Source organism: Lathyrus oleraceus, chromosome 6 (genome assembly GCF_024323335.1).
Source record: "Lathyrus oleraceus cultivar Zhongwan6 chromosome 6, CAAS_Psat_ZW6_1.0, whole genome shotgun sequence".
NCBI lineage: Eukaryota > Viridiplantae > Streptophyta > Magnoliopsida > Fabales > Fabaceae > Lathyrus > Lathyrus oleraceus.
In genome coordinates, this window is record NC_066584.1 from 163,256,284 (window position 1) to 163,328,372 (window position 72,089).

Genomic DNA, 72,089 nt, shown 5'->3' on the forward strand with positions numbered 1-72,089 from the left:
AGAACCAACAAACTCCCCCTTTGGCAAATTTTGGCTAAAACATACATCATACCATTTGTTCACAAGAGTAAAAAAACACATCAGCAGTTTAGCAGCAGAAGTAATAAAACACACATTTACTAGCTAAAATAGCAACTAGTAAACACATATTAAACACACAAGTGCTTCTTCTCCCCCTCAGTCTGCTTAACACAGACATCTCCTTCAACAACACCTGTAACAACCACCATCCCATCTGACATCACCTATACTACACAAAACATCCTTTTCAACATCATCTGTCATTTGTTTATAGCATAACTACTTCTGTCATTTGTTTATAGCATAGCTACTTTTGTCATTTGTTTATAGCATAGCTACTTCTGTCATCTATTTATAGCATAGCTACTTTAGCTATAGTAACAACCACCATCCCATCTGACATCACCTATACTACAAAAAACATCCTTTTCAACATCATTTGTCATCTATTTATAGCATAACTACTTCTGTCATCTGTTTATAGCATAGCTACTTCTGTCATCTGTTTATAGCATAGCTACTTTAGTTATAGCTCCTTTAGCTACTCTTCCCCCTTTTTAGCCAAAAGAGACCAATGAGACAAAATAAATGTCTATTAGTCCAACAGAATGTCACATAGAATGTCAAAACATATTGTTAGGTGTTACAGAACCACAAACAAACACAACTATACAAGCTGATATAAAAATCCAGAGAAATCAAAAAGACCCAAAAAAATACATCAAGGCATCAAAATATGACTGCCAAAAAAAACACCACCAGAACATCCAGAACAACATATCATCAGAAAAGTGAGGAACAATCTTTATCAAAACTCAGTCAGAGGAGTTTGCATCTTCATCAGCTTCAGAACCAGAACTGCCACTTGATTCATCCTGAGATTCATACCTCTCACTAAAGGTTTGGGCTTCTGTTTCCTTGGCCTGTCCAACATTATCTCTATCAGCTTGCTCCAAGCTATCAATCAGAACCTCCAAAGCTTCTTTCCTGGTTTTAGCTACCCTTATCCCAGTCTCCAATTCCTCACAAGTTTCTTTCAATTCAGTAATCATACCACCTTTTGAGGTTGTCTTCTTCACAGCAGATGTCATGACAATGTTATTGACATGACTGCCTTCAAATAATTTGTAATGAACTGACAGGGGAGGTTTTCTTTTACAAGGAAGATCATTTGTGCTAATAATTCCAGGTTGCTGGCTCAAGATTATCCCATAAATCATCGAGGGAAAAGCTATGGGCAGCTTCACTGCATTTGTAGAAGCATGCTTGACAATTTGTTCAAACATGAATCTACCATAATCAAAATTCAGCTTGGTTCCAATAGAAAATATGAGCCTTCCAAAAGCATTTGAGATTGTAGAGATGTGATTGGTTGGTACCCAATTTGCTGACCCTATCTTGTGCAAGATAGCATATTTCACAGTTAGCTTTCCAGCAGGGAGATGCTTCATACTAGGCCACTCCTTGACCTATCTAGCAGTTATTTCCCTACAGACCTCATTGTCTGTGGCTTCTAGTTCACAAGCACCTTCTGTTCCTCTTCCTAGGAACTTATTAATCAGAGTTGGAGAAAAATTGATACACTTCCCTCTAACAAACACCTTACAAAACTCTTTGTTGTTTTTATCAACAATGTCCTCAGGGATGTTCACTACAAATTCTTTAACCAGACCTTTAAAACACTGACATAACCCAGTAATAGTTATCATTAATCCAGCAGACTTAATCAGGTCCATAACCTCTTTAACCTCCACAACATCCTTGCCCAATTCTCTTTCCATAGCCACTCTCCTTTGGATTACAAACTTCCATTTTGCTGCTTCATCTTCAAGATGGAAGGAAATATTATCCAAGTGTACAACAACAACTTTTGCAGGGGATTTTCTAACAGTTGCCCTCTTGACAGGAGAGATGTCAGGGACATCTTCTTCAACATCTTCATCTGAGTCAGAACTTTCTCTCACTTTTCTCTTCTTCACCTCCATTTTACTCCAAGACTTTGAGGGGCCTACAGCAGTAGCCTTCTTAGCAGTTTTGGCTGTCATCATCTCAGCCACAAACCTACCTTTTCTGGTCTTTATCCTCTTAGCTACACTAGGCTTCAAGTGATGAAGCAGGTTATCATCTTCATCATCTAAGCTCTCATCTTCCAGGTCAATCACCTTTTTAGCAGAGTCATACTTCTTAGACTGAGAAGTATTTGCAGTAAGTGATGCTACAGATTTCTTACTAGGCAAAGTTTGCCCTAAAGAGCACAATCCTTTAGCAGCTATATCTTTTTCAGACCTAGATGAATCATCATCTTTCTCATTGTGAGGTCCAACCTCAGGAGAGGGGTCCCTTCTTGATAGAGGAGTAGAAACTCCCTTTACAGAGTGTCCTTCATTAAGGATCCTCGTGACAAGATTTCTAATGGCACGATCAGTATGATGTATGTCGTCCTTAGAGCTAGGGATATTAGAATTGTTACCTTGAGTATGGCATGCAGTGGAGGATGAACCAGGAGCATCGTCTGAAATGACTGACAGGGGAATCACTTCCAAAATGTCTTCATTAAGAAAGTCCATAAAGGGCGTTCTAGCTTTGTGCGCAGGTTTGGTGTTTTTAGAACTAGATCGTGAAGGATGTTGTGACATCTTGTTGTTCTTGTGGAAAGATTTGTGTTGCCCTAGCAGAGAAGGTTGATGAAGTTGAAGGCAGGCGAAAATGTTTGAGTAGAGGTTGCGTGTGAAAATGCTATAGATGGAAGTTCCAATACTAGGTGATGATTTACCATAAATGGGGCACTTTCTTTTAAGTGGGAAGACAATATTTTTACTACCTTTTCCACTCCAAATTAATTACTATAAACTCTCATAGATACAAATCCCTAATTTCCCTCTTAGACATTCAAATTAATTAGCATCCAAAGCCTTTGTAAATATATCAGCTAATTGCATTTCAGTAGTAAGATGCTTCAGGGCTATGATTTTCTCTTCCACTAGTTCTCTAATAAAATGATGATAAATATCATTATGTTTTGTCCTGCTGTGCTGAATAGGATTCTTAGAAATATTTATAGCACTCAGGTTGTCACAGTACAATGTCATGACATCTTGCGTGACATTGTATTCAGTCAGCATCTATTTCATCCAAACCAGTTGAGAACAACTGCTTCCAGCTGCTATGTATTCAGCTTCAGCAGTGGACAGAGACACACAATTTTGTTTCTTACTAAACCATGATATTAAGTTGTTCCCCAAGAAGAAACATCCTCATGATGTGTTTTTCCTATCATCAGCACTTCCAGCCCAGTCAACATCACAGTATCCAGTCAGCATAGATCCAGATCCATGAGTATACAACATCCCATAGTCATTGGTGCCATTGACATATTTCAATATCCTTTTCACTTGGTTTGCGTGACTGACTTTTGGTTGAGCTTGATATCTAGCATAAACACAACATTTTCATCTTTGGAGACTTTCCGATGTGTAGGAGCAGGTGTCCTTTTATGACTTGCATTCTCCATGCCAAACTTCTTAACAATGTTTTTGGCATATTTGCTTTGAGATAGAAAGATAGAATCTTCCATCTGCTTGACTTGTAGCCCAAGAAAATAGGTCAGCTCTCCAACAAGGCTCATTACAAATTCAGACTGCATTTGTTTAACAAAATGTTCGACCATCTGATCTGACATCCCACCAAACACAATATCATCCACATATATTTGAGCCACCATGAGTTTTCCTCCTTCATTCTTAACAAATAGGGTCTTGTCAATGCCTCTCTTCCTGTATCCATTGTTAATGAGGAACACTGTGAGTCTATCATACCAAGTCCTAGGAGTTTGTTTCAACCCGCAGAGGGCTTTCCTTAGCTTATACACATGTTTTGGAAGATTTGGATCTGTAAATCCTTTAGGTTGTTCAACATACACTTCCTCATTTAAGTAACCATTCAAGAAGGCACTTTTTACATCCATTTGGAACAGTTTAAACTTCAGAATACATGCCACTCCAAGCAATAGTCTAATGGACTCAAGGTGAGCTACATGAGCAAATGTTTCATCAAAGTCAACTCCTTCAACTTGAGTGTATCCTTGTGCTACTAATCTTGCTTTATTTTTAGTAACCACCCCTTGTTCATCAGATTTATTCTTGTACACCCACTTTGTTCCAATGACATTTATTCCTTCAGGTCTTGGAACCATTTCCCATACTTCATTTCTCTTAAATTGGCCTAACTCTTCCTGCATGGCATTGATATAGAATTCATCAGTCAAGGCTTCCTTAACATTCCTAGGCTCAATCTTGGACACAAAACAGCCATGTGAGATCACTTCCCTTGATCTAGTTGTGACCCCTTTATTTGGGTCTCCTATAATGAGATCTTTAGGATGATCCTTCTGAATTCTGATAGAGGGTCTCTTATTAATTTTGTCAGCTTCAGGTTCAACTTGAGTGAGTTCACTCTCATTACTTTTGTCTAGGAAATCAACTGGGGGATCATTTACGGATGTCTCAACATCGTCTGTGACATCAGTCTGTTGATCATCAACCACAACATTGATAGATTCCATCATTACTTTTGTTCTGGAATTAAAGACTCTAAATGCTCTGCTGTTTGTTGAGTAGCCCAGAAATATTCCTTCATCACTATTGGGATCCATCTTCCTTCTTTGTTCACGATCAGTCAAGATATAACATTTACTACCAAACACATGGGAGTATTTGACTGTAGGTCTTCTCCCTTTCTAGACTTCATATAAAGTATTAGGAGTCCCTTTCTTCAAGGTTATTGTGTTGTGAACATAACAGGATGTGTTCATAGCTTCAGCCCAGAAGTGGTAGGGCAATTTCTTAGCATGAATCATAGCTCTGGCTGATTCTTGGAGAGTTCTATTTTTCCTTTCTACCACACCATTTTGTTGAGGAGTAATGGGAGATGAAAAATCATGACTAATTCCTTCTGATGCACAGAATCCAGCAAATTTGTTGTTCTCAAATTCTTTCCCATGATCACTTCTGATTCTGATAACCTGACTTTCTTTTTCTCTTTGAAGTCTTAGACAAAGATCTTTGAAGACTTCAAATACATCAGATTTTTCTCTTACAAAATTGACCCAGGTGTATCTAGAGAAGTCATCCACCACCACATAAGCATACTTTTTCCCACCAAGACTTTCCACCTGCATAGGTCCCATCAAGTCCATGTGGAGAAGTTCCAGCACTCTGGAAGTGGTGTCATGTCTGAGCTTCTGATGTGACATCTTTGTCTGTTTTTCAATCTGACATTCCCCACACACTCTTCCTTTATCAATCTTCAAGTTTGGAATTCTTTTGACAGCTTCAACAGATATAATCCTCTTCATTCCTTTAAGATGCAGATGGCCCAATTTTTGATGCCATATCTTCACTTCTTCTTCTTTGGCTAGAGTACACATTGATGAATAACTAGTTTCTTGAGAACTCCACGTATAGCAGTTGTCCTTAAACCTGACTCCTTTCATGATCACTTCATTTTCTTTATTAGTAATCAGACATTCAGTTTTGGTGAAGTTTACAGTTAGACCTTGGTCACATAGTTGACTGGTGCTTATTAGGTTTGCAGTCAGTCCTTTAACAAGTAGGACATTGTCAAGGTTAGGGACTCCCGGGCAGTTTAGCTTTCAATTCTCCTTGATTTCACCCTTTTCTCCATCACCAAAGGTTACATAGTTGGTGGCATGAGGATGAAGTTCAGTTAGCAGGTTTTTGTTTCCAGTCATGTGTCTGGAGCATCCACTGTCAAAATACCAGTCTTCTTTGGCTGAAACTCTAAAGGAAGTGTGAGCTATCAGGTTAGTAACATTAGCCCTAGGAACCCATTATTTTCTGTTGACAGGTATGTGATGTTTGGGTCTAGGTTGATGATGAGAAGGACTAGGATAGCCATACAACTTATAGCAGAATGGTTTTATGTGGCCAAATTTTCCACAGTAATGACATATCATCTTTGGTGTTTTCCTTTATGCTGTCTTTCCTTATGATGTTGTGACACATGATGTGACATCTTTGGTTTGCTACTAGTGTGACTACACTCAGGTTTGGATTCATTGAACCCAAGGCCAAACTTGTCTCCTGCCATTTTTCCAGTTTGGAGAATTTTGTCTAAGGTGTCTGATCCATTGTTCAACATTTTGACATACTTTGTCATCTCATCCAGTTTGGAGTTCAAGAACACTCCTTCAGTCTTCAACTTAGAGATGGTTTCCAAGTGTTCTGCCTTCTCATTCTCCAGTTGTATTATCACTTTCTTCTGACTTTCCACTTGTTGACACACTTATTCACTTCTGTGACACAACTTTCTGTAGGTAGTGGCTAACTCATCAAAGGTTACTTCATCATCACTTGAGTCTTCATCAGAATCCCATCTTTCTGTCAAGGTAGTCACAAGATTTGCAGACTCTCCTTCTGTTTCACTTTCATCAAACCAGGTATCAGCAAGACTCTTCTTCTGTTTCTTGAGGTAGGTCCCACATTCAGCTCTAATGTGTCCATGCCCATCACATTCATGGCACTGAACTCCTTTTCCTTCTTTGGACTTTTCATCAGATCTTGTTCTTCTACCAGCATTATTGGACCTACTGATGTTAGATGAGATGTTCTTGACATTAGACCTAGACCTTACATCCATCTTTTTCAGAAGTTTGTTAAACTGTCTTCCCAACAATGCTACATCATTTGCCAGATCTTCATCAGTATCTTGACCACTTTCGTCCTCTTTCTCTTTAGTGTTTGACATGAAGGCTATGCTTTTGACTTTCTTTTCAAATCCATCACACATTCCCAACTCAAATGTTTGGAGGGATCCAATTAGCTCATCCACTCTCATACTGCAAATGTCTTGAGACTCTTCTATGGCTGTCACTTTCATGGCAAATCTCTTAGGAAGTGACCTGAGTATTTTCCTCACTAGTTTTTCATCTAACATCTTCTCACCCAGGGCTCCTGAGGCATTAGCAATTTCAAGGATATTCATGTGAAAGTCATTGATGTTTTCATCTTCTTTCATCCTTAAATTTTCAAACTTGGTAGTGAGCAGCTGCAATCTAGACATCTTCACTCTAGAGGTGCCTTCATGAGTGGTTTTGAGAATATTCCAAGCATCTTTAGCCACCTCACAGTTGTTCACCAATCTAAATATGTTCTTGTCAACCCCATTGAATATAGCATTCAATGCTTTAGAGTTTCCAAGGGCTAGATCATCCTCCTCCTTGGTCCATTGTTCCTCAGCCCTCTTCTCAGTTGTAACTTCTCCATCCTTAGTAATAACTGGATGTTCCCAGCCTATTAAAATAGCCTTCCAAGCCTTATTATCCAAAGATTTTAGGAAGGCTACCATTCGAGGTTTTCAGTAGTCATAGTTGGATCCATCCAGAATAGGTGGTCTGTAAACAGATCCTCCGTCTCTATCCATAGTACCAGAAAGTACCGTCCCTATATCTCACCCAGAACCAGAGCAGGATGCCTGCTCTGATACCAATTGAAATTCTGGTATCAGTATGAGATGTCGAAGGTAATGTCACAACACTAATATCTGAACAATATAAACAGGATAAAAGATAAAGAACAATAATGCAAGTGACACAAGCAATTGTTAACCCAGTTCGGTGCAAACTCACCTACGTCTGGGGGCTACCAAGCCAGGAAGGAAATCCACTAAACAAAATCAGTTCAAAGACTCTCAGTAAACAATTTCAAGTTACAGTCTTTTCACCTAATCTCTACCCATGTGACTTCTACCTAAGAACTCTTAGATGTGAGATCCTACTCACTCCCCCTCAATCACAACAGTGATATAAAACAAGAATTACAATGAAAAGAAGACACTCTTCAAGAACACATACTCTATCTTATTTAAAAGCTTCAATCAAGTAAACACACACTCATGCTTCAAATCTTAGAGTGGACAAATTATAACTCAAAAGTCAGTCCAATTCAATCATCAATGGATGAATGAATGGCTCACAATACACACGACCACACAAGACTAAAACCCTTATTCTCTCTCAATATTTCGTTCGTTATTTCTTGTGTATAAAATCAGGTTTCGATGTCCTTTATATAGAAGTGTTTGGCTGGGCTTGGACATCATAAAACCCTAAAACTATTTTCCATTCAGATCTTCTCATGACAGCTGATTATATCTCGTTGGAAAATAAGTCAATCTGGTTGTAATTACTGATTGAATGGTGCATTCAATCATCTATTCAATCACACATAGATTAGCATAAAAACGCAATCACACAATACATAACATTCAGACTGAATGTTCTGTATACAGATGTCATGACATCGGGTCTAACATCTCAGTAAAATCCTGCACATTCACATTTTAAACACACTGCAGGTACATGTTATCTTATGTCAAGACAACACTTGTGATAACTTGTGAACACTCTAGATTTTACCAAAATTGTTGCCAACACATAGAACCAACAACCAATAAGTTCCTGCTTTGAGTTTTTTTTCTGTTTTGAATAATAAAGATGACAACATTATGATATGGTATTTAAGATTAGGTCATCCTAGTTTTCGTTACTTAAAACACTTGTTTCCTAAGATATTTCACAATAAAAACTTTTCTTTGTTTAAATGTGAAGCATGTGAGTTTGCAAAGTATCATCGTTCCTAGTTTTCATTACAACCTTATAAACCGTCTAAACCTTTTTCTATTATTCACAGTGATGTTTAGGGTCTTAACCGTACAAGTACATTCTCTCTCAAAAAATGGTTTATCACATTTATAGATAACCATACAAGAGTATATTGGGTGTACTTATTAAAGGGGAAATCAGATGTTTATCAAACTCAAAAGAATTTTTTTCAATGGTACATAACCAATTTCAAACAAAAATCTAAGTCTTTAGAAGTGATAATGACAAAGAATATTTTAACACTACCCTGGGTGATTTTTTTCTAAAAAATGGGATTGTACATCAAAGTTCATGTCCTAATACTCCTCAACAAAATGGAGTGGTCGAAAGGAAAAATAGACATTTACTAGAGGTTGCTAGAGCTCTACTTTTTTCAAATAAAGTACCAAATTATTTGTGGGGCGAAGCTGTTTTAACAGCTGCGTATTTAATTAACAAAATGCCCTCCAAAATTCTCAATTTTCAAACTCCTATTAATGTCTTCAAAGAATGTTTTCCTAGTACTCGTGCTTTAACTAATTTAACTTTAAAAATATTTAGTTGCACAACCTTTGTTCATGAACATGAAAATGTTGGAAAACTTGAGCCACGTGCTATAAAATGTGTCTTTGTTGGATACTCCCCAACCCAAAAAGGATATAAATGTTTTGATCCAATAAATAAGAAAATGTTTGTCACTATGGATGTTACATTCTTTGAAAATAAACCTTTCTTTTATGACACTCATCTTTAAGGGGGGAGATAAACGAAGACTCGTTTCAAATTGAGGACATGAGTTTTTTAAATAACTTATCTTTGCCAGTATCACAAAATTATGAGATTTTTACACCTACACCAACAGAAAATGGTCATGATTCTTTATCTGATCCTACTCTTATTATGAGTAAGGAACCTTGTGAATCTAAGCCTACATTTTCTCTTGTAGAAAACAATGAGAATCCTGAAAATGATGATAATGATGATCTAATTGAAATGCCACAAAATAATGAGTCACTTCAGCAAAACAAATTTGAATTAGGAAACAGGACTTGGAAAGGAAAGGTTTTTGTGAAAAAGCACCATAAAGGAAAGGACCAGTCCACATCTCAACACTGTTAGGAATCTGAACCGGGGAATGATTAATTTCCTAACATAAGAAAATGTAGGTTTATCTCTATTTATGAGTCGTATTTTGTATCCTGGTATAAATGATCTTGTTGCCATTAAAAAACCTGTCAGATCTTGCACTAAACATCCCATGTCCAATTTTATATCATATTCAATTTTGTATTTATCTATGTTTGCCTTCACTTCAAAATTATCTAGTGTAGAAATTTCAAAAAGTATACAAGTTTCTCTAGAAATTCCAAAGTGGAGGGAAGTTGTACTTGGGGAGATTAAAGCTCTTGAAAAGAACAAAACCTGGAGTGTTACGTCACTACCAGATGGCAAGAAGACAGTTGGATGCAAATGGGTGTTTACTGTGAAGTATAATTCAAATGGGTCAATTGAAAGGTACAAGGCTCGCTTGGTGGCTAAAGGCTTTACTCATACCTATGGTATAGATTACTCAGAGACATTTTATCCTATTGCAAAATTGAACACTATCAGAATTCTTTTGTCTCTTACTGCTAACATGGATTGGCCTTTGCATCAGTTAGATGTTAAGAATGCATTTCTTAATGGTGATCTAGAAGAAGAAGTATATATGGATATTCCTTCTGGCTTTGAAAACAAATTTGGATAAAATGTGTGCAAACTAAATAAGTCTTTGTATGTATTAAAGCAGTCCCCTAGAGCTTGGTTTGAAAAATCCACTTAGTTCATGAAGAAACAATGGTACATCCAAGGACAGGCTGATCACACCTTGTTCGCAAAATTCTCCTACGATGGGAAAGCTGTTGTCCTGATTGTTTATGTTGATGATATTGTCCTTACTAGAGACTATACAGTGGAAATGGCAAGAGTAAAAGATAAATTGGCAGTAGACTTTGAAATAAAGGACATGGGATTCATGAGATATTTTTTAGGTATGGAGGTTGCTCGGTCAAAAAATGGTATTTTGGTTTCACAACAGAAATACATTATAGACTTGTTGAAAGAAATAGGAATGAGTGGATGTCGTCCTGCAAATACCCCTATGGATCTTAATGCTAAACTTTGGGCAGAAGGTAATGTTTTTGTTGATATTGGGAGATATCAAATATTGGTTGGGAAACTGATTTATTTGTCACATACTCGACCTGATATTGCTTTCTCAGTTAGTGTAGTGAGTCAGTTTATGCATTCTCCTTTTGAGGAACATCTTGAGGCAGTCTATAGGATACTGAGATATTTGAAGGAAAATCCTGTAAAAGGACTGCTTTTTAAGAAGACTAGTGAAAGAAATGTGTCTATCTTCACTGATGCCAATTGGGCAGGTTCAATCACAAATAGAAGATCAACCTCTGAATATTATACCTATGTCTGGGGTAATCTTTTGACATGGAGGAGAAAGAAACAAGGATTTGTAGCAAGGAGTAGTGTAGAGGCCGAGTTTAGAGCTATGTATCGAGGTATTTGTGAAGGATTATGGATCCTTAGAGTCCTATAAGAACTTAAGATGAAAATTGAGCTTCCATTGAAATTGTACTCTGACAGTAAAACTGCTATTAGCATAGCTCATAATCCAATTCAACATGACAGAACCAAGCATATCGAGATTGATCGACACTTCATAAAGGAGAAGTTAGATGTGGGAATCATATGTCTACACTTAGTGACTTCAAGTCATCAAACTGATGGGGAAGGCCACTTGTTGTTGTTATTCGCTATAGGAGGCTAAACGGGTATATGAATCGGGTCGGGTAAGAAAGTGGGTCGAACAAAAATATGTTGAGGAAAGCTTTATGGTAACCCATAACCTAATAAAAATAGGTTGAGGAAAGCTTTATGGTAATCCCTAACCCAACAAAAATAGGTTGAAGAAAGTTTTACGGTAACCCCTAACCCAGTGCTCCTAACTGAATAATAATAGGTTGAGGAAAGCTTTACGGTAACCCCTAACTTAGTGCTCTTGATACCATATTGGAAAAAATAGGTAAAAGTTGTTATTTTTATTCGTCAGCCTTAAGTTGGTTTATATAGTGAAGATACAATTAATACAATTGATTTTCTCTTTAATGGAGAATAAAGAAAATTAAAGGTAGTATTAAATGCAATAGTAAAACCAGAAATAATATATTTTCAAACAACATATAATCTTGCATGATCCCTTAAGAGCATTTTCAATTAGATAATTAAAGGTCATTTGATTATTTAATTTAAACTAGAAAGACTTAGGATTTGTGCCATACATGTTCCTTTAGGTTAAATGCAATCCCTCTTTCTAAAACCATAGAAGATAGGACAATCAATGCATGACAACATCAAGCTTCATTCCTCATATTTGGTATTATATTTCGTTCTTTCAATCATATCTCTCTCTTTGTCCATTCAAGACTAAAACCATTTTTGCAAATAAACTTGATCCAACATCAAGTATAAATCATAAAACACTTAACAAATATGATGCAAATTATGCGCCACGAGCCTTAAGAAATGGAGAAGAATGAGAGGGAACATTTCTATCCTTATTTTGAATACCTTTGGATACGGGACGTATGACCCAATTGTTTAAAATATTCACCTCCATTTATAGACTTTAGTGCAATTCAAATCAAGAAAACTTTCAACGTTCGTCTTCGGACTAAAATCAATCACAATCAACATCAAAATCATTTCATAATATTTCTCTCTCACTTCTTTGGTTTAAACACCATTTTTACAATTCAGTTCTTGGTTTAGACACCATTTTTACACTTCAGTTCTTGGTTCAAACACCACTGTTAATTTCCATCTGTAGTTAAGACACCACTTTTATAATTTCAGTTCTTGATTAAGACACAACTTTTAATTTATGTTCTTGGTTAAGACACCACTTTTAATTCTTGTTCTTGGTTAAGACACCACTTTTAATTTATGTTCTTGGTTAAGACACCACTTTTAATTCTTGTTCTTGGTTAATACACCACTTTTAATTTTAAGTCCTTGGCTCAGACACCACCTTTAAGTTTTGTTCTTGGTCCAGACACCACATTTTCATTTCTTTGTCCAAACAACAATTTTCTTTTCATAAAAGAACTGTTATGATCCATTCTTTAGCAGTCAGACTAACATCTTAGAGCATCTGAACCAGGATCAAACATCTAACGTCAAAATACTTCTATGATACGATTATAACTTTGTTCCCTAAAATCAACCAACAAATACTCATTTTCTACCCACGAACTACGAAACTCTGATGTTCTCATTGCACCATGGGAATATGTAGGCACTAGGTTTCGAAATCTTTGCGAGCACATTATTTAAAAACTAGTTTTCCCTTAATTAAAACCAATCACAAATAATCTTTAGATAATAACACCTATACACGCAAAGAATAATCAAAATGATTCTCGTTGAGTACAACAGATGTGAGGGATGTTAATACCTCCCCCTTGCATAGCCGACTTCCTTACCCCTTTTCTCTTCCCTTTGAATTTTATTGATATTTTTCCTTTCTCTTAGAATAAATAAAATTCAATGGCGATTCTGTTGTATTTCGAGCGTGCGATGCGCTCGGGTATTTTTTGAGGCGCGACATGATGGATGAATTTTGGAGGAAAATTATGTTAGTTAGTTAAGAATGTTGAATATATGCCCTTGGATTGCAATCCATGTGAGGGATTTAAGAAAGGTTAGGATTGAGTCTCAATGAAATTAGTTATATTTTGTGTTTGTGTAAGAGTGAATTGAAGTGTATTGCAAGTGTTAATTAAATTGAAAAAAAGGGAAGGTTCTAACTAATTCGGGCAGTTAGTTGATGGTTAGGGTTGGGTTAGTTACAAGAGATTTTAGTTAGTTGAGATAAGTTGTAGTTAGTTAATGAAGTGACTTTTGTTTGAAGTTTTGTGTAATTCCGTTTGGATTTATTTGCTCCTGTTTGCATGACTGCTTCTAACTCTTGTTGGAAATCCCCCATAACCTATGGAGAGTTTCAATCAATCTTGATGAAAAAGATTGTTATCACCCACATAATAACAATGAAAAGAGAAGAATAATAGAGAAAGAAAGAAAGTAAAGAACGATGAAGGAGAAGAAGAATTAAAATTTTATAGAGTTTCTCTGTGCCCACAAACTGTGGAAAACTTGTTATTCATTTTGCAATTGCAAAATACTGTGAATACAATGTTATGAATGCTTTATTCACCTCATTACAAAAATAAGGGTTACTCCCTCTATTTATAGATTTAGGTTAACTTGGACCTCAAGCCAAAGCCCAAAACTATAAAAGCCCAAAATAAGCAACACTACTAAAATAGGCCTAAGTCGAAATCTTGTGCGAAGCAACATGCTTCGACACTTCGACACACTAACACAACTCAACACATTAGGTGGTTCGATACTTCCTTGCTCTGTCGAGCAACCTGCTTCGACACAAGGAATTACAATTCAACACACCACTTAACTCATTGTGTCTAAGCTATATACATTCATCATAGCTCTTAGTCTTCTGGGCACTTCGACCTGCACTCCCTTCGTCATGATGTCTGGAATTTGATTCTCAGTTCTGCAGTGTTCCACATTCATCTTCCCATCTGCTACCTGCTCTTGAAGATAATGGAACCTCATCTCGATGTTCTTGCTTCGACCATGTGTTATCGGATTCTTTGCCAGATTGATAGCTGACATGTTGTCGATCTTCATGGTAATTGCTGCATAACTCTTCGCTATTATCTCTTCGACCAGATTCACCATCCATGTTGCTTGACATGCACAAAGAAAAGCATATATGTATTCTGATTCGCACGATGATAATGCCACTACTGGCTTTTTTCTCGAACTCCAAGCAACTGGTGCACCATCTAGCATAAACAAATAGCCAGCTGTGGATTTTCGATCCTCAGCATCACTACACCAACTTGAGTCGGTGTGTCTCACTAATTTGCATTCTTTTCCTTCATCAGCTGCAGGAAACAAAATGCCATAGTCGAGAGTTCCTTTCAGATACCTTAGTATCCTCTTCGTCGTTGCTAGATGTGATACCTTTGGCTTCTGCATGAACCTACTCACCATACCTACATTGTATGCTAAGTCAGGCATGACAAAGGTATAAAAGTGACCCAATAAGTTTTATGTATTGCTTCTTATTACATATACTCCACGTTCACTTGTTCACTTGTTCACTTCACAAATTCCTTCTTCCTTAGAAAACCATTTATCTTATTGTTCCAAGCTCTTGGAGCTTGTTTAAGTCCGTACAGGGCTTTATGCAACCTGTACACTTTTCTTTCTTCGCCATGTTTCACAAACCCGTCTGGTTGTGCAACGTAAAATTCTTCTTCTAAGGGCCATTAAGGAATGCACATTTCACATCCATCTGACACATCTGCCAGTTGTTCATGTTTGCTAGACCAACAACCAACCTGATTGTTTTGATCCTAACAACAAGTGCAAAAACCTCATCGAAGTCGATTCCTTCTTTCTTAAGAAATACTTTCACCATAAGTCTCGCCTTGTGTCAAGTCACTTCTCCTCTAGGATTCAATTTCACCTTGTATACCCACTTCACATCGATTGCCTTCTTGTTTTGGGGTAATTCGACAAGTAACCAAGTATTGTTGACTTCAGCTCTTCGTTCATTGCTTTCATCTACTTCGAATCTTTCAATGCCTCAACTGCATTGACAGGTTCAACATCTGTGTAGAAAGTATAATGTACCAACTCACCTTTTTCATCGACCACATCATCTGATGTAATCACACATTCTTGCAACCTTGCAGGCATGTGTCTTGTTCTCTGAGGTCTGCTTGGGCCTGCTTCACCTCTGACTTCTTCCTGTCGAACTTCTCTTTCGACTTCACTAGCTGGTTCATCATAAAAGATTCTCACTGAATCTTTCTTGACATTCTCAGTCCAATCCCATTCTCTAAGCTCATCTATGATCACGTCCATGCTGATCACCACTTGCTTATTCCCTGGGTCGAACAACTTGTATCCTCCAGTCGAATGATATCTTATCAGGATCATCTGATTTGACTTGTCATCAAATTTTATTCTCAACTAATTTGATACATGTCTATGTGTTATAGATCCAAACACCCTCAGATGACTCAAGCTAGGCTTGACACCAGACCAATATTCTTATGGCGTGATTCCTTCTAGCTTCTTCGTCGGACATCTGTTCAGGATATATGCCGTAGTCGACATAGCTTTCCCCCATAATATTTTAGGTAGATGCTTGACTTTTAACATACTTCTAACCATATTCATGATGGTTCTATTCTTCCTTTCCGCAACTCCATTATGTTGTGGAGTGTAGGGTGACACCACCTCATGCACAATCCCTTCTTTCACACATAATGCATCGAAGTCTTTCGACACATATTCTTCACCACCATCAGTTCTCAAAATCTTGACCTTTCGACCGCTCTGTCTTTCGACCATAGATTTAAATTTGGAAAATACCTCGATCACTTCACTTTTCTTCTTGATCAGGTAAGACCACAGTTTTCGACTGAAATCATCTATGAATGTAACAAAGTATTTGTTACCTCCAATCGAATCCACCTGGAGAGGACCACATACATTAGGGTATATGACTTCAAGAATTGCCTTCGACCTACTTCTTGCATCCTTACTGAAGTTGTTCTTATGATGCTTCGCCTGCACGCATTCTTCATACACTTCGTTTGGAATTTCGATTTTTGATAATCCTGAAACCATATTTCTTCTCTTCAAATCTCTGATGTCTTTGAAATTGAGATGGCCAAGTCTATAGTGTCATATCCATTCATCTCTGGTGACTGCTGTTGTAAGACACTTATGCTCCATCATATTAAGCTCAATCTTGAAGGTTCTATTCTGAGACATTGGAGCCTTCAAGATCAACCTTCCATTTGAGTCGAAAACTCTCATCATCTTGTCTTCGATCGACACTTTGTAGTTCTTTTCGACTAACTGCCCTATGTTGAGAAAATTGCTCTTCATGCCTGGTATGTACAACACATTTGAAATTACTGACCTCTTTCCATCTTTCCTCATAATCAGAACATCACCAACACCTTCAGCTGCTAGAGTGTTCTCATTTGAAAATTTCACCATGTTCTTCATTAAGGGCTTTATGTTGACAAACCAATCTTTTCTTCCAGACATGTGTGATGAGCATCCTGAATCCAAGTACCACTGGTCCTTGAATCTCTCTTCATCTCTTGTTGTAACCATCAACAACGTCTCTTCTTCTTCATGTTTCGCCAACTTTGCATAAGTTTCTTGATTCTTTTGCTTTTCTGGACAATCACTAGAGTAGTGACGATACCTTTGACAATTGTAAAACTAAATGTGACTATTGTCTGTCTTTTGACCACCACCTCTTCCTCTACCTGCAATACCACCTCTTTGGTTGCCTTGGTTCCAGGGTTTTCTCTGATTCGACCAGTTTCCTTCTTGGTGATTTCGACCAGTCAAATTGTTTTAACCTCCTCTGCCTTTGTTGCCATTCCAACTTCCTTTGCTATTTCTTTCTTTTGCTGATTGAGCTTGCAAAGGCATATCACTCTTATACTTTCCTGTAGCTCTTTCAGTCATTCTTTGTTCATGAGATTTAAGTGTCCCTTGAAGCTTTTCCTTTGTCAATTTTGACAAATGTTTTGACTCTTCTATGACTACTACCACGTGGTCGAACTTTGGAGCCAACGACCTTAAGATCTTTCCAACAATAAATCTTGATGTCAACACTTCTCCACATACCTTGATTTGATTCACCACTTTCGTAACCTTGGTGAAGAAATCAGTTATGCTTTCATTGTCTTCCATTTGAAGTAATTCGTATGTTCTTTTGTGAGTTTGTAACCTCACCTCTTCCACCTTCTCCGCGCCTCCAAACAATTTCTTCAGAATTTCCCATACTTCTTTCGCTGACTCTGCATCACTAACCTTTTCAAAGTTATCTGCATCACATTGATGGATTATAAAGAGAGCTTTATAATCTTTCTTCTTCAATTCTTTATGTGCAACCTTTTCTTGATCTGTCGCGGCTTCTGCAAGCGTTGTTACTTCTTCCTTCACAAGATCTTAAAGATTTTGATAATAGAACACAACCTTTATCTGCTTGCATCAATTCTCATAATTGTTGTTCTTGAGAATTGGAAGATTTGCTGGAAAATGCCTGTTTGGATGATTCGTTGTCATGGTGACTTTCTTCCCACGAATCGTTTAACTGGAGCTCTTGATACCAGATGTTGGAAATCCCCCACAACCTATGGAGAATTTCAATCAATCTTGATGAACAAGATTGTTATCACCCACATAATAGCAATGAAAAGAGAAGAACAATGGAGAAAGAAAGAAAGTAAAGAACGATAAAGGAGAAGAAGAATTAAAATTCTGCAGAGTTTCTCTATGCCCACAAAGTGTGAAAAACTTGTTATTCACACTGCAACTGCAAAATACTGTGAATACAATGTTATGAATGCTCTATTCACCTCATTACAAAAATAAGGGTTACTCCATCTATTTATAGATTTATGTTAAGTTGGACCTCAAGCCAAAGTCCAAAACTATAAAAGCCTAAAATAGCTAACACGACTAAAATATGCCTAAGTCAAAATCCTGTATGAAGCAACATGCTTCGACACTTCGACACACTAACACAACTCAACACACTAGGTGGTTCGACACTTCCTTGCTCTGTCGAGTCACCTGCTTCGACACAAGGAACTACAATTTAATAACCCTCTCAAAGTCTATCTCTGCAACAACTCTAGATACTTGAGCATGCACTTTCTCTTTGCTATCAAGATTGGAATCCCGCTGGTTGAGTAGATCGGAGAGGCAATTCTGATTAATCCACTCTTGTAAGAAACTTCTCGTGCCACGAGATCCTCATTAAGAATTAAGGCAAGAACATGAAAAAGAGTAGCTAGCATGATGTAATTTTCATTGCTAGAAACTATGCTACATTCTTTGATCCGGTCGACAATAAATGTAACAACAGTAGATCTATGTTTATCATCATCCTGGGAGCATGTCATCACAAACAAGTAGCAGACAAGAAAAGCAAGAGGTTCTTTCATCAGTAGTTTTGTGCAAGTAGACAACAACTTATCACCAGGAGGAAAATGGATTGTCTCTTCGTCTAGATGTTGAGCATTGCCATTTGCTGCAGCATTCTTTATATCTAATGTATTCTCTGATCATCATGAATGACAGGCAGTGTTTCGCCATAAAATCCATGTACAATTGGTTGTTTAGATTAGACATAAGCAGCAACATGGTGAATAAAAGTTGAATGAATTATGTTATTTTAATGGACCTGAAAATATGGTCGGTGATGGCACGAAGCCTGAGGTGTTACAAATGATTTGTACAACCACTTCGTGGAGTAAAGTTAGTGGTATTCACTCAGGAAGCTGGAGAAGTTGATCTACTTCCACCTAAGGAGTATGTGCTTTCCCTGAAGGTGATGTTGGCAACATTGAACCTTGCCCTACACCATTTTAGGGACCGTGGAGAGAATCGCTGGACTGGATCAATGTTAGTTGTATATTAATAACAATATGAACAAGTGATTGTACTATTTGAGAAGCAGATACAAGAAGGGACAATATCTCAATGACGACAGTCTCAAGAACCAGCTGAGTATATGTGCCAGGATCCTGAATTTGGTAGAATGCCTTTTGCTTTTCGATGTAATCTTCAAGATCCTTTTGTTCATTCAACACTATTCCTTCTTTTTATATCAAACTATTAATGACATAGGAAGTGCTACAATGTTGTTTTAATTCTTTCTGCAATGAACGGTTGATGGCTTACCATCATTAAGCGGAGTTAAACAAGTTTTCCGGATGTTGGAGGTGAAAGAGTTCCTTCCATTTCCAAAGGAATTAGGTTGTGGTGAAGTGGTCATTAGTGGTGCAGAGGGCCTTTCCAAAACAGTGTTCAGTGAAGCACTCAGTTGGCTAAAGCTTGAGACTGATAAAGGACCATTATTTTGAGTAGCGGGTGAAAATGTATTTGCATCAAAATGAACAAAAGAGTAGAATAAAAAATATGCAGCTCCTATAAACCTCCGGTAATACTGATTAGTACTCTTGGTCCTAATTGCGTCTTTGATGTATTTGGCCTCTCAAATCTCGGCTTAACACATTAATTTCTTGCAGTACATGACAAATGTTAATCACTGAAATCTCTTGTTGACAAACGGTTACCAAAATAAAATATTGTTCGGTTCAACGACTTCAAATTAATGTAAAATGGCATTTTTCCTTGTAGAAAGTTGTGTGAGATATCAGGAAGTTTTAAAGAAATACTACAAGATAAATTCGCAGGAAATAACCGGTTAATTGATTCGAAGTCGAGTTTAGGTTGTGTAGTAAAGGAAGAGAGAACAAAAATGAAGGAAACTCGGAGCCTAATTTGTTGTGACTGAAATGAATCTCTTTGAGAGAGGTTAACGTTTGGAGATTAGGTACATATATGGTTTATATACATACTTCCCCATTGCAATCTATTCTTAAATCTTGGTTGCTGCTGTTTTAAAACTATAATAAATACACAACAACTTAGCTTGGTTTGAGTCACAAAAAAAGAAGAGAAAAACACTTAATGCATGGCTACAGGCAATATTGCCTCAAAGAACAAAAAACTTGCCCAATAACTAGTGCAGTGGTTTGGGTTCTCCGATTGCTAACCCAACTAGCAAATCTATGGAACGACAAGTATCCACATCAAATGGGAAGGATGTATCCTTGGATGTTTTCTCTTTTATTTTAAATGCCAAAATCTACTTCTACATTGTTCACAAAAGGATTATTTGCTTTAGGTTGCAAATTTACACTGTAGTAACCACCACAAAACACATTAGGCTTATTTTCATCCTTCTTCTTAAGATCTTGAGTGTTCTTCTGTTTATCATTTTTAGGGCGAACTTGGGCGTCATCCTGATGGATCAAAGGCAAACCATAATCCTATAAAAACTCTATTTGTGATTAACTTTGACCTGATTCGCACTAGAGTTAGTGATATAGAGAAAGCTTTAAGCTTTATTGACAGTTCCATCATGTTTGAATTCGTCGAAACTTTCCATTTATGCAGTATGAAACACAAAAAGGTGCCACTAGAACAACTTTTGATGCCTGCTTCTTTAAAAAAGATGTTGATGATGTCTTCTGCAAGTCGACTATGGGAAGCAGCTTATGTTGAAGGGTGTAAGTTAGACTTTCTTTGACAATGGTTTCATGCGGTGTCGATGAGTGTTGTATACTTTAATCCGCCAACCAATTTTCTCATTTTCCTTGGATAAGTGTTCCTCATAGAACCTGTTAGTTAGTCCCCATGCCTCACACATCAAAGGGTACCCTCCATTTTGAGACAATTGTCTACCAGCTGTTATAACTTCTTCCACAATTGGACTCATGTGAGTAGTTTGTATTTGTGTTTATTGATATGCTTGTTTGAGAATGAACAGGCCCATAAGTAACCTGTTATTCCATACAGTACCTCACAGGGAAAATCATGGGGAAGCTTAATCTCTTTGAATTGTCTCAAGTAATAGTCAACTAATCTTTCATCACCAACATGCTTAGCTATGACAACACCAAAAGCACAAACACCAGCACACCTACAGATAAATGTCACACGGCTAAATTTTGCTGAAGCAGAATCACAAGCCTTAACAATTTTCAAGCACAAGTTAAGATCATCCAAGTGCTTGATTACTTGGAAGGCCTTGAAAACAAGGTATGTTGTTCCAAGATCCCCCGTGTAAAGAGTGTAGTCCTTCACACAGTTTCCACTCGAATCTCATGTCTCAGTCACCACCGATTGCTTCAAATGAAATGCTGCAACTTCGAGTTTTGAGGAGAGTGTTTGTGTCGCACCTCGAAAAAATTGGGATAAGACTTCAAAGCGAAGCGCGATCGTACGCTCGCAATGATGGACTGAACAGAGTCGCCACCGAACTTTATTTGTTCCTAAAAAGGAAAGGGGAAATATCGATAAAACCCAAAACAAAAGAAAGGATAAGATATGGTCATCGCAACCAATATCTGGGTTCGGGAGTCGATTACGCAAGGGGAAGGTATTAGCACCCCTCACGTCCGTTGTACTCAACGGGAACCATTAGGTTAGTTGTGTGCGTTAGTGTTAGTTGAAATATTAGGCTTTTCGATTTATCGGGTAGGAAAGAAAGAAAGGATGAGAAGAAAAGTTTTTGGATTTTTAACTAAGGACTAAACCTAAGTTTTTTATTAGTGGGCCTGACAAGATTTACGAATCCTGCTCCTACGTATCTCAAAAGAGAAATCAAGGCTTACGTAGTTATGGGTAGAAAATGTTTGTTTGATGGTCGATTTTAGCGAAAGCTATAATGTATTAATCGACGAAAACATTGTTTTACCCAAAACAGATGAGGAGTGGACGCATACCACACATCGAACGGATTTATAAATCTACATTCGGAAAAGCATCACTTATCTCGACTCAACAATTTTGGCTGAAACATTGTTTTGTATCACCTTAAGACAATATATCTTTCGTTTATGAAAAAAGTTTTTTTTGGTTAGTCGCACGGCGGCGAGAAAAGAGTTTGATTGGTTGGATGTATTTTGAGTGATGGCGAGGACTTGGATGAGCGAGATATACATCTCGAATCCTAGTCTCAGGAGTGCACGGTATACACCATGTTCCATTTCCATCTTTATTGAAAAAGTATTAAGGTAGGAATTAAGTATTTTTGAAGTTTTAAAGACGAGTACTTGTGACCTACAAGCTCTTACAACTTGGGTCTAATACTCGGGACTACGTCTGAACATTCCACCCAGGCAGTCTGTTTCTTTCCAATATTGCTAAGAAAATGATTCGAATATTTATGAATGTTTTGGAGGGAAGACGAATATTTATGGCTTGCAAGCTCTTACAGCTTGAGCCTAATATTCGGGATTACGACTGGACATTCCATCCAGGTAACCTTTTTCTTCCAACTTTTATTTAGAAAATGATTTTGAATATTGGAGTGTTAAAGAGAAGACGAATATTTATGGCTTGCAAGCTCTTACAGCTTGAGCCTAATATTCGGGATTACGACTGGACATTCCATCCAGGTAATCTTTTTCTTCCAACTTTATTAAGAAAATGATTTTGAATATTGGAGTGTTAAAGAGAAGACGAATATTTATGGCTTGCAAGCTCTTACAGCTTGAGCCTAATATTCGGGATTACGACTGGACATTCCATCCAGGTAACCTTTTTCTTCACGTTTTATTTAGAAAATGATTTGAATATTAAATTAAAACAATTAAAGTACCGAGGTTTGAAATTATTGAAAGTTAAGTTGATGTTGCTTAAGAGCTCATTGTAAGAAGGCCCAAGAGTAAGCCATGTGAGGTTGATGGCGATGCTTAAAAGCAATCGACTTACAAGGGGCATGGAAATGGGCTCGACATTGAATCGAGAAAAGTGTGATTTTAATAGTTTAAAGCGGCTTTGAATGGATGATGATGTTAAAAGAAATAAATAGATTTGTGTTATTAAATAATAATGAAACTATGAGTATAATAAAACATAAACATAAAGAATGTTAAAAGAAATAAAATGCTAAAAGAAATAAAATGCTACATATGTGGGTATTGAACCCACTCCACTAAAGACCAAAGAAACCACCCCTCTCCATGTGGCCACTTATGACTAGTTGTTATTTTGATGCTAGTTTGGATAAATAAACTAAGATAGATTAAAAATTAGAATTAAAATAAAAAACTAATAAAAAAAGAAATCTGTTGGACTACCATAATTAAACCCAGCCGCTTGGCTGTTGGGTTTTAGAGGCTGGTGAGTTGGGAATAGTAAAAAAATGGAATCATTGTTAAACACCAACGTTAATGTCTACTGGAAACACTCAAAGGTCACTTAAATGGAGTTATATGGTTTGTCTTATAATTTTTAATTAAAGAGCAAATGATAATAATAAAAAAAAATGAAAATGGAGAACGCAGAAGAATTTCGAAGCTCAATCGTCCTCCTCCCAAACCTCAATCTCAGAATCTCTCCACCTCAAAACTCTCTCAAACGAAATCTCTCTTTGCTCTCAAAATCGCTCATCAACGCTCACCCATCTCTCTCACTCTCTCACGAACTCCTCTCACAAACTCGTCTCTTACAATCTCACGAATCCCTTTCAATCACTCTCAGCAAAGCTCGCTCAATCGCTCTCAACCTCACGTTCCTCTCAAAATCGCGTCACTCTCACCATCTCACCAAAAGCCAAACTACAACAGAGATTAAAATGAAAATCCCAAACGAAAGCTCACCTTCGGTGGTTTGGCAGCTCAGGTAACGATCGAATCTCCTTCCTTCGCTTCTTTCAATCGGTTCCTTTTCTGATTTGGGGATTAGGGTTCTTTTGTGGTGTTTTTTGTTCTGCCTCTCAATTGTTTCGCCCTTGTGTCTCACTGATTCCTTCTCTATTTATGCTTCACAAATTAGGGTTTTTGATTTGGTATGGTGGAGTTCAAAAGGGGAAATTCCCAGAAGTGCTTTTTGTGCTCAGAATCGGGTTGTCCTGTTTGATGCTACAACCCGGAAACGGTAATTTTACATACGCCCTTTTCGTCCTAACTTTGTCTCAATACCAATTTTGGATATTTTTCTGAAACATCAACTGACTTGCCAATTGCTTTGTGTTTTTTTTGTTACTGCAGTAAACAAATGAAAACATGAGGAGCTCAAACACGGTTCTTTTCACGTGGCCTTGGCTTTGCTTGGATTTGTTGCTGCAGGATATTGACGGCATGATGCGTTACATGTGTGTGGTGTTAATCCTAAAGTGGAGCATTATGGCTGTACAGTTGACCTTCTTGGAAGGGTCGACCATCTGGACGAAGCACATCGTTTAGTTCTAGAGATTCCATTTGAGGCCAATACTGTCATTTGGAGGGCACTGTTAAGTGATTGTAAGGTACATGGAGGTATTGCATTGGCGAGAATTTCCACCTAGGAGCTTCTTGAGTTAGAGCATGATCACGGTGTCGGCTATGTGATGCTATCAAACATGCTAGCTGACATGGATCAGCATGATGAAGCATTTGTTATGCCTTTGGATCCCTAAACCAGTCTGCCACCGATCATTACGACAGCACCAATTCTGCAACATCTTGTCTTCCAAACGAGTCAGGTAGAAAGTACACAACAAGTCCATATCAGAAACATTCCCCAAAAAAAACTTGTGATTGTCGTAGCCTTGCAACAAACACGACCAAAGCCCTTTTTGATTGCAAGTGTCGTCCCTTTTGGAAGCAGTGCTTTTACCCTGAAAAGATGCCTTTCTCCTGCAAGAGAGTAATGAATGGCACCACCTATTCTGAAAGAATTTTCTTCACCGTCAATTGTAAAATACATATGTTGGTTTGCATCTTGAATAGCAACAATGGCCCCATCAGGAACAATTGCTTCAAAATTATTCTCAACTTGGCTACTAGACCAAAGATTTTTCTCCGATGCTTCTGTTGTGTTGTGGCTGCATTCGGTATGCTTAACTGATGTGCCTCGGTTTGAAAACTTGTTTGAAACGACTAAGCTTGGTTGTGCTATGACAGGTACTAATGGATGCAGGACTAATCCATGGCCATTTCCTGCAGGATAATGATGGTGTGATGCTGTTGCAAAGCAAGATGACATAAGCTGCGACAACAATAGTGGTTAAACTGTCATGGAGCTCCTTGACCAACGGTTAGGGAATTGGTTAGCTAGTTATGAATTTTGTTAATTTGTGGCTTTTGGTCGATGGTTGATTATATTTTTGTAACACGTTTCCGCTGCAGGTTTGAGGTCTGTTAAATGACCGGATTGCGGATTGGTTCAGGTCGGAGAGGCAGATACCTTGGCGCCAGGAAGCTTCCCATATCAGGCCCGTGACAGATAGGTAGAGCATGCAATGCTTAGAAGTTGTGATGCAGTTGCAAAGAATGCGTAATAGGCCAAGGGTTGCATTTGAAAACATTGAGAAATCCTTTCCAAAACCTCGTCTGCTGTCGCATCAAAATTCCAATTGAGGGAGTTGGACTGAACTTACGCATCAAGATTCAAACAGAAGAGAAGTTCACTGAACCGCTGTTGACAGGATTCGGCAATTGCCGGGTAACTTCAATTTCTGTTTTTTCTCTAAAACATGCTCCAAAATTTTCTCTAATTTTCTCTTGCGAGTTTGACGGTTTCATTAGGCGAACTGGTTGCTGCAACAGCAATAGTAGCTTGAGGTTGGATATTTTCTTGATTGTCGTAGTGAATCTTTGCAGGTTTTGAACGGAGGTTGAGTTGTGAACTGGTTAGAAATTCAATTGTTCATTCGGTTAGAACTTGAGAAGTGGTTAATGTCAGTTGGGGATTCAGTTGAGATTGTTTTGTGAGTTGTTTGGTTAAGTTCAACATGTATTGGAATTTCTGTTGAGTATTTTCGAATTGGAGAAATTGGAGAGTGCTTCTTAACCTCATCAACGTTGTTCACAAGTGAAGCTTTTGGATCATCTAATGAAATTGCTACTATCTTCTCTTCTGTTGAGGTGTCAAGGGGCGTCATACCCAACTCATATTCACGTTTTTTCATTTGGAGCCTCTGTTTCTATCATCCAAAATATCAATTCTGCCACCAGCATCTTCTGCATATTCACTAACCGCTTTTTGCTGCATCAATTAGTTAACATCCAGGATAGGAGGTGATGCCTGACGCTTCTTAGCACCCGAAGTTGCTATTTCTTTGCTGGATCAGTGACCTCAAATCTACAACTTGTGACGGCATCAACTACCAAGTGCATCCGTAACGACGTAGGACCTTTAGCCATCCTCATTCCTAACTCGTCGGCAACACGAAACACAACTAGTGTCGGTACTGCCGCATCGAAAGCATGGCCTTTTGTCAACTTTTTTTATTTGAATTGCTCATGATGTATGCCATGAAGTTTGATGTATGTAGCATAAAATGTATATGAATAACCAATGAGGCATAATGTAATGCTTATCTAAAATGCTTGTTTTAATAACAAAAATTACTTATGATTTTAAGGTTGTAACAAACTCGGTTTGAATGAAAGGAATTTGCGGATATAGAAATGAATATGGATTTTAGAAATAATCTAAGACTCATCTCAATGTCAATTTAAAATAAAAAAACCAATAAAACCTAATAAAATCAAATTAATCTATAATTTGTTAAAATTACTTTGATATCAATTCTAACATTTATTTGAAAATTAAAATCAATTAGAGTTTGAATCATTAGTAAAAAAACAATTAAGATTAACTTGAAATTTGGAATTAGATTTACTTTTAAATTAAATTAAAATTGAAAATTAAAAAAGTCAACTAACTAAAATCCATTTTGCAATCAAAAAACACCATGATCAAAAAGCTAGATAATAACCAATGTTTGGAAATGGATGGTTGCCTTTGGTCATGAATGTATGCAAATGAATTTTAGGCCAAGTGCCAAATAAAAAATGAAAAAATGGAAAAAATTCAGGATCAAAATCGGGGTATGACAGTTGCCCCTATTTAAGTATCTTCAACTAGAGAATATGAAGCAGGACACTCTTCATATGATCATAGTGGGAGATGGTTAAATACTAAGAAGACCCAGATTTTGATCCTGAATCCCTATGACATGATGTGATATGATATGATATGATATGATATGATATGATATGATATGATATGATATGCATGGATGCATGATTTTTTTTTTTAATTTTTATCTGCTAGGGATATGGTGGACCCTTGACAGGAGATGCTACTGGACAGGCCAATCTGTGGGGAATACTGATGACCCACAGGGAGACAGACAAATGGTAAAAAACAACTTTCGTTGGGGAAAACAAATCCTGCTGGAGAATCAGACACACACTGGGGAGTAACCGAAGTGAAAGTTGATAAACAACATTCAGAGCACAAGAGGTTTCGGTAGTAAGTTCATATATGACTTACTAAACCTAACTAAAGGAAAAGATGCTACAAACAGGTTCCTATATGACCTGACAACGCTGGGGAATATCAAGAAGTTCTGACAGCAGGTTCAGGTATGACCTAACAAACTTAGAAAAATTCAAGAAGAGTGATCTGATAATACTGGAATGAAAGCTCATCAGCAGGTTCATATATGACTTGACAACACTGAAACAATCATAGAGAAGGACTCTTCAGAAAAGGTTCATATATGACCTGACACTGGAATAAGGTTCAACAACAGGCTCATATATGACCTGAATAGTATTGAACAAACAAAGGGAAAAATCTTCAGAACAGGTTCATATATGACCTGACACCGGAATAAAGCTCAACAACAGGTTCATATATGACCTGAATAGTATTGAACAAAAGGAAAAAACTTCAGAACAGGTTCAAGTATGTCCTGACACCGGAATAAAAGCTCAACAACAGGTTCATATATGACCTGAATAGTATTGAACAAAAATGGGAAAAACTCTTCAGAGCAGGTTCAAGTATGACCTGACCCCGGAATAAAAGCTCAACAACAGGTTCATATATGACCTGAATAGTATTGAACAAAAATTGGAAAACTCTTCAGAGCAGGTTCAAGTATGACCTGACCCCGGAATAAAAGCTCAACAACAGGTTCATATATGACCTGAATAGTATTGAAAAAAAATGGGAAAAACTCTTCAGAGCAGGTTCAAGTATGACCTGACCCCGGAATAAAAGCTCAACAACAAGTTCATATATGACCTGAATAGTATTGAACAAAAATTGGAAAAACTCTTCAGAGCAGGTTCAAGTATGACCTGACCCCGGAATAAAAGCTCAACAACAGGTTCATATATGACCTGAATAGTATTGAACAAAAATTGGAAAAACTCTTCAGAGCAGGTTCAAGTATGACCTGACCCCGGAATAAAAGCTCAACAACAGGTTCATATATGACCTGAATAGTATTGAACAAAAATTGGAAAAACTCTTCAGAGCAGGTTCAAGTATGACCTGACCCCGGAATAAAAGCTCAACAACAGGTTCATATATGACCTGAATAGTATTGAACAAAAATTGGATTTGAAAATGACTGTGAAAACCGGATGTGGGTTTAAGGGCACCAAATACAAACTGGAATCAAAGGTCAAAGGATCATAGGATCGACAACAAGACCTGAGTCAATGCAAAATGAGCACGAAGTACATTTCGGCTATGCATGATTTGAATTTCCTTTTATGCATGATATATGAACGATCATGATTATGAGAATGCTGACACTGGGCAGACTGGGAGTTTGTTAAGGCTTTTTATGGAAGCTCATGATTCCTTAACACCGAGAACTCAACCAAATATTTTATGATAGATGTTGCCAAAGGAGGATTCTATCCAGCTTGATAACCACAACTTTGTCAATGGGATCCTTTTGGAGGATTAATGAATCGTGCTGGTATAATTTTCGGGCACTCGTCTTGAACTCAATAGTTGTTGACGTATGGCAGAATTTGTTTGAGCAGTTTGAAAGCACGAAGAAAGAGGTTCTGCCCCTCTGTGGCTCATCTTGCCCCAGTTTGTTGGGTCTTTGGAAATGTTCACCTTGAAAATGGGTTTGGAAACAACTTTCCATGAGACTACCTCGAGAGGGCTTGCCCCAAGTGCTTGAAACTTGCAATGGTCCGAACTTGACTAACCAAATGCTGGAATGGTAGACTCTTGATTGATTGTCCTTTGGATAGCTGGACTCATTGAGCTCTGAGGTGGCTTGCCCCCAGTCTAAGTCTTGAAGCAAATTACTCTTAGTTAACTGAACCTTGGAGTGATTGGACTTACTGAGCTCTGAGGTGGCTTGCCCCGGTCTGATTCTTGAAGCAGATTACTCTTGGCTAGATGACCCTTAGGGTGACTAGCTCGAATTAACTGATGCTCAAAGTGATTTGCCCTCGACTAGACTTCTTTCACTCCATCAAGTTCCTCAACTGTGTATTGAATTTCTTTGATGCTAAGTGTTGACTCGCAAATAAGATTGTTCATTCAAAAATGGTAATTTTAATTCAATGCTTATGCAACAATTTGAAATCAAAGTTTATTGATATGAATGGGTGAAATACAGTGAACGAGTCATTGATAAGAACACAATGGTGATCAAGTCATTCACAGTATGCAAGTTGGTGCCATCAAATGATTAACAAAAATCGTTTGGAGTCAAGTTAACACAACCTTGTTATGGTATGCTTTCAAAATAAACCATGTCTCAATTAGGTCTTTTAAGGGTTGTAACGTGGTCTGGTTCACGATTTTTTTGAAACAAAGGGATATAAGGCTCAAAATTTATTTTTACCCACCCCTTCTTCTTGATGATCTCCAGTTCCTATGTTCAGTTAATTCAAATACACGCATTCGACTTCCAAGAGGGTTCGAAGGTGTGATGAGGGTTCAAGACGAATTTTCTTGAAATGGCAGTCACCTTATTTTGTTTTTGTCGAGGATTTAATGACCTCTTTTGATTGTTTTTCCTTATCCCTGATTTTTCCTGGACCGCTTCTTTGAAGCTTTCGGTCCATCGGGATGCCCTAACTTTTGCCTAAGTCATTTTGTGGTATTTGACTTAGCGGGCCTTTTTTATTCTTTAAAGGTATTGACTGCCACATTATTGGTGGATAAGGATCAACCAACACTAATTTTAGCTTTTCTTAACTTCTTCGACACTTCAACATGTGCGTGAAGGATAACATGTGGTTGAACCTAATTGGAGGGTGTACAAATGGACGATTTTTTTTGAAAGATCGAATGCATGATCAAACTATCTGAACACAACTACCCTGCCCCAGGTTAAGATTAAGGGTTTTAGATCCGAAATAAACACCAAATTCTAGGCTCAAAGTGGTTGTCTAGGGATTAACTCCTTATCACTCCAGTGTTTGGTGATTTGAAAAAATGCCTTACATCATCGACAAGGTTTTACTCAAAAGCATACCACAACAATTTCAGGTGTTTCGTTTTCATCATCCTCCCTCCAATCTTTGTTAGCACAACGGTTTGATAAACAAAAGTGAATGAGAGGAGTATTTTTGTTTTTAACATAAATGAGAAACGAGTGAATACGAATGGATCAATTCAAAAGATGCATAAACATTTCATTAATCTTACCAATTCAAAGAAAACAACAATGCTTAAAAGCAATTAACAGTCAACATGCAAGGAAACTACAAAAGAAATGCTGAAACAGCCAAATGATTGCCAGCTTTAGGGAATGACTTCTTCAATCTTGATCCATTAACTTAGGGGGACACCCCGTAAGATCTTCGCACTTATCCGGTCGATGGGTTAACATTTACCACCAAGCTTCCTTCTTGAAAGGCTATGTACCTGTTGTCAATCAGCTGCTGTACTTTGGCTTTGAAAGCGTCACAGTCTTCAGTTGAGTGCCCTTCTGATCCGGCATGATATCCACATTTCTCATTTAGGTTATACCCGGGTGGGTAAGGTTGTGGAACCGGCTTAAGAGACTTGGGAACCACCAACGAGTTTTGAATCAGAGGTTGTAGGAGTTGGCTATATGTCATGAAGACTGGATGTCGAGGATCATTTCTTCTTTCCAAGTTATTTTGAAGCCTATGCTGCTTTTGATATCTCGGGCCTTGGGCTTGTTGATTTGGATGAGGAGCAAACCAGGATTGTTGGCAATGAAGACCAGAAGATGGTGGTTGCTGGTACAACACTTTGGGCATTGCTAACTGCTCATTTTCAGCCACTTGAAGGTTGGGATCAACAAGTTTTTTGACATTGGCAGGATGATCTTCAAATTCTTTTCCTTCAATCTCATCGTTGAACGCAACCCTCTTGGATCCACTACTCACTTCCCCTTTTCTTTCATTGGTATGGGCTGTGACGTTGGAAATCCAAGGCGGTATCTCAATGCTCTTACCAGGAAATAATGATAGTTCATTAGCCACATCCCTGACATCTTCCTTGTGGTACAAAACCTTGAGGGGTCTCAAGGGTCCTTTCCCTTTCTCATTACCTGGCCCAGAAATCAAGGTATATGTACCTGAGCCTTCCTCCTTGAGTGTTGGTGACCTTATGTCAATCCATCCTTGAAGCTTGAGCTTAAAACTCTTGCATTCCTCGATGGAGTGCCCCATTGTCCCAGTATGGTATTCACACTTGACCTTCGGATGATCTTCTTCAAAGATTAAGCTCTTTTTGTTAATCAACCCTCGCACCAAGGCTTTCAACGCTAAGCAAGAATCCAGGTCATGTCCCAATGCTCCTTTATGGAATTCACATGTTGAATTTGGATTGTACCATGACAGGTATGGTGACACAGGTGTGAGAGCTCGAGGGGTCACCAAAGCATTTTGGATCAGTTGCGGATAGAGCTTGCTATATGGCACCAGAATCGAGTCATTGTGATCCTTGTTCCTCTTGTTCTGATTCTGATTTTTGTTCTGAACTTGGCTTTGGTGACTTTGAGGAGCAATAGCCAGAGGATGTTGATGATGACGTCTTGAGGGAGGTCCATATACTGGTAAATGAGGAGTTGCCACATAGAATTTCCCTTGACTTGGGGTAACACCAGATGGATGTGGCGTAGTAGCTCTCTTTGTTGCAGCAGCGTATATTGGGTGACCCTCTTTTCCCAACAAGACTTGCAGGGTTTCCAAGACCCATCTCATTTGGCTCTTCAAAAGGTTAAGTTCCTCCTTCAGTGCTTCTTGGCTATTTCTTAGCTCGTCCATCATCTTCTGAGACATGGTTCTTTGTTCTTCGCGTGTCAGGAATCACTTTGCTTCTCATGGACAAAGGATGGATGAGTTTTTTGGTATTTTTGAGAAATGATATGAAATGCATGATGACAAATGCATATGCAATGGTATATGAATGGATGCAATGCATGCCATGCATATTTGTGTTGTTTTTTTTTTTTCAATACACGGGTTCAAAAGTCTGAGGTACTGATGAATCAGATTGCTCTCCAAGAATAGGTTCTCACCGGGTATGATCTATGGTTACAAAGGTTCTTAGAGTCATGAATCCATTAGACTGTTTGCTACCTGCGGCAACTTACTTGCCGGGCATCAACTCCATCTAAAGAATCTACTCTAAGTGAGGTTCTCGCATCGATCCAACGAGAAATACATCTCGCAGACCCACACTACGCAACCATCTTTCCTAGTTGGGCAAAGAACTAAGGTTCTACAAATGGTTCTCAGAGTCATGGATCCTAAAGAAAATATCGAAGCTTACGGCAACTTACTTGCCGAGCGACAACATCACTACGCCAAATAAGGGAAAAGAGGGCGCTTATTTTGGCCTATAACAGCGCTTTTAAGCGCCCTCTAATCTGGCGCTGGCATAGGTAAAGACAGCGCTTTGTTCTCCTGGAGAAAGCGCTGTCTAAAGTGGCCACATTATAGTGCGCTTTAAGAAAAAAGCGCCCTCTGGAGTGGTCCATAAAGGGACACCTTAGAGGGCGCTTTCTGGAAAAAGCGCCCTCTAAAGTTGTCAGTATAAAGTGTTTAGAGGGCGCTTTCTGGAAAAAGCGCCCTCTAAAGTTGTCAATGTAAAGTGTTTAGAGGGCGCTTTCAGGAAGAAGCGCCCTCTAAAGTTGTCATTGTAAAGTGTTTAGAGGGCGCTTTCAGGAAAAAGCGCCCTCTAAAGTTGTCAATGTAAAGTGTTTAGAGGGCGCTTTCAGGAAAAAGCGCCCTCTAAAGTTGTCAATGTAAAGTGTTTAGAGGGCGCTTTCTGGACAAAGCGCCCTCTAAAGTGTTAGTTATTTTAAAAAAATTTGTTTGAAAAACAGTGGATATATATTTAATTGGTAACCTGTTCGCATGCTGCAAAAGTGTAAAATTCATATTGATTTCATCCTTTAATCCAATGTTATACACCATTAATCCATTGATATATACAACATGAATCCATTTATATACAACATTAATCCTCCATATATACAACATTAATATATGATTTTTTGATCAACAATATACAACAACATATTCTCAAAATACTACAATTAAGAGAATAAAACATAGCAACCAACACCCAGTGACCACTGTATCCAAAAGCTGTCTAGTAGTTCTAACCAATACTAAACAAAAACGCCCATCCACCCATGGTGGCAAACATGTTCTGTATATCCAAAAGCTGTCTAGTAGTTCTATCGCACATCCATACAAAATAAGGCTCAACCAAAACAACAGATGGCAGCATAAGTAGTCCCCTGCAAAAAGAACACGTCCAAATGCAAATAACACAGAACTGTCAAAAGGCGATTGAGCAACAAATAGTAAACAATGGCATAAAGTTAAATGACATAGCTAATATTACCTGAATTCCTGCATGGCTGTTAAGGTAAAAATCAAATTCCCTAGGGTGATAAATGCTGGTGTCTACCACGGTTCCTTTGACAATTTAGAACAACAAAATCAGCAAAAAGTGATAAATTCAAATGATAATATATACCAGCTGCGTTGAGAAATATATTGAAAAAACCTGGCATAATATTTCCACTTCTATCGGTCTCTTTGGGGTTGACAGGAAAGAGACGGGTGTGATGTCTCTTTTGGACCACTACAAAAGTAACTTTAGGTAGATACCCATCCTCTATTGAGACACAAGCCTGATGAAAAAAAATTAAAAATTAAACGCATAGAATTTAGTGGTGTATTTTATGAACGACAAAGTAACAAGAAATCAACTTTGAGAAGTCCTAAATTCTGCCTACAATACAGGGCTGCAAAGTTGATGCAACAAAAAACATATAACAATATATGGTAAGTACCTGTATCTCCAACCATATTTTTTCTTTGCCAACCTTCAAGTCCGTACTTCTCCAATTATCACATGTAATCGGAATATGTTGTCGAACAAGGAAACCAATGTAACTTGCCAACATTGAACCCTTATCTTTTGAAGATAGAATTGATATATGTTTAGATGGACATGTTCCATTGTCGTAGAGGGATACTTTCAAATATCCAGCATCATCATCTACGCGAATGAGGCTTGACGACAATAGAGCATCTCCATCTAAACAAATATCCAGCATCATCATTTTACCTGTATGTCGCACCTCGAAAAAAATGGGGATACGACTTCAAAGCGAAGCGCGATCGCACGCTCGCAATGATGGACTGAACAGAGTCGCCACCGAACTTTATTTATTCCTAAAAAGGAAAGGGGAAATATCGATAAAACCCAAGACAAAAGAAAGGATAAGATATGGTCATCGCAACCAATATCAGGGTTCGGGAGTCGATTACGCAAGGGGAAGGTATTAGCACCCCTCACGTCCGTTGTACTCAACGGGAACCATTAGGTCAGTTGTGTGCATTAATGTTAGTTTGAAATGTTAGGCTTTTCAATTTATTAGGTGGGAAAGAATGAATATAAGAGAGAAGAAATGTTTTTGGATTTTTTTGACGAAGGACTAAACCTAAGTTTTTTATTAATGGGCCTGACAAGATTTACAAATCCTGCTCCTACGTATCTCAAAAGAGAAATCAAGGCTTACGTAGTTCTGGGTAGAAAAATGTTTGTTTGTTGGTCAATTTTAGCGAAAGCTATACTGTATTAATCGACGAAAACATTGTTTTACCCAAAACAGATGAGGAGTGGACGCATACCACACATCAAACGGATTTATAAATCTACATTCGAAAAAGCGTCATTTATCTCTACTCAACAATCGTGGCCGAAACATTGTTTTGTATCACTTAAGACAAGATACCTTTCGTTTATGAAAAAGGTTTTTGATTAATCGCACGACGGCGAGAAAGAGTTTGATTGGTTGGATGTATTTTGAGTGATGGCGAGAACTTGGATGAGCGAGATATACATCTCGAATCCTAGCCTCAGGAGTGCACGGTATACACCATGTTCCATTTCCATCTTTATTGAAAAAGTATTAAGGTAGGAATTAAGTATTTTGAAGTTTGAAAGACGAGTACTTGTGACCTACAAGCTCTTACAGCTTGGGTCTAATACTCGGGACTACGTCTGGACATTCCACCCAGGCAGTCTGTTTCTTTCCAATATTGCTAAGAAAATGATTCGGATATTTATGAATGTTTTGGAGGGAAGACGAATATTTATGGCTTGCAAGCTCTTACAGCTTGAGCCTAATATTCAGGATTACGACTGGATATTCCCTCCAGGTAATCTTTTTCTTCCAATTTTATTAAGAAGAGGTTTTGAATCTTGGAGAGAAGACGAATATTTATGGCTTGCAAGCTCTTACAGCTTGAGCCTAATATTCGGGATTACAACTGGATATTCCCTCCAGGTAATCTTTTTCTTCACGTTTTATTTAGAAAACGATTTGAATATTAGAGTGTTAAAGAGAAGACGAATATTTATGGCTTACAAGCTCTTACAGCTTGAGCCTAATATTCGGGATTACGACTGGATATTACATCCAGGCAATCTTTTTCTTCCAACTTTATTTAGAAGGTGATTTGAGGTATTTACGGATATTTTGGCGAGAAGACGAATATTTATGACTTACAAGCTCTTACAGCTTGAGCCTAATATTCGGGATTACGACTGGACATTCCATCCAGGTAACCTTTTTCTTCACGTTTTATTTAGAAAATGATTTGATTATTAAATTAAAACAATTAAAGTACCGAGGTGGAAATTATTGAAAGTTAAGTTCATTGTAAGAAGGCCCAAGAGTAAGCCATGTGAGGTTGATGGCGATGCTTAAAAGCAATCGACTTACAAGGGTAGGAAAATGGGCTCGACGTTAAATCGAGAAATATGATTTTTATAGTTTTTAAAATGGTTTTTGAATGAATGATGAAATTAATAAAAAATAGATTTGTGCTATTGAATAATAATGAAACCATGAGTATAATAAAACATAAACATAAAAAATGTTAAAAGAAATAAAATGCTAAAAGGAAAAAAAAATGCTATATATGAGTATTGAACCCTCTCCACTTAGGATCACCAAAATAACCTCTCTCCACTAGATCATTCATGATTATTTATAATTTTAATAACAATTTAGATATTAAACCAGAATAGATTGAAATCAAAATTAAAACATAAAAATCAAAACCAAAAAAATAGTCTGTTGGGTTTGGTTTATAGAAACCCGTTCTAGCCTGGCCCACGTAGGGAGGCGAACAGAAGGGTGGAAGGCTAGCTGTCAAGTCATTCATGGGAAAAACAAACAAAGTTTGGGAAGACCAAAGGGTATTGGGTATATCAAAACGTTATTAGTGTTGTTTCCCCAAACTAAAGGTGCCATTAAAGCTACTGCTACAGTCAAAACCAATAAAGGCATATAAGCAACAAAAACAAAAATACCAACACTTTCCTCAGTATGGAAAAACTAAGCACGAAACCAGGAAGAAAATCGTCCATCTAACGACGATGAAGAAACGCAAATCTCGAATCGGAAATAAACAAAAGAATCTAGTCTTCATCTATGGTCAGGAGTGAAGCGCGTCCGGTTGAGATCAAATCAAAAACAAAAACGTGAATTGGAAATCGAAACTCACCGGTCACAACAAAGCCGCTAGCGATTGGAAAGGATGGTGTTACGTGAATCTTTCTTCCTTCGCCTCCCTCAATCGGTTTCTCTTGGGTTAGGGTTCTTGGTAGAGCTTTTTTGTCCGCCTCCTTTTTCGTCTTTTTTTCTAGGGTTTATTTTTTTGAATTGTAGCCGCTCTTCCTCTCTAGGGTTTTCGTTCTCTCCTCCTTTTGCTGATTAGGTTTTTCTTTTATATTCACCCTGTTTAGGGTTTTGAACTGGTTCCTCAGATCAAAAGGGGCAACCTGCGAAATCCTTTAGGGCGCTCAGCTTGGATCGGCCTATTTGGATGTTTGGTTTTGGAAAAGGTATGCTGAACTCACGCTTTTTCTCTCTGTTTTGTCTCTATGCCATTTTGGGATTTTCGAATTTTAACTGTTTGCTTTTACTGCAGTGAATTTCTCTTGCCACTACGAGTTTCTCTTGCCACTACGAGGTTTCTGTTGCAACTTCCCTTGTAGCTGTGAGACTAAACAAACTCTTGGTGATTAAATCAGGGACAATGGCCATTGCTTCTTTGGTGTTACCGGTTCGTCTTTGATTAACATTCTCTTTAATAACTGAATTTCCATAGGCAATGCATATCGCACAAAGTTTCTAAATTGATTGTTGTGGTTTGATTTGTGCAAGGTGATTTGTTGATTTATTCTACTTTCATTGGCTCTGATAGATACATCCAGAATTTCTCCAGTTATGAAGAGGTCACCAAGATCACCTGTTGAATTATCCGTCCGAATACTCTGAGCTGCAGCAGTAACTGGTTCTAAAAAAATGCATCAGCTATTTTGCGGAAGAGGAAGCCTTGATTCGGAAGCTGGTTGGTTTTGAGAGTCATTGAATCAATATTGTGTGGATTCCTCCAACTTTGCTCTGTCACTAGCTAAGCTGGAGTTTTCAGGTCCCGTTCTCTTCTTGTGTCCAACATTTTATGGTTTTTAATCATAGCATCTTCCTCATTTGAACACCTTTCTTCCAGGAAAATGTTCCTTTGATGAATATTCCGTAGCAGGTCTTAATTTATCACTTCCTTCTGAATAAGCCCATTTTGCACTATTGCTACCAGCAACATCTGCAGAAGACCGCCCAGGCCGTATTTGCTCGCCACAAGGTATGCTTCCTTGGTTGTGGATTGGTTTGATGCTTAAGTTAGTGTAGGATTCGGGATTGTCATTGAACATCCCTGTAGTTAATTCTTTGCAGTCATCTTAGGTACCTTTGGTTTTCTGAATAGCTACAAATCCAATGATTCAGTTCAGGAGCAATATTGGATGGGTCGTGCAATACCGATTCAGGTTGGTGCCTATCCCGTTTACTCTGCAAATCTGGAGAGTTCTGAGAACCCAATCCCCTGGATAAGTTTGCAGATGTATCAACTAGGTATGTACTTTTATCTCCCAAACTAGTTCCAATATTTTTCAATTGCAGATGAGTTGACATTACTTTTATTCTCTACAGCATGTGCAAACCAATCGATTTTTGAGGAAGGAAGTGTTCTAAGCATCTCCTCGGTTGTAGACTTTGGGGAAAAATCATACAACTTTTGCAGCAAGTTTGCTTTGACCTGCTGACACACGAAGCTTGCCACTGCCAGCTTGACCAAGCATTCCGTAATCCTCACCAAGACCGTCCCCTAAAGAGCTCTATTTCCGGAATTCCAAATTGCGTCCTATTGGCTAACTTCCAATTCCTGGAACAGAACTGAAGTAGTGAAGTGATAGGCGCTGGAATAATGGTTAGCGACTGGACAACATTTTGTGGTTCAGACACTACAACAACGGGGCTTTCTGTAATCGAGAGTGTTTTCATGCTGAGGGACTCGCAACCTAGTGTCATTGGCGATGAGACGAGTGAATCCTTTATTGACGGCTATGTTTGAAAATTGGTAATACTAGTGACTTTTGGTAAGGTGTTTTAACATTTGGTCATGGTTTTGTCTAATGTTGTTCAAAAAAAGGATTGTTTGTGTGATAGAATAGGATTACTTACATCTTGAGGGGTAACCTTTTGCATCTGTTCCATGACAGGTCCTTCTTGCTTCAGCTCTGTTTCAGGAGAAAAACGGAAGAAGTCCTATATGTCTCGGCAACGGTAGCAGCAGTCTTCTGAATCGTATCAGTTACATCTTGGTTCTTCTCTATCTTCTGCTCCATTTCTTTCTTTGAAATTCACACTAATCTTGTGTTGTTGTTGTAGCCTGGATAATCACATCAACTCCGCTTCTACACAAGCTTGAGATCAAGACATACCGCAGTTTTGTTATCTTGCTTCTATCAATGGTGAGTTGTTTTCCTTTGCTGCAATTTGTATTCTTCTATGAACTGATACAATTTCCGACCCTGCAGTTTCTACATCATTCAAAATATCATGAGCAGACTCAAGCCATCCCATCTCAATGCAATAGGTGATCATTCCATTTTCTTCCCAGTTTAAACACACAGTCCCTCTTCTGTTTCTTTGATTTATCTAATAGGTTTGGCAAATGGAAGATTTGATGTGTGAACTGTGCTGTTATTGCAGGTTATGATGTCTACCGTAAGGCTTGCCAACAAATTGATCTAAGGACATCCAAGGCATAGAACAATGGTAAAACTATTGGTACTTACTCATCTCTCATGCGTAATGATGAACCTGGTGAAGTATGTCTAACTGTGATAGTTAATGTTATGCAGCATGGAGACCAAAACACCTCTGGTTTGCTTTAATGACAATCATGTCAGCAAAATCAACACTTGTTTTTCGCCACTGCCTGCACGATGTTACCAGCAATGCCTTTAGCTTCAAACAGACTGTGTAGAGGTATGCCAAATGGAGTGGCCCATATGTTTGCAAGTTGTAATTTTGCAAATTTGTCGGCGGTGTTGGGAGGACAGCCAGGCCAAGAGCATAAACTCTACCAAGCGGCACTTTGTATTGAACTCGGTTTAGTTTAAGAGAATTTTTTTTGTTGCCATGCCTTACTTTCTTCCATTATTGGTTGTATGAAGTATTTGTAGGATAAAGCTTTGAAGCTATTAAGATTTGTACGGTTCTGAATTATCCCTCTATGATGAATGTATCCTAAAGTTCCTTGCTCTTGCAGAACTGTCGTTAATGAATTTAAACCAGCATAGATAAAATCAGTTTGAGGGTGGGTCCTGTCACCTGTTATAAATACATGCACACCCTTCCTGAATTCAATCCAGCTACAACCTGGTCTCTTCTTCATATTTTATTGCTTCATTGTGTCTCTTAACTCAGATACTTCTTCGTATTAACCTACCACTCCATAAACATTTGGCATTAATACATAATTTCCACAGTGACCTGGCTTAATTTCAATCACCTTGCTTGCTGCAATCTCAGCCAAGTCTGTATCCTTGTGGATACAGCATGCTGCTAGCAAAGCCCTCCATCCAACAGGATCGGCCTTAAAAGGCATTGTTAGCATTAAATCATAAGCCTCCATGAGTTTCCCTGCTTGACAAAGCATGTCAATCACACAGTTGTAGTGTTCAATGGATGGGGGATACACCATAATTTGAATCCATTACTGCTAGAAACTCAAGCCCTTCCTCCACCATGCCAACAAAACTGATTTTGTTTGGTACCAATTGGGCTTGACACATACGAAAAGAATATGTCTAATGCTTCATCACCATAGCCATGCATTCCATAACCCGTGATCATGATGTTCCATGAGGTCACATCTTTCTCTGTCATAATATCAAACCATCCGAGCATCTCTCATATTTCCGCATTTTGCACACATATCAATCAGTGCATTCGAAACAACAACACTAGAGCCATAACCAATTTTTGTAACAAACCCATGAACAATTCGTCCATTGTCAAAATCTCCTATCACAGAAAATATAGACAAAACACCAGTAACTGCATATTTACGAGGAATCATCCCATTCTCCCCCATCCTCCTAAACATCCACAAGGCCTCTTCAAAGCGTACAATTTGCACATACCCATTAACCATTGAATTCCAAAGCACAACGTCTCTAATCAGTCAATTCCTCAAATACCTCATGTGCATCCAACACTAATCCAAATTTCAAGTATTAACCAAAGCACTTCCAACAAGAACATCCAACTCCAACCCGAGTTTAAGATAATAACCCATGAATCTTCTTATCCTCCGAAACCTCCCGTATTGTGGAAGCCGACTTGAAACGAATCCAACAATGATTGAATTGTAAGCAAAAACATTTTTTGTCATTGGGTAGGGTAGTCGAAGACTTTAAGAGCATAACCGATGAGGGTGCACTTGGAGTATATGTTGATGAGGCTGGTGATGGCAAGTGGGGATGAAAAGAAGCCATTTTTGAGCAAATGGGAATGATCGGTTGCCTTTGGTCATGAATGTATGCAAATGAATTTTTAGGCCGAGTGCCAAACAAAATAAAAAAAAAAAAAAAAAAATTCAGGACCAAAATCGGGGTATGACAGTTGCCCCTATTTAAGTATCTTCAACTTGAGAATATGAAGCAGGACACTCTTCATATGATCATAGTGGGAGATGGTTAAATACTGAGAAGACCCGGATTTTGATCCTGAATCCCCATGACCTGACACGATATGATATGATGTGATATGATATGACATGGATGCATGATGTTTTTTATTTTTTATTTTTTATTTTTTATTTTGTTTGGCACTCGGCCTAAAAATTCATTTGCATACATTCATGACCAAAGGCAACCGATCATTCCCATTTGCTCAAAAATGGCTTCTTTTCATCCCCACTTGCCATCACCAGCCTCATCAACATATACTCCAAGTGCACCCTCATCGGTTATGCTCTTAAAGTCTTCGACTACCCTACCCAATGACAAAAAATGTTTTTGCTTACAATTCAATCATTGTTGGATTCGTTTCAAGTCGGCTTCCACAATACGGGAGGTTTCGGAGGATAAGAAGATTCATGGGTTATTATCTTAAACTCGGGTTGGAGTTGGATGTTCTTGTTGGAAGTGCTTTGGTTAATACTTGAAATTTGGATTAGTGTTGGATGCACATGAGGTATTTGAGGAATTGACTGATTAGAGATGTTGTGCTTTGGAATTCAATGGTTAATGGGTATGTGCAGATTGTACGCTTTGAAGAGGCCTTGTGGATGTTTAGGAGGATGGGGGAGAATGGGATGATTCCTCGTAAATATGCAGTTACTGGTGTTTTGTCTATATTTTCTGTGATAGGAGATTTTGACAATGGACGAATTGTTCATGGGTTTGTTACAAAAATTGGTTATGGCTCTAGTGTTGTTGTTTCGAATGCACTGATTGATATGTGTGCAAAATGCGGAAATATGAGAGATGCTCGGATGGTTTGATATTATGACAGAGAAAGATGTGACCTCATGGAACATCATGATCACGGGTTATGGAATGCATGGCTATGGTGATGAAGCATTAGACATATTCTTTTCGTATGTGTCAAGCCCAATTGGTACCAAACAAAATCAGTTTTGTTGGCATGGTGGAGGAAGGGCTTGAGTTTCTAGCAGTAATGGATTCAAATTATGGTGTATCCCCCATCCATTGAACACTACAACTGTGTGATTGACATGCTTTGTCAAGCAGGGAAACTCATGGAGGCTTATGATTTAATGCTAACAATGCCTTTTAAGGCCGATCCTGTTGGATGGAGGGCTTTGCTAGCAGCATGCTGTATCCACAAGGATACAGACTTGGCTGAGATTGCAGCAAGCAAGGTGATTGAAATTAAGCCAGGTCACTGTGGAAATTATGTATTAATGCCAAATGTTTATGGAGTGGTAGGTTAATACGAAGAAGTATCTGAGTTAAGAGACACAATGAAGCAATAAAATATGAAGAAGAGACCAGGTTGTAGCTGGATTGAATTCAGGAAGGGTGTGCATGTATTTATAACAGGTGACAGGACCCACCCTCAAACTGATTTTATCTATGCTGGTTTAAATTCATTAACGACAGTTCTGCAAGAGCAAGGAACTTTAGGATACATTCATCATAGAGGGATAATTCAGAACCGTACAAATCTTAATAGCTTCAAAGCTTTATCCTACAAATACTTCATACAACCAATAATGGAAGAAAGTAAGGCATGGCAACAAAAAAATTCTCTTAAACTAAACCGAGTTCAATACAAAGTGCCGCTTGGTAGAGTTTATGCTCTTGGCCTGGCTGTCCTCCCAACACCGCCGACAAATTTGCAAAATTACAACTTGCAAACATATGGGCCACTCCATTTGGCATACCTCTACACAGTCTGTTTGAAGCTAAAGGCATTGCTGGTAACATCGTGCAGGCAGTGGCGAAAAACAAGTGTTGATTTTGCTGACATGATTGTCATTAAAGCAAACCAGAGGTGTTTTGGTCTCCATGCTGCATAACATTAACTATCACAGTTAGACATACTTCACCAGGTTCATCATTACGCATGAGAGATGAGTAAGTACCAATAGTTTTACCATTGTTCTATGCCTTGGATGTCCTTAGATCAATTTGTTGGCAAGCCTTACGGTAGACATCATAACCTGCAATAACAGCACAGTTCACACATCAAATCTTCCATTTGCCAAACCTATTAGATAAATCAAAGAAACAGAAGAGGGACTGTGTGTTTAAACTGGGAAGAAAATGGAATGATCACCTATTGCATTGAGATGGGATGGCTTGAGTCTGCTCATGATATTTTGAATGATGTAGAAACTGCAGGGTCGGAAATTGTATCAGTTCATAGAAGAATACAAATTGCAGCAAAGGAAAACAACTCACCATTGATAGAAGCAAGATAACAAAACTGCGGTATGTCTTGATCTCAAGCTTGTGTAGAAGCGGAGTTGATGTGATTATCCAGGCTACAACAACAACACAAGATTAGTGTGAATTTCAAAGAAAGAAATGGAGCAGAAGATAGAGAAGAACCAAGATGTAACTGATACGATTCAGAAGACTGCTGCTACCGTTGCCGAGACATATAGGACTTCTTCCGTTTTTCTCCTGAAACAGAGCTGAAGCAAGAAGGACCTGTCATGGAACAGATGCAAAAGGTTACCCCTCAAGATGTAAGTAATCCTATTCTATCACACAAACAATCCTTTTTTGAACAGCATTAGACAAAACCATGACCAAATGTTAAAACACCTTACCAAAAGTCACTAGTATTACCAATTTTCAAACATAGCCGTCAATAAAGGATTCACTCGTCTCATCGCCAATGACACTAGGTTGCGAGTCCCTCAGCATGAAAACACTCTCGATTACAGAAAGCCCCGTTGTTGTAGTGTCTGAACCACAAAATGTTGTCCAGTCGCTAACCATTATTCCAGCGCCTATCACTTCACTACTTCAGTTCTATTCCAGGAATTGGAAGTTAGCCAATAGGACGCAATTTGGAATTCCGGAAATAGAGCTCTTTAGGGGACGGTCTTGGTGAGGATTACGGAATGCTTGGTCAAGCTGGCAGTGGCAAGCTTCGTGTGTCAGCAGGTCAAAGCAAACTTGCTGCAAAAGTTGTATGATTTTTCCCCAAAGTCTACAACCGAGGAGATGCTTAGAACACTTCCTTCCTCAAAAATCGATTGGTTTGCACATGCTGTAGAGAATAAAAGTAATGTCAACTCATCTGCAATTGAAAAATATTGGAACTAGTTTGGGAGATAAAAGTACATACCTAGTTGATACATCTGCAAACTTATCCAGGGGATTGGGTTCTCAGAACTCTCCAGATTTGCAGAGTAAACGGGATAGGCACCAACCTGAATCGGTATTGCACGACCCATCCAATATTGCTCCTGAACTGAATCATTGGATTTGTAGCTATTCAGAAAACCAAAGGTACCTAAGATGACTGCAAAGAATTAACTACAGGGATGTTCAATGACAATCCCGAATCCTACACTAACTTAAGCATCAAACCAATCCACAACCAAGGAAGCATACCTTGTGGCGAGCAAATACGGCCTGGGCGGTCTTCTGCAGATGTTGCTGGTAGCAATAGTGCAAAATGGGCTTATTCAGAAGGAAGTGATAAATTAAGACCTGCTACGGAATATTCATCAAAGGAACATTTTCCTGGAAGAAAGGTGTTCAAATGAGGAAGATGCTATGATTAAAAACCATAAAATGTTGGACACAAGAAGAGAACGGGACCTGAAAACTCCAGCTTAGCTAGTGACAGAGCAAAGTTGGAGGAATCCACACAATATTGATTCAATGACTCTCAAAACCAACCAGCTTCCGAATCAAGGCTTCCTCTTCCGCAAAATAGCTGATGCATTTTTTTAGAACCAGTTACTGCTGCAGCTCAGAGTATTCGGACGGATAATTCAACAGGTGATCTTGGTGACCTCTTCATAACTGGAGAAATTCTGGATGTATCTATCAGAGCCAATGAAAGTAGAATAAATCAACAAATCACCTTGCACAAATCAAACCACAACAATCAATTTAGAAACTTTGTGCGATATGCATTGCCTATGGAAATTCAGTTATTAAAGAGAATGTTAATCAAAGACGAACCGGTAACACCAAAGAAGCAATGGCCATTGTCCCTGATTTAATCACCAAGAGTTTGTTTAGTCTCACAGCTACAAGGGAAGTTGCAACAGAAACCTCGTAGTGGCAAGAGAAACTCGTAGTGGCAAGAGAAATTCACTGCAGTAAAAGCAAACAGTTAAAATTCGAAAATCCCAAAATGGCATAGAGACAAAACAGAGAGAAAAAGCGTGAGTTCAGCATACCTTTTCCAAAACCAAACATCCAAATAGGCCGATCCAAGCTGAGCGCCCTAAAGGATTTCGCAGGTTGCCCCTTTTGATCTGAGGAACCAGTTCAAAACCCTAAACAGGGTGAATATAAAAGAAAAACCTAATCAGCAAAAGGAGGAGAGAACGAAAACCCTAGAGAGGAAGAGCGGCTACAATTCAAAAAAATAAACCCTAGAAAAAAAGACGAAAAAGGAGGCGGACAAAAAAGCTCTACCAAGAACCCTAACCCAAGAGAAACCGATTGAGGGAGGCGAAGGAAGAAAGATTCACGTAACACCATCCTTTCCAATCGCTAGCGGCTTTGTTGTGACCGGTGAGTTTCGATTTCCAATTCACGTTTTTGTTTTTGATTTGATCTCAACCGGACGCGCTTCACTCCTGACCATAGATGAAGACTAGATTCTTTTGTTTATTTCCGATTCGAGATTTGCGTTTCTTCATCGTCGTTAGATGGACGATTTTCTTCCTGGTTTCGTGCTTAGTTTTTCCATACTGAGGAAAGTGTTGGTATTTTTGTTTTTGTTGCTTATATGCCTTTATTGGTTTTGACTGTAGCAGTAGCTTTAATGGCACCTTTAGTTTGGGGAAACAACACTAATAACGTTTTGATATACCCAATACCCTTTGGTCTTCCCAAACTTTGTTTGTTTTTCCCATGAATGACTTGACAGCTAGCCTTCCACCCTTCTGTTCGCCTCCCTACGTGGGCCAGGCTAGAACGGGTTTCTATAAACCAAACCCAACAGACTATTTTTTTGGTTTTGATTTTTATGTTTTAATTTTGATTTCAATCTATTCTGGTTTAATATCTAAATTGTTATTAAAATTATAAATAATCATGAATGATCTAGTGGAGAGAGGTTATTTTGGTGATCCTAAGTGGAGAGGGTTCAATACTCATATATAGCATTTTTTTTTCCTTTTAGCATTTTATTTCTTTTAACATTTTTTATGTTTATGTTTTATTATACTCATGGTTTCATTATTATTCAATAGCACAAATCTATTTTTTATTAATTTCATCATTCATTCAAAAACCATTTTAAAAACTATAAAAATCATATTTCTCGATTTAACGTCGAGCCCATTTTCCTACCCTTGTAAGTCGATTGCTTTTAAGCATCGCCATCAACCTCACATGGCTTACTCTTGGGCCTTCTTACAATGAACTTAACTTTCAATAATTTCCACCTCGGTACTTTAATTGTTTTAATTTAATAATCAAATCATTTTCTAAATAAAACGTGAAGAAAAAGGTTACCTGGATGGAATGTCCAGTCGTAATCCCGAATATTAGGCTCAAGCTGTAAGAGCTTGTAAGTCATAAATATTCGTCTTCTCGCCAAAATATCCGTAAATACCTCAAATCACCTTCTAAATAAAGTTGGAAGAAAAAGATTGCCTGGATGTAATATCCAGTCGTAATCCCGAATATTAGGCTCAAGCTGTAAGAGCTTGTAAGCCATAAATATTCGTCTTCTCTTTAACACTCTAATATTCAAATCGTTTTCTAAATAAAACGTGAAGAAAAAGATTACCTGGAGGGAATATCCAGTTGTAATCCCGAATATTAGGCTCAAGCTGTAAGAGCTTGCAAGCCATAAATATTCGTCTTCTCTCCAAGATTCAAAACCTCTTCTTAATAAAATTAGAAGAAAAAGATTACCTGGAGGGAATATCCAGTCGTAATCCCGAATATTAGGCTCAAGCTGTAAGAGCTTGCAAGCCATAAATATTCGTCTTCCCTCCAAAACATTCATAAATATCCGAATCATTTTCTTAGCAATATTGGAAAGAAACAGACTGCCTGGGTGGAATGTCCAGACGTAGTCCCGAGTATTAGACCCAAGCTGTAAGAGCTTGTAGGTCACAAGTACTCGTCTTTCAAACTTCAAAATACTTAATTCCTACCTTAATACTTTTTCAATAAAGATGGAAATGGAACATGGTGTATACCGTGCACTCCTGAGGCTAGGATTCGAGATGTATATCTCGCTCATCCAAGTTCTCGCCATCACTCAAAATACATCCAACCAATCAAACTCTTTCTCGCCGTCGTGCGATTAATCAAAAACCTTTTTCATAAACGAAAGGTATCTTGTCTTAAGTGAAACAAAATAATGTTTCGGCCACGATTATTGAGTAGAGATAAATGACGCTTTTCCGAATGTAGATTTATAAATCCGTTCGATGTGTGGTATGCGTCTACTCCTCATCTGTTTTGGGTAAAACAATGTTTTCGTCGATTAATACAGTATAGCTTTCGCTAAAATTGACCAACAAACAAACATTTTTCTACCCAGAACTACGTAAGCCTTGATTTCTCTTTTGAGATACGTAGGAGCAGGATTTGTAAATCTTGTCAGGCCCATTAATAAAAAACTTAGGTTTAGTCCTTCGTCAAAAAAATCCAAAAACATTTCTTCTCTCTTATATTCATCCTTTCCCACCTAATAAATTGAAAAGCCTAACATTTCAAACTAACATTAATGCACACAACTGACCTAATGGTTCCCGTTGAGTACAACGGACGTGAGGGGTGCTAATACCTTCCCCTTGCGTAATCGACTCCCGAACCCTGATATTGGTTGCGATGACCATATCTTATCCTTTCTTTTGTCTTGGGTTTTATCGATATTTCCCCTTTCCTTTTTAGGAATAAATAAAGTTCGGTGGCGACTCTGTTCAGTCCATCATTGCGAGCGTGCGATCGCGCTTCGCTTTGAAGTCGTATCCCCATTTTTTTCGAGGTGCGACACTGTAAAAAAGAAAACAATTAAAATCAGATGACAAATGTAAAAACAATTAAAATCATAAAAGTCATTTTACCTGTAATAAAGAAAACAATTAAAATCATTTGACCTGTACCTTTTTCACTAAGTTCTCTTTCTTTTCTTGGTTGGAATATGTTCTACATGTCTCTTAACAACACGGACGGTTGGATTGATCCAAATACCCTCATTATGATCATTTCTAATATATGAATCATTTGATATAATATTCTCATCTTGATCATTTCTGGTAAACGATTCAATCTCAACATCAATATCACCTTGATCTCCAGTGTTTTCATCAATTACTTTGTTGGAAAAAAGAACTATAGACCATTTCGTACTTTTCGGATCATTGACATAGAACACTTGTCTAGCTTGAGAGGCTAGAATAAAAGACTCATCTTTGTATCCCACCCTATTAAGATCCACTTGCAAAAATCCTGACTTATCCATTCGAATGCCGTTATTATTTTCAACCCACTTGCAACCAAATATAGGAATCTGAAACTTCTCATAATCAAACACCCAAATGCGCTCGATAACACCAAAATACGACAGATTTGCAAATTTGGGGTTTAAGTCCTTCACACTTGATATGTGCATTGCTTCAGCTACCACGGTGACACCACTATTCTGCATAGTACTTTTATCATCTTGTTCTTTGGTATAAAATGTGTATCCATTAATCGCGTATGCGCTATGAGAAAAAACATGGAAACTTGGACCATATGCTAAGCATCTCAACCTTTCTGTTATTGAAGCGGGATCTGAATAATACTTTGAATAAATATGATCCTTAAACCAAGGTATAAAACATCGATTGTGCTCTCGTACTATCCAATTTTCATTTCTATTGGGATTTAAACCTCGGAGAACATCCTTGTGAATTTCAACATACGGCTCAACCTCATTCTCATTGTGCAGAACATACAAATGCACTTGATCCCGTTCGACCCTTGATACTGCCACGATTTTATTTCCAATTAGATTTTTTCCTTCTTTCTTTTCGACAAGCTGAGACTTGGGGAGTCCGATTGACTGAACATTAGACAAATATTCAGTACAAAACTCAATCGCTTCTTCAACAATGTATCTTTCAACCATACAACCTTCTGGTCGACTTCGGTTCTTCACGTACCCTTTTAATATTTTCATATAACGTTCAACAGGGTACATCCATCTCATATAAGCTGGTCCACACAATTGTGTCTCTTTTACAAGATGAACAACTAGATGTACCATTATGTCAAAAAATGATGGAGGAAAAAACATTTCAAGCTCACACAAAGTAATAACGATTTCTTTTTGCAACATTGGTAAGATCGCAGGATTGATCACCTTACTGCAAATTGACTTGAAGAAAGAACACAACTTAGTTATAGAGCTTCTTACTTTTTCTGGAAGAATAGAACGTATACCTATTGGGAGAAAATGTTCCATTATAACATGGCAATCATGGGTCTTTAAACTCTTTAACTTGAGGTCTTTCATAGACACAAGTCTTCTAATATCTGAAGAGTACCCTTCTGGAACTTTAACTTCACTTAGAAACTTACACAATGTTTTTTTCTCCTTTCTAGATAGAGTATAAGCAGCAGGCGGTAGATATGTTCGTTTTCCTTTCTTCAAGGGTCCTAATTCAGTTCTTATTCCCATCGCTATCAAGTCCTTTCTTGCCTTAAGGCCATCCTTAGACTTTCCTTGTATATTGAGTAACGTGCCAATAACACTTTCAAATACATTTTTTTCAATATGCATAACATCAAGAAAATGTCTCACATACAAGGACTTCCAATACGGCAATTCAAAAAAAACTGACCTCTTCTTCCACCCACTTTTGACAAGTGTGTGGGCAAAAGGCTTGCCAAACTGAGTATCCAAATCTTTCACCTTTTCAAAAATTTGATCACCCGTCAATATAGGTGGAGCTCTGCCTTGTTCTGTCTCTCCATTGAACACCTTTCTCCATCCACGATAGTGATGATTTGAATTTAAGAATCTCCGATGACCGAGAAAGACATTCTTCTGACCAAACTCCAAGCGCTTCCAATCTGTTTTATCTTCACAAACAGGACACGCACATTGACCTTTTATGCTATACCCTGATAGATTTCCGTATGCTGGAAAATCATTAATTGTGCCAAACAACATCGCCCTCAAGTTGAAACTTTCTTTCCTATATCCATCATAAACCTCCACACCGGTCTCCCACAAAATCTTTAAATCTTCGATTAAGGGCTTCAAGTACACGTCTATGTCATTCCCTGGTTGTTTAGGTCCAGAAATCAACATAGACAACATCATGTACTTACGCTTCATACATAGCCATGGAGGTAGGTTATAAATCATAATAATCACAGGCCATGTACTGTGTGAGATACTCTGGATACCGTGTGGGTTCATTCCATCAGTAGATAATGCCAAGCGAAGGTTTCTTGATTCTTCTCCAAATTCAGGATAATCATTATCAATTTTCAACCACTGTGGTGAATCTGCCGGATGTCGATACTTTCCATCTATAATTCTTTCATCTGCATGCCAGGTCAAGTGTCTTGAATCGGTTTCACTACGAAACATGCGTCTAAATCTCGGAATAACAGGAAAATACCACAAGACCTTTGTTGGAGACAACTTGTTCTTATATCGCGAGACACCGCATTTAGGACACTCATTTAACGATGCATACTCATTTCGAAACAAAACGCAATCGTTTGGACATGCATGTATCTTATCATAGCTCATGCCAATAGAGCACAACATCTTTTTGGTCTCATATGTTCGATTGGGAAGAACATTATCCTCAGGAAGCATATCTTTCAAAAGGGCTAATAACTCTGTGAAACTTTTATCCGACCACCCATTGCCCGCCTTTAAGTTGTACAACTTTAATACCGCAGACAATCTTGTGAATTTAGTGCAACCATCATACAAAGGTTTCTCTGCATCACTTACCAACCTCTCAAACATTTCGGGACAATCCTTAAGATCTCCTTCAAGTGCTTCTGCAATCTCTTCAACTCGATCACAATCGTATGTATCTGCGCCACTATAGTTTGAGGCATAGGTCGTACTATCCCCCGGTTCAACATTCTCGTTACTTTTCTCACCATGCAAATTCCAACATGTATAACTTCGATCAATTCCATGCCTCATTAGATGCGATGTCAACTGAACTGCGTCAACCCGTTTCCCATAACAACAACCCAAGCAAGGACATATCATTCTACTGGGGTCTTCGGCGTGCGCAACGGCAAACTTAACGAATTCTGATACCCCATTCTCGTACTCTCTCGACAATCGATTGGAAGACATCCATGTATTATCCATTACTAATTAGAATAAATAAAAAACAATTTCAGAAGAGTTCAAACACATTTGGACCTAGGTTTCTAATGATACTGGTGTTGACACAAAATCAGATGTTCATAGGTCGTATAACCCATTGCATCCGCAATCATGGTCACTAAAAACCAACCGTCAATTTCCTAGTGCATCCGCTATCATGGTCAAAACAAACGTAGAAGGAGGAAACGCGCAGTAATAAGGTAAAACAGAAATTGGGCAAAGCTAAAACAAAGCAATAACATAAAACAGTAATTGGGAAAAGCGTGTACCTTTGATTGGTAGAAGGAGGAAACGCGCATGTAGATCTAACAGAGGTGGAAGGAAAACGCCTCAGAACCCTAACGTGAAAAAGAACGCTAATAACAGATAGTGAAATAACAAAACGCGCAGTATGTTATAATTTTAATGTTTACTAAAGGGGACATTAGAGGGCGCTTGTGGAAAAAAAGCGCCCTCTAAAGGGGGCCTAAGAGGGCGCTTATGAAAGCGCTCTCTAAGGCTTTCCAGAAGCGCTTTATAAACTGGAAATGTACATGGACTTAGAGAGCGCTTTTTCAAAAGCGCCCTCTAAGGGTAACCTTAGAGGGCGCTTTCACAAAAGCGCCCTCTATTGTTGTCCCTCCATTTTTTTTTGGCTTCACTTTAGAGGGCGCTTTGTTACCAAAGCGCCCTCTAAAGGGGGCCTAAGAGGGCGCTTCTAAAAGCGCTCTCTAAGGCTTTCCAAAAGCGCTTTATAAACTGGAAATGCACATGGACTTATAGAGTGCTTTTTTAAAAGCGCCCTCTAAGGGTAACCTTAGAGGGCGCTTTCTAAAAAGCGCCCTGTATTGTTGTCCCTCTATCTCCTCCTTATTTTTTCGCTTCACCTTAGAGGGCGCTTTATTACAAAAGCGCCCTCTAAAGTGCGCTGTCTATTCCAGTTGTTCGCTCCTTATTTTTTCTCTTCACTTTAGAGTGCGCTTTTGTAATAAAGCGCCCTCTAAGGGGCGCTGTCTATTCCAGTTTTTGGCGTAGTGCATCCTCTCAAGAATCTACTCTAAGTAAGGTTCTCGTACCGACCCAACGAGAAATACATCTCGCGGACCCGCACTACTCAACCTCGTCCTATCTTATGTTTTTACTCGAGACTCGGGTAAAAAGTATTTCCCACATGGTTTGCAATCAGAGTATCCAAGTACCAAACCATAATCGAACCAATACGACAGATTCATATCAATATGACAATAGAGATAGTAAAAACAATAAGGAAAAGCCACATAGGTAATCAAACAAAGGCACACAAACGACCTAACTAGGCCTGACTCACTTAGGGATGTTCCTCTCCCCAGCAGAGTCGCCATCTGTCGCACCTCGAAAAAATGAGGATACGACTTCAAAGTGAAGCGCGATCGCACGCTCGCAATGATGGACTGAACAGAGTCGCCACCGAACTTTATTTGTTCCTAAAAAGGAAAGGGGAAATATCGATAAAACCCAAAACAAAAGAAAGGATAAGATATGGTCATCGCAACCAATATCTGGGTTCGGGAGTCGATTACGCAAGGGGAAGGTATTAGCACCCCTCACGTCCGTTGTACTCAACGGGAACCATTAGGTTAGTTGTGTGCGTTAGTGTTAGTTGAAATATTAGGCTTTTCGATTTATCGGGTGGGAAAGAAAGAAAGGATGAGAAGAAAAGTTTTTGGATTTTTAACTAAGGACTAAACCTAAGTTTTTTATTAGTGGGCCTGACAAGATTTACGAATCCTGCTCCTACGTATCTCAAAAGAGAAATCAAGGCTTACGTAGTTCTGGGTAGAAAATGTTTGTTTGATGGTCGATTTTAGCGAAAGCTATAATGTATTAATCGACGAAAACATTGTTTTACCCAAAACAGATGAGGAGTGGACGCATACCACACATCGAACGGATTTATAAATCTACATTCGAAAAAGCGTCACTTATCTCGACTTAACAACTGTGGCCGAAACATTGTTTTGTATCACCTTAAGACAATATATCTTTCGTTTATGAAAAAAGTTTTTTTTTGTTAGTCGCACGGCGGCGAGAAAAGAGTTTGATTGGTTGGATGTATTTTGAGTGATGGCGAGGACTTGGATGAGCGAGATATACATCTCGAATCCTAGCCTCAGGAGTGCACGGTATACACCATGTTCCATTTCCATCTTTATTGAAAAAGTATTAAGGTAGGAATTAAGTATTTTTGAAGTTTGAAAGACGAGTACTTGTGACCTACAAGCTCTTACAGCTTGGGTCTAATACTCGGGACTACGTCTGGACATTCCACCCAGGCAGTCTGTTTCTTTCCAATATTGCTAAGAAAATGATTCGAATGTTTATGAATGTTTTGGAGGGAAGACGAATATTTATGGCTTGCAAGCTCTTACAGCTTGAGCCTAATATTCAGGATTACGACTGGACATTCCATCCAGGTAACCTTTGTCTTCCAACTTTTATTTAGAAAATGATTTTGAATATTGGAGTGTTAAAGAGAAGACGAATATTTATGGCTTGCAAGCTCTTACAGCTTGAGCCTAATATTCGGGATTACGACTGGACATTCCATCCAGGTAATCTTTTTCTTCCAACTTTATTAAGAAAATGATTTTGAATATTGGAGTGTTAAAGAGAAGACGAATATTTATGGCTTGCAAGCTCTTACAGCTTGAGCCTAATATTCGGGATTACGACTGGACATTCCATCCAGGTAACCTTTTTCTTCACGTTTTATTTAGAAAATGATTTGAATATTAAATTAACATAATTAAAGTACCGAGGTTTGAAATTATTGAAAGTTAAGTTGATGTTGCTTAAGAGCTCATTGTAAGAAGGCCCAAGAGTAAGCCATGTGAGGTTGATGGCGATGCTTAAAAGCAATCGACTTACAAGGGGCATGGAAATGGGATCGACATTAAATCGAGAAAAGTGTGATTTTAATAGTTTAAAGCGGCTTTGAATGGATGATGATGTTAAAAGAAATAAACAGATTTGTGTTATTAAATAATAATGAAACTATGAGTATAATAAAACATAAACATAAAGAATGTTAAAAGAAATAAAATGCTAAAAGAAATAAAATGCTACATATGTGGGTATTGAACCCACTCCACTAAAGACCAAAGAAACCACCCCTCTCCATGTGGCCACTTATGACTAGTTGTTATTTTGATGCTAGTTTGGATAAATAAACTAAGATAGATTAAAAATTAGAATTAAAATAAAAAACTAATAAAAAAAGAAATCTGTTGGACTACCATAATTAAACCCAGCCGCTTGGCTGTTAGGTTTTAGAGGCTGGTGAGTTGGGAATAGTAAAAAAATGGAATCATTGTTAAACACCAACGTTAATGTCTACTGGAAACACTCAAAGGTCACTTAAATGGAGTTAAATGGTTTATCTTATAATTTTTAATTAAAGAGCAAATGATAATAATAAAAAAAATGAAAATGGAGAACGCAAAAGAATTTCGAAGCTCAATCGTCCTCCTCCCAAACCTCAATCTCAGAATCTCTCCACCTCAAAACTCTCTCAAACGAAATCTCTCTCTGCTCTCAAAATCGCTCATCAACGCTCACCCATCTCTCTCACTCTCTCACGAACTCCTCTCACAAACTCGTCTCTTACAATCTCACGAATCCCTTTCAATCACTCTCAGCAAAGCTCGCTCAATCGCTCTCAACCTCACGTTCCTCTCAAAATCGCGTCACTCTCACCATCTCACCAAAAGCCAAACTACAACAGAGATTAAAATGAAAATCCCAAACGAAAGCTCACCTTCGGTGGTTTGGCAGCTCAGGTAACGATCGAATCTCCTTCCTTCGCTTCTTTCAATCGGTTCCTTTTCTGATTTGGGGATTAGGGTTCTTTTGTGGTGTTTTTTGTTCTGCCTCTCAATTGTTTCGCCCTTGTGTCTCACTGATTCCTTCTCTATTTATGCTTCACAAATTAGGGTTTTTGATTTGGTATGGTGGAGTTCAAAAGGGGAAATTCCCAGAAGTGCTTTTTGTGCTCAGAATCGGGTTGTCCTGTTTGATGCTACAACCCGGAAACGGTAATTTTACATACGCCCTTTTCGTCCTAACTTTGTCTCAATACCAATTTGGGATATTTTTCTGAAACATCAACTGACTTGCCAATTGCTTTGTGTTTTTTTTGTTACTGCAGTAAACAAATGAAAACATGAGGAGCTCAAACACGGTTCTTTTCACGTGGCCTTGGCTTTGCTTGGATTTGTTGCTGCAGGATATTGACGGCATGATGCGTTACATGTGTGTGGTGTTAATCCTAAAGTGGAGCATTATGGCTGTACAGTTGACCTTCTTGGAAGGGTCGACCATCTGGACGAAGCACATCGTTTAGTTCTAGAGATTCCATTTGAGGCCAATACTGTCATTTGGAGGGCACTGTTAAGTGATTGTAAGGTACATGGAGGTATTGCATTGGCGAGAATTTCCACCTAGGAGCTTCTTGAGTTAGAGCATGATCACGGTGTCGGCTATGTGATGCTATCAAACATGCTAGCTGACATGGATCAGCATGATGAAGCATTTGTTATGCCTTTGGATCCCTAAACCAGTCTGCCACCGATCATTACGACAGCACCAATTCTGCAACATCTTGTCTTCCAAACGAGTCAGGTAGAAAGTACACAACAAGTCCATATCAGAAACATTCCCCAAAAAAAACTTGTGACTGTCGTAGCCTTGCAACAAACACGACCAAAGCCCTTTTTGATTGCAAGTGTCGTCCCTTATGGAAGCAGTGCTTTTACCCTGAAAAGATGCCTTTCTCCTGCAAGAGAGTAATGAATGGCACCACCTATTCTGAAAGAATTTTCTTCACCGTCAATTGTAAAATACATATGTTGGTTTGCATCTTGAATAGCAACAATGGCCCCATCAGGAACAATTGCTTCAAAATTATTCTCAACTTGGCTACTAGACCAAAGATTTTTCTCCGATGCTTCTGTTGTGTTGTGGCTGCATTCGGTATGCTTAACTGATGTGCCTCGGTTTGAAAACTTGTTTGAAACGACTAAGCTTGGTTGTGCTATGACAGGTACTAATGGATGCAGGACTAATCCATGGCCATTTCCTGCAGGATAATGATGGTGTGATGCTGTTGCAAAGCAAGATGACATAAGCTGCGACAACAATAGTGGTTAAACTGTCATGGAGCTCCTTGACCAACGGTTAGGGAATTGGTTAGCTAGTTATGAATTTTGTTAATTTGTGGCTTTTGGTCGATGGTTGACTATATTTTTGTAACACGTTTCCGCTGCAGGTTTGAGGTCTGTTAAATGACCGGATTGCGGATTGGTTCAGGTCGGAGAGGCAGATACCTTGGCGCCAGAAAGCTTCCCATATCAGGCCCGTGACAGATAGGTAGAGCATGCAATGCTTAGAAGTTGTGATGCAGTTGCAAAGAATGCGTAATAGGCCAAGGGTTGCATTTGAAAACATTGAGAAATCCTTTCCAAAACCTCGTCTGCTGTCGCATCAAAATTCCAATTGAGGGAGTTGGACTGAACTTACGCATCAAGATTCAAACAGAAGAGAAGTTCACTGAACCGCTGTTGACAGGATTCGGCAATTGCAGGGTAACTTCAATTTCTGTTTTTTCTCTAAAACATGCTCCAAAATTTTCTCTAATTTTCTCTTGCGAGTTTGACGGTTTCATTAGGCGAACTGGTTGCTGCAACAACAACAGTAGCTTGAGGTTGGATATTTTCTTGATTGTCGTAGTGAATCTTTGCAGGTTTTGAACGGAGGTTGAGTTGTGAACTGGTTAGAAATTCAATTGTTCATTCGGTTAGAACTTGAGAAGTGGTTAATGTCAGTTGGGGATTCAGTTGAGATTGTTTTGTGAGTTGTTTGGTTAAGTTCAACATGTATTGGAATTTCTATTGAGTATTTTCGAATTGGAGAAATTGGAGAGTGCTTCTTAACCTCATCAACGTTGTTCACAAGTGAAGCTTTTGGATCATCTAATGAAATTGCTACTATCTTCTCTTCTGTTGAGGTGTCAAGGGGCGCCATACCCAACTCATATTCACGTTTTTTCATTTTGAGCCTCTGTTTCTATCATCCAAAATATCAATTCTGCCACCAGCATCTTCTGCATATTCACTAACCGCTTTTTGCTGCATCAATTTGTTAACATCCAGGATAGGAGGTGATGCCTGACGCTTCTTAGCACCCGAAGTTGCTATTTCTTTGCTGGATCAGTCACCTCAAATCTACAACTTGTGACGGCATCAACTACCAAGTGCATCCGTAACGACGTAGGACCTTTAGCCATCCTCATTCCTAACTCGTCGGCAACACGAAACACAACTAGTGCCGGTACTGCCGCATCGAAAGCATGGCCTTTTGTCAACTTTTTTTATTTGAATTGCTCATGATGTATGCCATGAAGTTTGATGTATGTAGCATAAAATGTATATGAATAACCAATGAGGCATAATGTAATGCTTATGTAAAATGCTTGTTTTAATAACAAAAATTACTTATGATTTTAAGGTTGTAACAAACTCGGTTTGAATGAAAGGAATTTGCGGATATAGAAATGAATATGGATTTTAGAAATAATCTAAGACTCATCTCAATGTCAATTTAAAATAAAAAAACCAATAAAACCTAATAAAATCAAATTAATCTATAATTTGTTAAAATTACTTTGATATCAATTCTAACATTTATTTGAAAATTAAAATCAATTAGAGTTTGAATCATTAGTAAAAAAACAATTAAGATTAACTTGAAATTTGGAATTAGATTTACTTTTAAATTAAATTAAAATTGAAAATTAAAAAAGTCAACTAACTAAAATCCATTTTGCAATCAAAAAACACCATGATCAAAAAGCTAGATAATAACCAATGTTTGGAAATGGATGGTTGCCTTTGGTCATGAATGTATGCAAATGAATTTTAGGCCAAGTGCCAAATAAAAAATGAAAAAATGGAAAAAATTCAGGATCAAAATCGGGGTATGACAGTTGCCCCTATTTAAGTATCTTCAACTAGAGAATATGAAGCAGGACACTCTTCATATGATCATAGTGGGAGATGGTTAAATACTAAGAAGACCCAGATTTTGATCCTGAATCCCTATGACATGATGTGATATGATATGATATGATATGATATGATATGATATGATATGATATGATATGATATGATATGATATGATATGATATGATATGATATGATATGATATGATATGATATGATATGATATGATATGATATGATATGATATGCATGGATGCATGATTTTTTTTTTTTAATTTTTATCTGCTAGGGATATGGTGGACCCTTAACAGGAGATGCTACTGGACAGGCCAATCTGTGGGGAATACTGATGACCCACAGGGAGACAGACAAATGGTAAAAAACAACTTTCGCTGGGGAAAACAAATCCTGCTGGAGAATCAGACACACACTGGGGAGTAACCGAAGTGAAAGTTGATAAACAACATTCAGAGCACAAGAGGTTTCGGTAGTAAGTTCATATATGACTTACTAAACCTAACTAAAGGAAAAGATGCTACAAACAGGTTCCTATATGACCTGACAACGCTGGGGAATATCAAGAAGTTCTGACAGCAGGTTCAGGTATGACCTAACAAACTTAGAAAAATTCAAGAAGAGTGATCTGATAATACTGGAATGAAAGCTCATCAGCATGTTCATATATGACTTGACAACACTGAAACAATCATAGAGAAGGACTCTTCAGAAAAGGTTCATATATGACCTGACACTGGAATAAGGTTCAACAACAGGCTCATATATGACCTGAATAGTATTGAACAAACAAAGGGAAAAATCTTCAGAACAGGTTCATATATGACCTGACACCGGAATAAAGCTCAACAACAGGTTCATATATGACCTGAATAGTATTGAACAAAAGGAAAAAACTTCAGAACAGGTTCAAGTATGTCCTGACACCGGAATAAAAGCTCAACAACAGGTTCATATATGACCTGAATAGTATTGAACAAAAATGGGAAAAACTCTTCAGAGCAGGTTCAAGTATGACCTGACCCCGGAATAAAAGCTCAACAACAGGTTCATATATGACCTGAATAGTATTGAACAAAAATTGGAAAAACTCTTCAGAGCAGGTTCAAGTATGACCTGACCCCGGAATAAAAGCTCAACAACAGGTTCATATATGACCTGAATAGTATTGAAAAAAAATGGGAAAAACTCTTCAGAGCAGGTTCAAGTATGACCTGACCCCGGAATAAAAGCTCAACAACAAGTTCATATATGACCTGAATAGTATTGAACAAAAATTGGAAAAACTCTTCAGAGCAGGTTCAAGTATGACCTGACCCCGGAATAAAAGCTCAACAACAGGTTCATATATGACCTGAATAGTATTGAACAAAAATTGGAAAAACTCTTCAGAGCAGGTTCAAGTATGACCTGACCCCGGAATAAAAGCTCAACAACAGGTTCATATATGACCTGAATAGTATTGAACAAAAATTGGAAAAACTCTTCAGAGCAGGTTCAAGTATGACCTGACCCCGGAATAAAAGCTCAACAACAGGTTCATATATGACCTGAATAGTATTGAACAAAAATTGGATTTGAAAATGACTGTGAAAACCGGATGTGGGTTTAAGGGCACCAAATACAAACTGGAATCAAAGGTCAAAGGATCATAGGATCGACAACAAGACCTGAGTCAATGCAAAATGAGCACGAAGTACATTTCGGCTATGCATGATTTGAATTTCCTTTTATGCATGATATATGAACGATCATGATTATGAGAATGCTGACACTGGGCAGACTGGGAGTTTGTTAAGGCTTTTTATGGAAGCTCATGATTCCTCAACACCGAGAACTCAACCAAATATTTTATGATAGATGTTGCCAAAGGAGGATTCTATCCAGCTTGATAACCACAACTTTGCCAATGGGATCCTTTTGGAGGATTAATGAATCGTGCTGGTATAATTTTCGGGCACTCGTCTTGAACTCAATAGTTGTTGACGTATGGTAGAATTTGTTTGAGCAGTTTGAAAGCACGAAGAAAGAGGTTCTGCCCCTCTGTGGCTCATCTTGCCCCAGTTTGTTGGGTCTTTGGAAATGTTCACCTTGAAAATGGGTTTGGAAACAACTTTCCATGAGACTACCTCGAGAGGGCTTGCCCCAAGTGCTTGAAACTTGCAATGGTCCGAACTTGACTAACCAAATGCTGGAATGGTAGACTCTTGATTGATTGTCCTTTGGATAGCTGGACTCATTGAGCTCTGAGGTGGCTTGCCCCCAGTCTAAGTCTTGAAGCAAATTACTCTTAGTTAACTGAACCTTGGAGTGATTGGACTTACTGAGCTCTGAGGTGGCTTGCCCCGGTCTGATTCTTGAAGCAGATTACTCTTGGCTAGATGACCCTTAGGGTGACTAGCTCGAATTAACTGATGCTCAAAGTGATTTGCCCTCGACTAGACTTCTTTCACTCCATCAAGTTCCTCAACTGTGTATTGAATTTCTTTGATGCTAAGTGTTGACTCGCAAATAAGATTGTTCATTCAAAAATGGTAATTTTAATTCAATGCTTATGCAACAATTTGAAATCAAAGTTTATTGATATGAATGGGTGAAATACAGTGAACGAGTCATTGATAAGAACACAATGGTGATCAAGTCATTCACAGTATGCAAGTTGGTGCCATCAAATGATTAACAAAAATCGTTTGGAGTCAAGTTAACACAACCTTGTTATGGTATGCTTTCAAAATAAACCATGTCTCAATTAGGTCTTTTAAGGGTTGTAACGTGGTCTGGTTCACGATTTTTTTTGAAACAAAGGGATATAAGGCTCAAAATTTATTTTTACCCACCCCTTCTTCTTGATGATCTCTAGTTCCTATGTTCAGTTAATTCAAATACACGCATTCGACTTCCAAGAGGGTTCGAAGGTGTGATGAGGGTTCAAGACGAATTTTCTTGAAATGGCAGTCACCTTATTTTGTTTTTGTCGAGGATTTAATGACCTCTTTTGATTGTTTTTCCTTATCCCTGATTTTTCCTGGACCGCTTCTTTGAAGCTTTCGGTCCATCGGGATGCCCTAACTTTTTCCTAAGTCATTTTGTGGTATTTGACTTAGCGGGCCTTTTTTATTCTTTAAAGGTATTGACTGCCACATTATTGGTGGATAAGGATTGTAGCACCTTAAATTTGCACCTATCATTGTACATACATTTTCATATTAGGTCATAGCATATCATGGTCCATTGCATAGCATTGCATTGCCTCATTTGCCTCAAGTGCAAGCCAATCAAGGAATTAGGTCAAACTGATCAGGAGATCAGTCAACCAAGCAAGCAAGTGCATTTCTCAAGGAGCCAAGGCCCTAGGGTTTGTCCAACAAGTTCACATGACTTGGAGGTCCATTTGAAGTGTTCAAGTCAAGGGTTGAAGGCTCAGAGGTCATCAGTTCATACACAGACAGTCAAAAACCCTAGACAGTCAACAGTCAGTCAAAGCAGTGGATGGTGGCCATTCTTGTGGGATTTGGGCACCATGATCAATAATCAAGAGTCCATACAACTTGGGACATCATTTGAAGTCAAGGTCTCAAGGAATTAGGGTTTGGAAGTCATCAGTCAATGCGCAGTCAGCCAGAAACCCTAAAAGTCAACTGTTGGTCAACTGTCCATTTAATCAGTGATTTGATGACTGGAATTGGTTTGTGAGAGCTCATTCATGGCCAAATAGTCCTCATATATCATGTCAAACACCATCATGGAAGAATTTGAAGCCAGAGCAAAAATTTCCAAAAATGGAAACTGGGCCTGTAACTGAAACTTACCAAAAATGGAAAGTCTTGATCCTCAAACTTACATCATGATACAAGCTTCAAATGAATTTTTGCCCAACATGAAAGTTGAAGATCTTGTTCTCCCATTTCCAAAAAGTCCAAGAACTCTTAATTCCCATGTGTGGTTGGCAAGTTATGATCGAATCGACTTCAGAAATTCTTGAACTTCAAAAGGCCATATCTCTCAAACCGTTTGGCCAATTTGGGTGGGGTTTTTTCCTACAAGTCACATTTGTTCCCCTCTTTCCAAAAATATAAATTTCATAAGCCAAAACTTCACCAATCAAAATGGCATTTTTTGACTTGTCTCATTTAAATTCAAGTTTGACCAAGAGTTGACTTTTTGATTTAATCATCTTTTAACCATTTGGCCATTGGAATATGTTCAGAAATGTTATTTAAAGCTTGTTGGAAGCCCATTCCCATGAAGTACATACAGCCCATGCTAGTTTGCTTGATTTTTGGAAAGAAAGTACAAGTTTCACCAAACCACATCCCACATATCCATGAGCCATGCCTTGTACCACAAAGGCAGCAGAATTGTCCATGATTTTCTGTCATGAGAAGTCAGTAATAGCAGGCAAAGCCAACAGAAAATCATTAATGCTAAAAAAACTTCACTTTGGCCAATCTTCAAAATCTCCAAAGAATTTCCAAAAGGACAGAAAACCTTGCCATGCTTGGTACTGCACATAGCAGTCTTGTTCATCATTTTCTGTCATGAGCAGTCACTACTTGCAGCCAGATCACAAAACCAATTTCACTCATTCATTCAAACTCACCTCACTTGCATTTACCAAAAAAAAACTGTCAAAGCTCACAATGAACTAAACCTGAGCCTTGCATTGTGCTTTCAAACCCTGCTAGCCAACATAGCACAAACAACATCACTCATTCCAAAAACCTCACTTTGACACCTTTGCAAGAAATCAGTCTAAACACCAAAGAACCAAGACATTGCCTTGCCACAAAAACAACACATCAGGACATGATTTCCTGCTACTGTAAACAGAAGTAGCAGCCTTATAGCACAGAAAATCACTCTCCAAAAAACCTCACTTTAGCATTTATCAAAGAAACCTGTCAAACTTCCAAAAAGACAAGGCTTGCCTTGGCCAGGAGTAACATCCAACAGCAGCTGTCAAGAACTTCCAAAATACCAAAACCCTGGCCATTGCTTTTCACCATCTTTTCAGCATTTTTGAACCTCAAGTTGCAACCAACAAACCAGCAGAAAAACCTTGTGCTAAAAAACTGCATCTTGGCCATCTTCCAAAGGGCTGTCAAAACTTCAAAGTGACAAATGCATTGCCCTGCCACAAACAACATAAAACAGAACTCTTGAACATTTTCTGTCATGAGGAACCAATGACAGCAACAAACCAATAGAACACAACCAACTCTTCTGTCAAAAAATGAACAACTAGCAGCAGACCAACCAAAAGCCTCACTCACCTTGCTTTGCATTTTCAAAAGCTCTGTCCAAACACTCAATGAACTAAGCCTGGCTTGACAATATTTCCTCACCATTTTCCTGTCATATGAAACCCTGCTAGCAGCCATTTGACAACAGACCAAAACACTTGTTCACTCCTCTAAAAAACTCATCCTTGGCACTTGTTCCAAAACCTGTCAAACCCTCAAAAGAACAAAGTCCTGCCTTGCTCAACACAACATTTCCTCAATATTTTCCATCAAATGAAACCAACTAGCAGCAGCCATGACACATGAGAAGACAGAAATCATTCATTCTAAAAAAGGTTTCATTTTTGGCATTTCAAAAAGTCTGTCAAAAAACTTCTAAAGAACTCAAGGATCCCTTTGTTGTTCTATCATCTGGCCATCATTTGGAGGTTACTTGCAGCACCATTCATCAACTGGGAGTTCATTTGCCAGCACTGTTCTAAAGAAGCATACAGCCATGGCAGAGTTTGTTTAAGGTCATTCCAAGCATCCACAAGCCAAAGCTCTTCAACCAATCAACACTTGGAAGGCTTTGCTTCATCTGTTTCACCATTAAAAGGCCAAACAACCACTGTTCCTCTTTCTGCTTCAAAAATAGGTGAGTTTTCGACCTCAACCTTTTCAAAAATCATGATGTACATCTCATAGGTCTTTTCACCCTGATCACACTGCACTTTGTGTTTTTAAAAATGGTTGAGTAATGGTCGAGTTATGTTGAAATAAAGATGGATGATTCAAACTTGTTTTGCTTGTTTCTTATTGCCGAGCTCGATTTAATGAAAACCATGGTTGGATTCATATTGCTTGTTGTTTGCTGATCATTTTGGTATATGCAATTGCTTTTTTTGGGGAAAAATTGGTTGGGTCGAATTTGGGGAAGATGCTGCTACAGTGAAACCCTAGTTTTCAAAATGCATTTTTCCAGATTTTCTTTTGTTTCACGTTGCCTGGCATGGTCTAACCTCAAGAGCCAATCAAATTATTTCGTTCATGGGCCAAAACGGCTGTGTTTTGATTAGTGAATCATGGAATTACCAAACTGCCATTCTTGCTTTATTAATTCAATTAATTTCTTCATTTCATTTCACTTTGATATCCAATCTTCCAAAAATCATAAATGCTTCAATTTTAATCCAATTTGAATGGGATTTTTTGTGTTGTGTTCATCATGATCTCTACTTTTTTATCATTATTTTTCCAGAATTTTTGGATGAGTAGTTTTTAAATGGCCTTAGGGTTTGTGACATGTGACCAAATTTTGTACACTTTGCCAAAACATTTGTGAAATGATGAGAATGTATCCAATGGCTCCCAAATTTTTTGTGTTTAAACTAGACACACTCATGGTGATTTTGGTGTAGAGTTTGTGAATTTATCATTTGTGGTTTGTGAGTTATGATTTTTTGAATTAGGGTGTGACAATTTGTGTCACACCATTGATGTCCAACTTCATGATTTTCATTACCATGCTTCTTGACCTCCAATTGATCCAATTTTTTTGCATGAACCTACCCTTGTATGTCTAGTTTACATGTGAATTTTCTTGGATTTGTTTGAGGCATTTCCTAATTGTTTGAGATTTTCTCCCTTGCTTGGTCATTTGTTGACTTTGTGTGACATTTATTCCCATTTCATTTGTGAAATTCTCATACTTTATTGAATGGACATGAAATTTTACATGAGATAACTAGACATCCTCATCTTTGCCATGGTTTTGATCCCATTCATTTATCATATGCCATCTCTGATTTATGAATTTTCTAAGTTGATACATGTTTGGTTGACTTCTTTGAGCATGTTCAAAATTGCCTTGACTTTCTGATTTTCATTGACTGCCTTCCACTTGTCCAAATGAGATGGAATTTGACATGCTTACCATGCTATGTGTTGTGGTTGATCATGATTTATTTGGTGATTTTTGGAAACGTTTAGGATTGCTTTTGATTCAAGTCTTGCTGTTGACTTCTATGAGCTTCTAAATGCCATGTTTTGACTTCTTTTGTTCATAAAATGATGATGATGATTGATATGAATGTGAACCCAATTGGTTGTGTTTCTTAATGGTTTGAACATGATTTTGGATACTCATCCTTTGCTGTTTTGGCTTTCTCATTCATTTTTGACCCTAGGCTTGCCCTAGTGGTCCTGTTACTCACTTTTGAGCTTGTGTTTTCAGGTTGACCAACAAATGACCAATGAGACCATTTCTTTTTGGATTGAGCTTGATTAAATATCATTGTCTAACTTGTTTGTTTTGTAGGTGGTTTGGCTCACATGCCTTAAGCCTTGTGCCTTGCACATCCATGTGCCTCTAATTGACTGTTGGTGTCTGTTTCTGTTTGTTTTGTTTGAAGTTGCATACTAACATCTGCTTGACTGTTTCAGGTGCTTTTAGTTGCTTAGTTCCTTATGAACTTTTTGCTTTGCTTTACTTGTATAAGCAATTTGCATTGAGGTATGTCTCTTTTACTTCATGTAGTCTGGAAGACCTGGCCTGTTACTTGGCCAGGCAACTGTCTGAAGTCCTCCTTAAGAGGCAATGTTTGTGACTGTTTAATTTTGTCCTTGCATAGAGTCAAATACCTCCTAAGTGAAGAGGCAATTGGTGGAAGGTAGGGATATGCAATCTATCCCCCACTATTCAGTGTGTCATCTGCTTTGCTCACACCACTGTGTTGATGCATTACAGATAAAAACCCAAGATCTTGTACGATTGTACAGTTGAGTCAATTTCAAATGTGTAGAAGGGTTCCCACTTTCTGAACCCACACATTCTTGTCAAATGCTCTCCCAGGCCAGGGATAGAAGCAATGAGGCACACCCCTCATCTCCTTTCATTTGCTTCACCTTAGCCCCTCAATGGCAAGGTTAAGAGCACATTCACCCCATTCCAGAGGTTTGTTTGTTGAGGTTGATATGACCCCTTGACTAAAACCTAACCCTTGTTTGAGCCACTTGTTTGTGTATAGCGTGTGCTATCTGTGCTCGTAGGATTGTTTGACTTGCTTCCTGTGCAAGTTAGGATTGTTTGACTTGCTTCCTGTGCAAGTTAGGATTGTTTGACTTGCTTCCTGTGCAAGTTAGGTTTTGCTTGGCTTGCTTCCTGTGCAAGTTAAGTGTGTGTGGCTTGCTTCCTGTGTGAGCCATGCTTAGGATAGGTTGGCTCTTGTGCCGTTTAGCTAGAAACCATAACTTAGGGTTGATTTGCATGATAACATCTAGGCTCGAGTCGTAGTCTCCCTAGTTGTGTCTCCCTCTGTTATCTGGTTAGGCTAGTCCTTTATCCCTGCGTAGGGGAACTACATCGCCCTGATCTTCATACTAGATGAAGTATGTAGGCAGGAGATTGAGCTGATCTCTCCGGGCGCCCTTTTTCTTTTTTGTGTATGTTTGACAGTTATAGGCTCGAGTCCCCGACTCCCTATCAACTTGTTGTGTAGTTGTGTGCTTGGAAGCTGATGTAAGTCCATCGAGTGGCATTTGGGTTCCAGTGTGCGTGTGTTTGGTTCGGATGCTGATGTAAGTCCAGCAATTGGCATTCAGGCTCCATGTTTGCCTTCTTGTGTGTGTTTAGGTTCGGATGCTGACATAAGTCCAGTGATTGGCAGTCGGGCTCCACGTTTGCCTATTTGTGTTTGTTTGTGTGCGTGTCAGCCGAGCTACGAATGCTCTGATTCTTCTCTCGTCCGAGAAGATACGTATGCATAGGATGCGACATCCTAGCGAGCATGTGTCGTTTCCCCAGTCCGAACTACTTCGACTCTGATGTCTATGCCTGATAGACTAAGTAGACCCAGGATGCGATATCCTGTCGAGTCAGTTTCAGTCAGTTTCTTGTGTCTCTTTCAGCCAGTGTGTGTGAGTTTGAGCAGTGTTTAGCAACCAATATTCCTTCCTTTTGTGCGTGGATCCCGTAGAGTACTACGGATGCGTAGGGGTGCTAATACCTTCCCTTCGCATAACCGACTCCCGAATCCATCCTCTTTGGTCGCGAGACCATGTTCTTTCCCAGGTTTACTCTGAGCGTTTCCTTTCCCTTTTTTGGGATAAATAACGCACGGTGGCGGCTCTGTTGTTTCTTTCTTTTCCCGCCGGTTTTTCGCGCGATGCGACAGCTGGCGACTCTGCTGGGGATATAGAGAAGTTGGCCTGTGCTGGTCCATCTTCCCTAAGCGAGTCTCTCCTAGCGCTCTCTGGGATTAGGGTTTTGATTGCTGTTTGTTGTTGTATTTATTGCATTCATTGTATATATGTACATTTATTGTTTGCATTGATTGTGTGCATTGATGTTTGCATTCATATTCATTATTCATTACTGGCTGGCTGTCTGTTTTTCTCTGTGTGGGGGGGAGTCAGTTGAGGTAAAAGGTCCAATACCCAGACCATGAGTGAAAATCTAGGATGATTAGGAATAGAGTGATTCATGGGAAGCGGGTGGTATGGCGCCACTTAGCGGAACATTGATATCACGAGCAGTTCAGACCCTGGTGGGATACTGTCGTTACATACTTCGGGTGTGTATATGATAGTATTTCTGCGAAAGGTTATTTATGCTGCGTTTCTCTCAGCTTTACCCTGGCCTAGACTACACCCGTGAGTGGGGAAGGGTTATTTCATTACAGGTACCGTTGGTGACTCGGTTCTGTTGGTGACTTGGTTCTGATGGTGACTTTGTGTTCAGACAGTGTTCAGTTAACCTTAAGTGGGATTTATGTTCCGATTTTGACTGAAGCATCGACCTAGTATCAGAGTTTGCACAACCAGCCAGTCCAGTCTGCATCATGTGCATCATAGCATATTTATTTCTCAAAAGAAACGCATTGAAAAAAAAAATCAAAAAAAAAAGAGAGAAAAAGAAAAAACTAATCCCTGCATGCATATCATTTCTCAGGTACATTCCAGAGTCTGTCTACTGATAGAGATGACAACGGTCCCCGAGCCGAAGCGGAAGACCTGTTCCTACAGTTTCCACCGTGAGCCGTTGACTCCGCTAGTTGAGTTGGGTAGCCTCGTGATAGATGACCGACTGAAGAGTTTTGTTGGGCGGTACGGAGATATCTTGACAGTATTGAAGACAGTAGTAGATCCAGTGCCTCTGCAGACACTACTTCAGTTTTATGACCCAGAGCTCAGGTGCTTCACTTTCCAGGATTATCAGCTTGCACCCACTCTCAAAGAGTATTCTATCCTATTGAGTATCCCTATTCAGCATCAGACTCCCTTCTTGGACGTCCCAAAGGAGGTCGACTTCAGATTGATTGCCAGAGCTCTCCGGTTGAGTGTTGAGGAAGTTTGTGAGAATTGGAAGCCCTGTGGAGAGGTTGAAGGTCTGCCATTGAAGTTCCTGTTGAGAGTAGCCAGAGTTGAAGCAGAAAAGGGGAATTGGGAAGTTTTTCACGCACAGCTAGCTGCCATGATCTATGGGATCATCCTATTTCCCAGTATGCCAAATTTCATTGACTTCACTGCTATCAGCATTTTCATCAGAGGGAATCCAATCCCTACTCTTCTAGCAGATACTTACTATGCCATTCACAGCAGGCATGGTAAGGGAGGAGCCATCAGGTGCTGCCTGCCTCTTCTGTTCAAATGGTTCATGTCTCTTCTGCCAGCCAGTGGACCATTTGTGGATACCCAGAGCACTCTGAAGTGGACTCAGAGGGTCATGTCGCTCACTTCCTATGACATCAGGTGGCAGTCATACCGGATGGATGTGAAGGATGTCATCATAAGTTGTGGTGAATTCCGGAGCGTGCCACTCATAGGGACCAAAGGTTGCATCAACTACAATCCAGTTCTTTCTCTTCGCCAGCTAGGGTTTGTTATGAGTGAAAGACCGCTCGAAGCTGAGATGGCCGAAAGTTTTTGTTTTGAGAAGAAGGATGACCCTGCTAAGTTGGAGCAGATAGGGAAAGCCTGGAGAGATGTGGGAGTGAAGGATCGATCCGTCTTAGGGAAGAAGTTTGCCATTGCAATGCCCGATTACACCGATTGGGTAAAGAAGAGAGTGGAAACTTTGCTGCTACCCTATGATAGGATGGAGCCGTTGCAAGAGCAACCACCTTTGGTACTTGCTGATAGTGTGCCTGCAGAGCACTACAAGCAAGCCTTGATGGAGAATCGCCGTTTGAGAGAGAAGGAGCAAGATACCCAGATGGAGCTGTACAAAGCTAAAGCTGATAAGCTGCACTTGGCCCATCAACTCAGGGAAGTGCAAGGAGAGGATGCTAGCAGAGCAAGGAACAAGAAGAGATCCTACGAGGAGATGGAGAGCATGTTAGACGCAGAACATCGGGAGCGCTTGAGACTGCAGAGAGCAGAAGCCAACTATCAGAAGAAGATCAGAGACCTAGAGAAGCAACTCAGAGACAAAGACGCTCAGTTGAAGAAGGAGATGGAGTTGAGACAGAAATCAGAGGACTATCTTGGAGGAGAAGTCTTGGAGCTCAGAAGACAGTTGAAGGAGAAGATCACCCCTCTACCAGAATGTTCAGAATGCACACTGTTGATAGACCAGTGCCATTACCTGAAGACCCTCATTCCAGAAGACCGTCTGTCTTAGTTTGTATCTTCGTTTGTGTTTTGTTGAGAATCACCTCCAGGCTTGTTGGATGGGATTCATTTGTTTGTACTCCATCTTTGGATCTTCATTGTTGAGAATCACCTCCAGGCTTGTTGGATGGGATTCATTTCTTTGTACTCTGTTTATGCGAATTTTCTGTTGACTCGGTGGTATTGACCTTTTTACCCTTATGTATGGATAAGGTTGTCAGTATTTCCCTGTTGTTCTCATTTTCCTTGTATCTGTTTGTTCTCTTGTTGCTGCAGGTTGCCATCTTTTCAGGATGGGTCAGGCTCTTTGAATGCCTGAGAAATGAGCATATCATGTGTATCATACGCATCATTAGCATCATACTCATATCATTTTGCATAACAGGTGTTCTTGGTCGTGGCTTCTCACTCTGGTTCCTGTTTTAGGCAGGATAGCTGATCAACGTCCACACCGCTACTCAACAAGACTGAATCAACAGAGAAGTATGGATCAATTTCAAGCAGAATTGGCTGAGATGAAGGCTAGCATGGCCCAGTTTATGAATATGATGCAAGGGGTTGCGCAGGGTCAAGAAGAACTTCGAGCCATGGTTCAGAGACAAGAGGCTGCAAATCCACCGATCAACCATGCTCTGCCAGAGGGAGGTCCGGTCAATGATAATAATGTTGTTGCTGCTGTACCCGTCAACAACTACGCCGTAGATGATGAGTTGGGGGGAATTCGAATCAACGGTCAACCTATTGTTCCAGATGCCGCTAATGCCAGAGTAGTCCGTGCTCTGGCCCGTAATCCTGTTCCGATTGTTGACAGACAAGAGGATATGTTCTCTCTGCTCAGTGAAGACGAAGACGTTCTGGGAAGGGTTAATGAGAGAGACCGCAAAGTTGAGGCTCTTGCTGAGAAGATTAGTGCTATGGAATGTCAGAATTCTCTCGGTTTTGATGTTACTAATATGGGGTTAGTGGAAGGTTTGAGAATCCCTCACAAGTTCAAAGCACCGTCCTTCGACAAATACAACGGTACTTCTTGCCCTCGCACCCATGTGCAGGCTTATTATCGAAAGATCTCTGCTTATACCGATGATGAAAAGATGTGGATGTATTTTTTCCAAGATAG

At 38.8% G+C, this 72,089-nt stretch overlaps 1 protein-coding gene and 2 pseudogenes across 1 annotated transcript; 2 read left to right on the forward strand and 1 right to left on the reverse strand.

Annotated features, from left to right (window-relative positions):
* The first annotated feature begins 10,505 nt into the window (after positions 1-10,505).
* Positions 10,506-11,273, forward strand: LOC127094550 (uncharacterized mitochondrial protein AtMg00810-like). The gene has a single exon (XM_051033373.1). It carries the CDS (start codon positions 10,506-10,508, stop codon positions 11,271-11,273), a length of 768 nt encoding a protein of 255 aa, XP_050889330.1.
* A 9,235-nt stretch (positions 11,274-20,508) lies between these two features.
* LOC127094551 (pentatricopeptide repeat-containing protein At3g14730-like) lies at positions 20,509-41,843 on the reverse strand (annotated as a pseudogene).
* A 2-nt stretch (positions 41,844-41,845) lies between these two features.
* On the forward strand, positions 41,846-44,016 carry LOC127094552 (pentatricopeptide repeat-containing protein At3g14730-like; annotated as a pseudogene).
* The last annotated feature ends 28,073 nt before the right edge of the window (positions 44,017-72,089 follow it).

Bases quoted from the DNA above. Each gene is read 5' to 3' on its own strand.
- LOC127094550 (XM_051033373.1), top strand. From the start codon at position 10,506: ATGAAGAAACAATGGTACATCCAAGGACAGGCTGATCACACCTTGTTC.